The sequence below is a fragment of the Anopheles coluzzii genome, chromosome 2 (genome assembly GCF_943734685.1).
Source record: "Anopheles coluzzii chromosome 2, AcolN3, whole genome shotgun sequence".
Taxonomy (NCBI): domain Eukaryota; kingdom Metazoa; phylum Arthropoda; class Insecta; order Diptera; family Culicidae; genus Anopheles; species Anopheles coluzzii.
The window spans coordinates 22012715-22071276 of record NC_064670.1 but is presented as its reverse complement, the minus strand read 5'-3'; the positions used below and the strand labels follow the sequence as shown (position 1 = coordinate 22071276).

Sequence of the window (58562 nt, the reverse complement as noted above, 5' to 3'; positions counted from 1 at the left end):
GAGAAATATTAATCAATGCCACCAGCAACTAGTTGCGCTTGAACCGACACGATTCCTTCTACTAGCGAAGGGAAGGCCTCGGGTGCAACCCTTACTAAAAATTGCACCCGAGCACACTCCCGTGAGCTCCAGCGAACCGAAACCACCACACGGGGGACAGAAAAGGTTGTTTTAAAAAAGGACCTTCTTCCTCTCCTGCCTCGCAAACGACACCTTCTCCCATCGAATTAGTTAATGAGGTGAGGTGGGATGTTTTCTACACGCACGGACGCACGCATGCACGGAAAACCATACGCCCCAGAACCTGTTGTGCTGTGTGCGAGCTGCTTTGAAAATCGAAACATTGCGCGCGATCATTTACGACGAGGAGAAGTGGCAAGGAGAACCACCCCCCCCCTCCCCCCACTCACCACCAAGGGATGGATTTGTAGTGTTCCGGGTCGTTCGAGCGATTGAGGGAAGAGATCAAAGCGAAAGTGTCGACCATTCGTAACGTAACGTGGACCAATAAAACCGGAACATCCCGTCCCGTGCTTAACCAGCGTCGTGCGACCAGCAATCTGTGGAGCGCGTGGACAAGGCCGGGTGGGTTATAAAAATTGCAAATGCAGTCATGCTGCTGCTGCTGCTGCTACTGCCAGGCGGCAGGTCCGAAAGGGGTGAGTGTTTGAAGTGCGAGGGCCATGCTGTGCTAGACAAGGGCAAACGGAATGTAAAATACCGCGCCCGTACTTGAACCGTGTGGAGTGAGCCAAGGCTGCTTAAAGGAAAGTGCTTGAGAGAGAATAAGCTTAATTTTGTGTGTGTGTGTGTGTGTGTGTGTGTGTGTGTGTGTGTGTTGTGTTGCTAACTTTTATGGGGTTTTAATTACAAATTGGCGATGACTTCCGTATAGATGAATTGCATGCGCTTTTCTTCTTTTAATTTAACCTTATTATAGAATTTCTATTCCTCTTATATTCAAGCTACATATAAATTGGTGTTTATTTGCTTTACATTTCTCTAGAAGCATTACAATACACTGAACACTCCATAGGAAATTTTAACTCTGGACCACTCAATTCGAGCAATGAAAATTCTCTTACAGCGTAAAATCCTCCTTTTAATGGCATGGAATTTTGTTGGGAATGATTATCAATCCAGATACGAGGATAATAGCTGACGGTAAAGAAATTATTGGTCTGCAGCTCTTCCGGGTTGCTGAAACTTGCCAAGGAATCGTACAGCATGCAAAGAACCACTAAACATTTGAATGGTCACATGGTCTTTACACCACCTAGGGGAGAGGTGAACTTACTCTTGAATTCGTTCAAGATTTCGCCTATCACGGGCCAAAGGTCAGCGATGACAACAGCACGGGTCTTTATATAGTATAAGGCAGTAGAAGAAGGAAGCTTCAAGTAGAACCTGTAACTGATGGTCGCAGCTGGGACTACATCGTTTACCTTCTTAAAACCCGTGTGCACATACGCCTCTGAGAAAGCAGCTCAAAGCGATTTTTGGTCCAGTTTGTGTTTAATTGCAAGAGGACACAAGGTGAAATAATACGAAGGAACTGTTGACCAACATGAAACTACGTGTGCACGCTTGTACGCTTTATGCAGGAATGAATCTTTACTAGCGCTCTGAGTGCGCAATTGTGCGGTGTGCAAAGTGTTGCCCGATTAGTAATCATTATGTGTTGCCCGATAGGCACTTGTCGCATCGGACCGAGAAGGCCAAACGTTTGTAGTAGTAGCAGGATAATGGAAGAACCACCACAAAGCAGAACTATAAGAACTATACCGGCACGATCGGACTGTCGTCATGTCATCAGAACTGGACGATCCAGCATCAATACAGGGTTTTCCACGATTTATTGGTCAGTTCCCATGATTTTTTGGTGCGTTCTGACGATTTTTTGGTCGTATCCCATAGATTTTTGGTTCGTTCCCATAATTTATTGGTATTTTCCGATTGGATATCAATACAATTGGACCAAAAAATTCTGGGAAACGACCAAAAAATCGTGGGAACGCACCAAAAAAAATATGGGAACCTACCAAAAATTGATGGGAATCAACCAATAAATCGTGGGAAACCCTGTAAAGTCATTTTTTATGTCCACGAGACTTTTTTTATGTCAAGAAGCGAGACCGCGAACATTTTCGGACACTCAAAGAACCTGTCGCGACGGACGAACCTGGGACTATATAGTACCTATACAGCATCGGTACTCACATACTAGTGGTGGGTCATACGATTCCTTTCACGACTCGACCCGGAGTCGAGTGCGAGCCAGTCGGAATCGATTCCGACCTGTGGGTGCAGCGGGTGCGTCTGGTTGGAATCGGAATCAAATCTGACCCACGGGTGCAAAGACTTTGCGTCGCCCCGACTAATCAGTAGGTGCGAGAAAGTCGGGTCGAGTTCGGGTCAAGTATTGAACCTACATTGACCCGACCCGACCCGAACTTGCTGCACCAACGGGTCGGAGTCGCTTATGCCTTCCTACACCTACCGGAATCGTTGCACCTACTGAACCTACTTGTACCTTTCGGGTCGACCCGAACGACTCCGGGTCGCTTACGGATGCCTCCGACCCGGTAGGTTCGGGTTGACGCGCCCATCTGAGACATGGACACTGACCACATCCAGACGAATCCCTCTTGGGCGCGTTCGAGAGGAAGATGTTCAGAACGATTCTTGGCCCCGTATGTGTGGAAGGACTATGGAGGAGCCGCTATAATGACGAGCTATACGAGATGTACCGGCGACCTCACTGTCGTGCAGCGAATCAAGCTCGCCAGGCTCTGGTGAGCTGTTGTAGGCATGGAAACGGACTGACCCAGCCCGTAAAGACTTTTTAGGCCGTCCACAAGGACAGAGGAGACCTGGTAGGCCCAAAAAAGGGTGGCATGATGGCGTGGAGGCGTCCGCCATTAAGCCCGGAATAACCGACTGGCAGTCGAAGGCGCGGGACCGTGAGCGGTTACGGATACTTCTGAGGCAGGCCAAGACCGCATAGCGCAACTGTATCTTGCTACAGGTACATGCATACAGCTGCGTCAAATAAGTAGAAGAAGAGAATTTAAAAAGGGAGCTCAAAGCAATCGGTTGAAATTAAATTCAATTTTTTAATGAGCTTTCCCACAACCTTCTTACATTAGTTGCAACCATAAAAAACAACAAAGGATATTGCATCAATCCCTGTTGACCCTTTGGCATTACACACACACACACACACACACACACGTTACACAATCCCGGTGGGTTTTACATACTTTCCACTCCCTTGACACCGCCAACGCTATTTCTATCACCGCGGATGTACGGCACGGTAAAACGCATCGCGTGGCAGGATAACGCATTGGTGGAAAGGATTTCGCACACGCTTTTCTGGGTTTTCCGCTCGAGCGATCAAAAATGTGTGAGTGTGTACCGCAGCGTGAAGCCCCGCCGTTTGATCAATCAATTGAATATGAGCATTCCGGTGTGTACTGGGGGAGGAGCAGCCTGCACTAACGCATCGTAATGTCTTCGTGCAGAACCGCCCACCATTGCGAGGGTAGGGGGCGGCTACAGGTTATTACTCAATCCTCAATAAACCCCCCTCACCAGAGGCTTCACTCTTCACTCTGCAACCGATGGGGAGCGGGAGAGGCAGAAGCTATTGAAAGGTGGTCAAAGACAGGCAGGACGAAGAGGATTCAATAAAAGGGACGACACGGCGCTCCACAGGTTGTTGCTGCGTATGGATGCACTTGAAAGGCCGCCTTCGGATGATCACCATGGTAGAACCACCGTTGTCGTCGTCGTCGTCGTCGCAGCCCGTGTGTTTTCTGTGGACGCAATTTTTCCGGTAATAAACGGTAACCACACTACCACCCCTCTGTGGGTGGTGAGCGGCGGTACAAGCAAGTACAAGAACAGCCGAGATATGCTGCCACCGACAGACCTACCGGGCGACCTAATGTCCTTTTCGCTTCTGCAGCGCGCACTGCAGCAACGTGCTTCACGTGGAGGCTTGGCGTGCGCGGTGGGCAGATGATGATGATGATGATGATGATGATGGTGATGCTATTGGAAAACAGAGGAATACCTCTCTCGCTGTAGCAGCGACTGGGAACTGTTTCATCATAATAAAATGCCCCCGCCCGCTTCATCAGCCCGCTTCTACCAGGAACGTGTCGTCTGTCGTTATAATCGTTTGATGATTTTAATCGTAGCATAATGAAAATTTATCAAAGCGTTAACACAGCGGGTTACCTGTTGCTGGCCGTGGGTTTGCCCGCTCGTGTGTGTGTCTGTGTGGGTGGGTGGGTCTTCGGAGTGACTAAGGGCATGGGGTCGGATGGGAATCTTTTCCGCACACAGCGTCGGTATGTTGGGTTCGTCCAAAGCGAACCGTTTTTTTTTCGACCCTTCTTCGTTCTCTTGCCTCAACCGTAACCGGATAAACCAAATTAGTTCACTTCGTTGGGCGGCAGCAAAAGGACACGGGTATTCCTATTTGCGGGGGTTGACCGCACATATGTCACCCTTTCATCTGCCTGTCTCGTGTCGCGTGGCGAGGGTTTATTTTGGTCCCTTCCTACCCAACAGTCAAAAGCCGAAGATTTTATATTGACCTTTCACTTTTTCTATCTGTCTCTCGCTCTAATTTGAGCGATTTTCCCCTGATGAGTGTCCCCGAGCCTCCTCGTGTGGTTGTTGTTGTTGGAAGTTGAAACCGAAACCCCCTCGTGTGCTGCCAAAATCAGCGAAGAACGAAATCGAGTGGCTCAAGCGAAAAAACGAAAAAAAATGACGAACGAGTGTGCTGTGACAATAACACACACACGCACAAGGCGACAACCGAAATCTGGTGCGATACCGGCTTTCAGTGGAGCAAGTACACACATGCACACATTTGGCCACACCAGCGCTCTGTTCTAGTGCAGGTAGTTTTCTGCAGTCCACGGTGATACTACACACAGCCACGCACTTGGCGATACACGCTGTGTGGTGGACGTTCAGAATTCAGTGGTGCAAATACACACATGCATACACTTGGCGACACACGCTCTGCTGTGCGGTGAGATTTGTGTTCTGTGTCCAGTGGTGCAAATATACACACACACGCACTTGGCTACACACGCAGTACGGCGCGGTTGGCTTGGCAGAAGCGCATACACAAATTCACGCAGTAGGCTTCACTTTCAGTTCAGTGAGGTTGGTGCTTGTGTGGTGTTTCAACGCTTGGCGGATAAACCCCGTAAAAAATGGAGTTTTGTTTAATTTGAGGTAAGTAAAAGTGATTAAAATTATCAACCAACATCCCCCCTTCTAATTAATATAATTTTTCTTCCATTTCATGTGTTTTTCACCGCGAACGGAGACAACAAAACCTGTGTTTGTGATGTGCAAATGTTGGTGCAAATGACGGGTACAGTGGAAAGATGACAACCATGATCAACAGCGGTGGAGTGCAGAAAATACGGTGAAAATGTTGCTTTTTATTCACGGAACAGTTGATAAAAGTGTTTTTAATATAATGTGCCATAATTTGTGTAATTTGCGAAGTGTTGACCGTGTGTGAAATAGTTGTTAGTGCGTCTCATTAAACCGATTTATTTGCTTAAATAAATCAAGTTGTTCTACTACATGTGTGTGACACTGTTTCATTTTGGAAAGAAAATCTGGCAAAAAGGGGGAGGGGGCTATTTTAACGAAGGGTCGTACCGAACCCCGTTCGGGTTTTGCTTCGGCTTCGGGTTTGCTTCGGCTTCGGGACCCGACGGATCACTTGAATAATTTCGCCAACTCAAGTTCTTTTTCAAGCGCGTATTCAAGCGATCTCTGAGTGCTGGTGCCCGGTGGGTATCCATTAGTTTTCCAATCTCGCCGAAGGCATAGGCCCAGGATGCCGTACAGTTCGCTGTTCAATAGCACTGACAGTGCTAGCTGCTAGAGAAAGCAAGTACAAAGGCAAAAAGGGACACTTTTTTATGCGGTTTTTCTCTTTTCTCTTATGAATAGACAAACGTTTAGCGAAGCGCAAGCATTCTTGCGCAACGAAACGAACAGCGTAAAGTGCGTGCGTGCGTGCGTGCGTATGTTGTTGGAAGTAATTTAAATTTTGTAGCTGATATTAAATGTAAAAGAGCAGCTCTATTATTTTCAAGCAAAACAAAATAGAATAATTTGAAATAGGAAATTATGTGTTCTATTTGTTTCGAATGTGTTTTCATCGATAAATTTACCCGTAAGACACCAAAACTTACTTGAGTAGATGACTTTCAATGTATATATCTTATTCGTAAGCTAATTGTAACGATTTCGAATGCTTTTTTTCTCAAAACCCTTAACCCATACCGTCCGCTTCTTACTGTGCCGGCAGGTGGCGGCACATTACGTTCCGAGAAACTTTTTCCCATACAGCTGGGCCTTCTTCTCGAACGCCAGCGACTTGATCGGCGTGTTGGGCATGTAGAACGGATTCATCAGATATTTGATGTACGTCTCATACATCTCGTTGAAGAAGTTCTTGATACCTTCATCGTTCCGGTTGTCGTGCACCATCACGAACCGCAGATGGCTGGCCGTCACAAACCCGGACACGAACCATTGGTTAAACTTGTCGATCGATTTCAGGTACGTGTTGTTCGTTTTCCATTTGTGCTCGTCGATCAGATCGAGTGCGGCGTGCGCAATGAATTGGTTCAGATGACGATGGTCTTCTTTCTGCCGTGGATGGAAAAAAGGGATACACTGTAGAAAGGTGTGAAAATCGTACGCCCGTCTGTACGACGGGTGGTTGCATTCGGCTTACCTTCGCTTCCTTATTCACCGTAACGAACTCGGTTTCGAATATGGGATTATCGTTGTGGCCAACGATGGCAAAGTAATAACTGCTGCTCATTTTAGCACTATTTTTTGATCGCGAATGAGTATCTCCGTAGCCACGATGGCTTTTGGTGGGTTTGTTATGATTAGACCGATTGGTTTGTTTACATTTTTTTGCGAACAAAAAAAACGGGCTGCAACTACCGTAGAACGGTATATCTCCTCGCAGCATAAAAGTAAGGACGTCTTTCCCGCACCAGTGTTCATGCAACTGGGAAAAGGTATAGCAGTATCGCTGTGTAAGTAATGAAAACGGTATTATAAACCCACCGCTTGACAGTCAGGGAAGCTTCTACTGCATGAAATGATTTGGAATTTAACGATTTTTTTCGTAGATAAAATTGTACACGTAGAAAAAAAGACCACAACGTATTTGATGAGTATAATTATTTTATACCTTTATTTCACTTAAAAATCTCTCTCACTCTACATCCTTTGCGATGCTTTCTTTTAAACCTAAAAAAGGATTAAATACAAATGCTAATAACGGCAATGGTGATTCATTCCTCTGCTTCATTCGTTTCTCGCTTCACAGATTCATGTTTTCTCCTTCAAACATCTGCATTAGCGTTTGTTTTATCTGTCCTGTAACCGGAACGGAAGCATATTATCCTAGTGGTATAATTTTGATTTCTTCTCCTTTGTTTGTTTTTTTTTATCGGAACCCTGTATCGAACAGTCCTGTTACACAACAACTCTCTAAAACACGAGCATCCGAGGAGTAATAAAATTGCGCTTTTCAAAAATGGTTGGTAATTGTTCGGGGAGGGAGGGCAAACAAAATATCATTTAAGTGTTATCACAAGACAAAAACGAAAGTATGTTAGTGGTATTTCGTTGTGGTATAGGTTACACACACTACATTCACGCTTCGATCGAGCGCCCAATGATAAGGCGGGGCGCAGGGAAACGTTGACAGCGGGCGCGATACAAATCTTACAATTTAGTTCATACAATACTAGTTTCAAAATGGATAGCAGCGAGATATATGTAAACGTATTAATTTTAATGTAAAACAAAACATGGAGATACTTTTAAAGAGATTCCTTACGTTTTCATAATACATGGTAAACAGGGTTCGTTGTTTGCGGTGCGCGTGTAGGGCATTTGGGAAGAGATTAACGCTAAGCACTTGGGATAAAGTTTACTCATCTGGGCAATAGTTTCAATAAGCAGCTGCATTAATTTGCGCAAAAGAAAAGGCCATAATGTGTGTGTCGGGGGGAGACATGCAGCGCGCAATTGAGCAATAACCAAACAGATGCGCCAAAACGTACGCATCACACGGGTGCGCGTAAGACCTATTTTAAAATTAAACTTTGTTCAGGCCTTATTTTGCTGTTGAGTGTTTTGTAAGTGGTATTTAGGTTAAAGCACTTGTTAACTGGGTAAATATGGGCTGGTACGGAATGGACGAACACGCACACACATGCACACGCAAGCACGTTGTTCACTAAACGTACACACACGCACCGGCCAGCATTAAAAAAAGTACAATCGCCTTCTCCAGCGGGGAACGCAGTAGGCGCCATATCCGCACGCCTGCACATCTTTCTGCAGCAAAAACGTGCCATCCATCATCAGTCGAAAAATGCTAGGCCTCCTATTTCATCACCTCTCTCTGTCTCTCACTACAATACTGCTCGTATAGGCTTATGGTTGCAATGCTTCGTTTTCTAATAAATGCTTGCATTGAATACGCTTTTCGGTTGGGGAGAGGACACACTTTCATACACGCTAAACACACCCATACTCGTACCATATCGCACTGTCGCGGTTCTTCGGTTCCGGCTTCTTCTTGCTATTGTTGCCATTCGAGTCCTTTTTGTTGCTGTCCTCCATGCCGCAGAGCGAGTTCGTGCCGGCATTCGGTGCACCGGACGGATTGCCACTGACCTCGTTCAGCTGTTGCGGGCTGCCGGGCAGCAGGTTCGAAGTGGTTTCCGTTTTCAGCGTGGTGGTTGTGGTGGAAATTCGGTTCAGCAGCACGAACGTCGGTTCGGCCGGTGAGTTCGATTGGCTGGTAGTAGCTGCACCCGCACTCTGATCCGTACGCGGCGGAGGCGGCGGAGGGGGCGTGGAAACGGATGGTGGAGGAGATGGGTTCACGGCACCACCGCCGGTCGGTGTGCTAGAACCGGAGTTGACGATCTTGTCGTCCAGGTACACCGTGCGGCGAGTTCCGGCCGTGCCAAGGTTCAGCGCGTCGGTAGCGGTATCAAACCTGGAAAGGAGTACAGTTAAAATCCGCTCGCCATCCGTTCGCGTTCGCCAGCAGCTGCTCAACCTACCCCTGGAAGCTGTTTCTGTGGGCGGGATTCACCTCATCGCGGCGGGAAGCCTGCAGGCTGCTGCGAATGCCGCCTCGCAGCAACGTGGCATTGAGCGCTTCGTTGTTTGGCTTTCGCTGGAGACTCTGGCGCAGCTGGGAGCCACGCTGCAGCAGGTTCGTGTCGGAGGCGACCGAGTTAGGCTCCTCGATACTGTTGTCCGATTCGTTGCCGCCCGACTCGGAACCCATGGAAAGACACTGGCTTTGGGTGAGGCGTTGTTCTTCCACCCACGAACGGCGGTTCTGGAATTTACGGACAAATTAAATCAATGTTTCGTGTTTCGATCAGCGCTGGAAACATTCCGTACTTACCCTATTAGGAACACGATTCATTAGTTCCGATCCTGCCCGACGCATTTTCTTCACCAGATTCAACCCAAAAGGTTTCCTGCAAAAAAGGTGAGAAAGAGTTAATATCCTTTTACGGCTACAAAAGGACATCCCAAGCTGTTTACTTACTTTTTGGGCGAACAGCTATCTAGCTTCCGGTAGTGTTCCATTATCTTCTCCTCCAGCTTCTCTTTCTGGCGGTTCAGGTTGTTCAGCTTGTCGGTGAAACTCTTCTCCTCGTCATGGTAGTGCTGTTTGTCTTCCAGCGAATGCGCCAGCAGCTCCTGATACTGGGCGAGTATCTGCGACACGTGGTCCATCAGCGTGCGCCGATCAATGTCCAGGCTGGCGTTCATGTTAAGCAACATCTGGGCAAGCGGAAAGTAAACAAGAACCCCTCGTGTATCGTCTCGTTTCCCGCTCCTCTACCACATTCACACTTACCTCGCATCTTTGGTTTATTTTGGTGTACTCAATCTCCAGATTGTTGATCTGTTCCTTCTTGTTCGTCAGCTCCCCGGACAGCTCGGTGTTGCGCAGCTTCAGCCGGCTGTTCTCCGTCCGGAACGCGCGATACTGATCGTGGCAGTTTTTGTAGTCCTGCTTCAACCGCTCGCTCGTGGTGAACAGACACCGGAAGTCATCCTTCAGCTTCGAGTGTTCCGCGCGCAGATTGTTCAGATTCGTCAGCCCGTCCTTCATCGAGTGTAGTTCGGCCTGCAGCTCCTCGATCTTGCGCTCCAGGGCCACCGTGCGCTCGCGATGATCCCGGTTCTCCGTCTTCAGGTCGCGGATCGTGTTCTTCAGCAGTTCCTTCTCCCCGTTCAGCGCGTCGTAGTCGCTGCTCAGCTGCTCGTGCAGACACTGCAGCGCGACGTAATCGTGCTGCAGCGATTCGTACTGCTGCCGCTTCGCCTCCACCTGCTTCACCAGCATATCCTTCTCGACGGCCAGCTGCGAATTGGCCAGCTGCAGCGCCACGTGCTGCGTGTTGAGTGACGCAATCTGCGAACCCAGCGTAGCCACCTTCACCTTCTGGCGCGCGTTTTCCTCCTGCAGCGAGTCCTGCGCAGCCAGCAGGGCGGTATGCTCCTGCCGCAGCTGCTCCAGCTTCTGCTCCAGCTCCGGGACGGCGTTCGTTGCCGCGCTGGAATCGGGCGCCGCCGTTTCGTCGCAGTTAGAAAATTCGATGCTCTTCTCGACCGTGTAGATCTCCTGCCGGTGGCAGAGGACACAGATGTCGGCGGACTTGGTACCGCCACCGGCACCGGTCGAGCCCGCATCCCTCGAGCCCGCCACGTTCAGCACGATCTCGCGCACCGTCTTGAAGGATTCGGGATTTTTGCACAGCTTTTCGACAAACACCTCCACGTTCATCTCGTTCCGCTCCAGCTCGGTATCGTTCAGCCCGAGCCGCTCCAGGTTTTGCTTCACCTTCTTCGTCGCCATCGTGCCATCGTACAGATCCTTCTGCAGCGTAGCGATCGTGTCGGTGTGCATCTTCTGCTGCGACAGCAGCTCCTGGTTTTCCTTCTCCAGCTCCTGCAGCTTCACTAACACGCTCGAACCTTCGTCGACCTGTTTCGCCAGCTGCTCGATTTCTTTTTCCTTCGTCTCGAGCTCGCCCCCGACCCGGTCCAGATCGTGCTCACACTTTTCCAGCACCTCCTTGTACTTGACCAGCTCCTTGGCTAGGTTCACGTTTTCCCGCTCGACGGTCGAGCACTTGCCCCGCACATCGTACAGCTCCTTGCGCACGTCCTCGAGCTCCTTCAGCCGCTCGTTCAGCTGCACGCTCTCCTTGCTCTTGGTGTCGATCGAACGCTCCAGATCGATCGTGCGGCGCTGGATGCTCTCGAACAGGTTCTGCACCCGCTGCTTGTCCTTGGTGAGCGATTCGATCTGCTTTTCCAGATCGATCTGCCGTATGCGGTCGAGCTCGCGATCGTGCGTCTGCCGGTCGATCATCTGCTGCTTCGAATCGATCGCGTCCTGCAGTTTCTTGTTCTCTTCCAGCGCGTTCTTGAACACGTTCTCCAGCTCGCTGTTTTGCTGCACCAGTCGGTTGCAATTTTCCTGCGTCTGCTCTAGCCGCAGCGATAGCTTCTTCTTGTCCTTCTCGAGCTCCAGAATCTTGTTCGAGTTTTCGTGGAAGGAGGACTCCTTCAGGCTATCGAGGGCGGCGAGCAGTCGTCGATTCTCCAGCTCTAGCTTCAGTGCGCGGGTCTGGAAAAGGGAAGGAAAAACATAAAATAGATTGCATTGGCATGGCCCCTGGCCGTTCAAATGGACGGAAATCCTGCTCACTTGTGCGTTCGTCGTCAGCTGTTCCGACAAACTGTTGTCGTTCGATGGAAGATCGTCCGTATCCGTGTCGGATTGTGCCTGGTTTGCGACGTTCGCATCCGGGCCCGCCATCAAATTCTTCGTCGCCAGCTGCAGCTGTACGTTCTCTTCCAACAGTTCCTGCAGCTTGCTCTTGTCCACGTCCCGCTCGAGCGTCATATCGTTCATCATCTGCTTGAATTTGATAATTTCCGCCTCGAGCGTCATCACCTGATCGCTGCGCTTGCGGGACCGCGCTAGCTGTTCTTCCAACATTTCCCTACAAAAAAAAGCATGACAATACATTAGAAATGGGGAAAAAACACCTCCCCCCCTGTTGCCACTTACTTCGTCTCCAGCAGCATCCTATTGTCCTCGCGCAGCTCCTCGACCCGCGTCTTGTAAAACTCGGCATCGGACAGCTTCTCGCGCAGCTTTTGTACCTCCACCTCCAGCCGATCGGCCCGCTCGGACCGCTCCCGCAGCACGTCCACCTCGTCCCGGTAGGCGGCCGCCCGGCGCGACTCCGAATACCAGTCCTGGCTTTCCGTGCGCAGCTTCTCGTACTGGTTGCACTTGTGGTCCAGCTCTTCCTTCACCTCCATCAGCAGCTCCGACTTTTCCTCCAGCTCCTGGCGCAGCTTCCGCAGCTTCGACTTGTAGTCGGCCAGCTCCACCGCCAGATGGTTGCTCTCGGACGTGGTGGACGGCGTGTTGGCCGTGCTGGTCGACGCGGACGACAATGCGGCATTGTGCAGGCTGCCCTTCGAGCTGGAACTGTTGACCAGCGCCTGCTGCTCGCTGTCCGTAATGAAGGACGACATCCACTTGCCATGGTACTGGTCGCGCTCCTTCGCCAGCCGCACCAGGTGCTTGCACATCAGCTCGGGCGCCAGCTGGTCGAGCGCTTCCTGCGTCAGCACGAGCGTCTGGCTGTCCGTCACCTGCTTGATTACCTCCACGATCGCGTGCTGCGTGTTCACGTCCAGCTCCTTGATGCGCGCAATGAATATCTCCTTGTTCGGGCACTGGACGGCCGCCCCGAGCAGCAGCGTGATGAGCAGCTTCATCTGCTCGAGGCCGGCCCGCGACTCCGGCGAATGGCCGAGCACGGAACAGTCCGGCAGGGTGAGGATCGTTTGCCCGAGCTCCTCATCGTACAGATTGCGCAAGTTCTTCACGATCGCGTCGAAGTTGCGCGTGCGGGCGGCGGCCAGCGAGGTCAGCACTTCCGCCGTGCCGCGTATCTTGGCCGGATGATGCTGCGGCTCGGGGTCGATCTGCAGGTACACGGTGTGCAGTATGGTGCCATCGAGCAGTGACACGTATCCGGCGATTATTTCATGCCGCGGTAAACACGATTCAATCTGCGTTGGTGAGAGAGAAAGAGAGAGAGAGAGAGAGAGAGAGGGAGCAGAAAAAACGCTTAATGAATGATAACTGAAAACAAACAGCCGAACGCACACGCCGTCACGCACTTTTTTTATTTCTTTCTTTTGGGACGATCTTTTAAGAGCTTCGATTTGGAGCTGTTGCGAAATGCGAATTCGAATTTTTAATTATTTTTCTCCCTCTCTTTCTCTTAGGTGTTGGTGGGGGAGGGGGGAAGGGGAGGCCGTCGACCTAGAAGCGCGACAAACCACAAAATGTATTTGTGCCGTCGTCCGCGTGTTTTATCTGGCGTTTTGGGCCTCTCCAAGCTTCTTTTCCTCTTGGGCGACGACCTTTCCAATTTCGGGCACAAGTGCACCCCGCATTCGTTAGGCAAAAAGGGTCAAATACCATCGACTGCCAAGCGCAGCTGAGGAGTAAAGGGAAGGAGGAGGAGGAGGTGTGCCCATCTCGGGACCGTTCACCACAAAACCGAAACCTCTTCTTCTCCCTGCCTTCCCTTTCCCACCAACCAGCAAGCAAAGCTGTTATGTTGCTGCTGCTGCTGTGAAGTGCTTTTAAACGGCAAGACATTGCCCAGCTGCCGTTTGGCTGGTGCCGGGGCGCGCGTAGAGAGGCTGGAGATTTGGTATTTGGTTGGTGAATCGTTGTTTTTCTTCGATTTCTTGTTCGTTGCCTGCAGTCTTTCCTCTTTATTTATCGCGCTCGACTCCGCCGCTGGCCCGACTCTATTTTTAATGCGAGAAGAGCGTGCCCCGCCACACACAAAACCCACGCAAACACGGCGAAAGAATTGCGAAAACGATTCTCATTCGAACGCGGCTCGTAAAAAAATGGAAGCAATAGATGGGGGGGGGGGACATGGCAGTGTGTATTATGCATTCGCGCAGTAGGCACTGGAAGCATATCGGGAGAGGGGGTGGAGGGGGGTTCACGTTCGCAGAGCAATTAATTGCATTCGGAAAGACGAATATGGATGGAAGCAATATTCCTTATACTCCGAACGTACAGAGTATGCAAAATAGCGATGTTTAATTTGTCTCACGTATTGTGGAGCGCATTCCAGAGCGAGTGCCGAAACGAAAGAAAAATAAAAGGGGAAAAACTGGCCTCTAACTCGCACCAGCACCAGATGGTGGAAGAAGGGTGGGGAGGGGGATGGAATAAAGAGAGGAGGGGGGTTTGCAAAGCACTGTGGCTGGTTGTGTGCGTGTGCGGACGTTGTTGTTTTTTCACTCTTGCCTTTTCCATGCCCCCCTTTCACAGGCCCAATGCCTGGGTGGTGCTGGCTGCTTTACTTACCCACGAAACCAGCGCTCCGTTTACAAATTCTTCAATCTCACTGGACGACATTTTTCTTCACCGTCGAAAACAGACGCACACACACACACGATACACACACTCACAAAAAACACAGAAAAGGAAAACACGAACGGGAAAACATTCAGCACGGGGACGAGTAGGCGGCGACAACAGTGCTGCTGCAAGCACCACAAATCTTTCCGTAGCCCTTCGCGCAACTACATGCAGCCAGTGCCTTCGTCGATCGATCTTGCGAAGGTAAGTTGGAGGACCATTTTTTGGGTGCTGCTGCTGCTGCTGCCGTGGGGGTACCGATGATGCGCCGCGAGTCACACCCCAGCGGCCCCAGCGTACGGTAGCATGGTTTCCCCTTTGTGCCCGATACAAAAAACGACTCTGCACTTGTGTTTTGTTTTGTTTGTTTCGACACCTTTGCGACACTACGGCCCTGTTTTTCTTTTGCGTGAACGCACCACCGAGAAGCGCTTTTGTGTCTGCTGCTGCTGCTGCTGCGTTTGTACGTGCTCCACACACACACACCTTTCGCTTTCTGTGCGCAGAGGAAAACCTGTTCCCCGAGGTGCGACCAACTGTCAAACGGTGAAGTTTTGAGTTTGTGTGAGACGACGAGGAGCAAAGGGGAAGGGTAGGGGCTTTTGTGTTGTGACAGCCAACTGTCACCTGGCTGGTGGTGGAGCGCGACGTTTCGGTGGAAAATAAAATAAAAAAATCCCACCAAATCAAAATAAGCGAACAGGTGAGTAGTAGGAAAGGAAACGATGTTTTTCGGGAGGGAAAATGTTATTTTAATTGTGCGACATTTGTACAGTTGAAAGGTGTCTACTGTTGTGCGGGTATTGTAACGAGCGTTTGCCTTTGTTTTCAGCCGGCCGAGAGCGCCAGCGATAACGTGCGCAGTAAGTTGTTGATGTTGATTGAATAACCACGGAAGGGATGAGCGAAAAACCGAAAGAACCCGCGCCCGGAGACGGCATCCGCTCTATGCGCTCGACCAACGTTTTCCGGGCCATCAACTTTGAACTGTACGCAAAGCCCGTATGTATTGCACGATGGGAAGCAAACTGGTGAAATGTTTCCCCACCGGAACGCAGTTCGGACCATTCTGACGTCCTTCTAATCTTGCCCTGCTCTCCCTCTTTTTTGCAGAATGTCGTCGTAATGGGAATAGGCGTTGTTTGTCTCGGCATCACGTTCGGTTACATCGCCTACATGCGATCCAAGTACGAAGGTTTAGGCTACTACACGGCAGTGCAGGAAGACGGGAAGGAAGTGTTCGTAAAGCGGAAATCGAAATGGGAATAAACCCCCGGGCGTTCGGTTTTCTTGCAAACGTTTGCTTTATTTCATCCCAAAAGACATCACCCGTTTCCGAAACGTGTGCTTTGATGCTCTAACAAAGAGGGAGGGGGCAAGGGGGAGATGGAGAAAAGTATTATCAAAAATATTTCTTCACGTTCGATGTCGATTGTTCAATTTGCAGCAGGCAGACAGACGCGGTCGTCCTTTAGGTACCTGAAGGTTGGCTGGAGGTTGTGGTTTGTTGACAGCATGGTCAATGGAAAGAACTGTACAGAGGCTCAGGCCACCTTCAGTGCTTCCAGCTCCTTGATGAGCTCGGCTTCCGAGTTCATCTTGATGATCTGCGTCTGCACAAGCGTTTCGCCCCGTTCGTGCTTCTCTTTCAGCACCTTGATGTCCTTCAGCTTCTTTTGAATTGTTTTGATCTTTTTGTCCTTTGCCGGATCGCCCGTGGGCGATACCTTCTGCAAGCTGCTACTGTTGCTGTTGCTGTTGCTGCTGGTAGTGGTGGTGGTGGTGTCGCTCTGCTTCGCCTGGGTAGCGTTGCCATTCGCCAGATCACCATTGTCGGTGGGTAGGTTTTTGGCGGCATTCTTCTTTGCCGGTTGCTTCTTCGGCTCGGGCGGCGAAGTGGACTCACCGCCAGCAGCAGGGGTGGCAGTGGACGCTTTGGCCGCAGCTGCCGCCGCTTTCTTGCTCTTCTTGCTGTTCTTAATCTGCACCGAAGAGCGGTAGCCGGGCGGCAGCCCCGGAATCGGTGGTCGAAGGTCGACGGTTTCCCCGCTCGCCGAGACGGTCACACTGTTCCGTGCGCCGGGCGGAATGTACTTCTGCTTGCTGGCCACCGGCGTGGCGGACACGATGCCCGCCACCTTCTCGTCGGAGATGGCCGGCTGCTTGAACGTGCCCGCCGGGTACTTCTGCCAGATCACCTCCAGCAGCTCACCGGCCCAGCTGTACTCGCCGAGCAGGGCGCCGGAATAGTGCCAAACCTTGAACCCGTTCGACATGCGCAGCCGCGGTGCGGTCGTGGCCGTCAGGAACGTATCGCCGGCCGGGTTCCACTCCAGCAGCGTCGTGTCGGGCGCCTTGAAGTTGGCCAGCTTCTTGCGCCGCACCAGGTCCCAGGTTTCGATGTAGCCGGGCAGATTGCCGAACCCGCCGAACACGACCAGATTGCCAAAGTCGTTGAAGAAGACCGAGTTCCGGTTGTCCGGCTCGAAATCGTACACCGCGTCGCACTTCAGATTGAACAGTGTGGCCCGGGCGGGCATGAAGCCGTACACCACGCAGAACTCCGTCGACTTCGGGCTCCACGCCACGTCGTGGATCGGTCCTTCCGCCTTCAGCTGGATGCCGCACGAGTCGCCCTTGGGCGTCATGTAGTGCAGCGCCTGCTTGCCGTAGTAGGACACACCGGTCGTGTCGACGTCCGTGCTGGTCATCAGGATCAGCCCGGTGCCCTTTCGGTTCCACATCATGTCTACCTTGTCCGCCTGGAAGAAGCTCTTGGACGCGACCGGCTGGTTCAGCTCCAGGTTCGGATACTTGAACAGGCGGCACATCGACGGTGCACCCTTCGTGCCCGGCATGTACACGCCGATGTGCGGTGGCGAGGGTCCGGGAGCCACCGAGAGTCCCCCGTTCCGGAGGCCGCCGAAGCGCTTCACCACCTGCCCGAAGCCGGACCCGGTCGGGCCATGATCGTAGAACAGTGCCTCTCCGCCGACCAACAGAGCGGCAATGCTTTCGTCGCAGCTCCAATGCATCTGCCAGTCCTGGTGACGCTTCTGGATAATGGAGTACACCTCCTCGCCCGTCGCCGCACGGTAGATGAACAGGTTCGGCTTCTCCTTCGGCGTTTCGTGCGGATTCTCGGTGTACACCTCCCACGTCATGAGGAAGCTGCCGAGCGGCGAGAACCGCAGATGGCACGCCTTCGGACGGGGTAGGGACGCGATCGGCTTCCAGCCCGCCGCCGTCACCTGGCACAGCTGCACCGTCGACCCATTGGCCCAGGCCAGAAATCGTCCGTCGGGGCTATAAACAATAGCGCGGCAAGATTTACTCTGGTCGGGAGTAAACCTCGGGTCCGGAAGAAATGTGAGCTGCTGTTTCTGTTGTTCGGTCTTCCACACTTCCACTCCTTTCGCGGATCGCACTGTCTCCGGGGCGTAGAGGGGACGTGAAAGAGCGAGAAAGGGAGAGAGAGGGAGGGGAAGAAAGCGAAGGAGAGAAAAAAATTGTAGGTTATAGCAAGGTCAGCCGAAATCTACGAAAATGGGGGGAAACCGTCCAGCGGCACTCAAACAATTCTCGGCAAACATTCACGATCATCAGTCACGATCGCCACGCTATGGGAGGATCGCGTTCGTGACGTCAACGAGGGTGCAAGCCGTGCGCCTTGCATGTTTTCGTGAGGTGTGCTCCCGGCAAAACGTGGTTGTACGGTAATTTAGGCCACGGGGACATAATTCCCCATGCACAGCTTGTTCGAACAGGGCTTAGGAATGGTCGATTGCATGCCAGCCTAGTTCCGGGTTACTACTTACACGCTACTGTAGGAGTATTTCCGCTCGCCATTGTTCACGTAGCCCTTTGGTGACGATTTCGATTTTTCAACTGAAGTTTCTACCTCTTCTTCTTCTTCTTGCGTGTATTGCCCTTTCAACTGAGGGAATGACACACCATTTCTTGCAAACGGCTATGGAAAGCAAATCATCAATGAGAACAGATAGCTGTAGTAGAATCGTCATGATTTGTGATAAGGAAAGATAATTTTTAACATATTCCATGTAATTTCAATAGGGATTTTTTCGCAAAACGAGTTTTGTTTTGCCAAACCGTCCGCTTGAGTGACAGCCTGCAAGGCAAGGCCAAGGAAGTTATAAGAGACCAGGTGACGCAATAGTCCTCTGACAGCTAGCCAATGGAGAACCCGTGTGTCACTTTTCGCATGATTTAATCAGCAATTATTGAAACTACGTTCACTTTTCATTTAGCTTAAATTAAATTATCATTATAATATGAATTTTCTCATCAGAATTAACCGTTTGTTTTGTTAAATATGTCAAAAATTCAAAAAAAATGTTTTATACGTATTTTGAAGATGTATGGGATTTGACATAGCGACTCATGCTTGATTGTCAAATTGGTCTGTATTCCACCACTTGGTCTTTTATAACATCCTTGGGCAAGGCGAGCTTTTCGACGGCCATCCCCCTCGCTCAAAACGTCGAAAACCCTCACAAGTAGGGGAAAGCGGGGCAAAATGGGCATGTTAAGCAGTTTACTGAATATTCCATTGAATATACCACAAAACACAATTATTCATGCATTATTGTATGCCTCCACTATTTATCTATGGATTAAAATTGCCACATAGAATGAAAACAACTTAAAATCATGAAAACAGTGTAAAATAAAAGTTGATGTTTTACGAGAAGCTATTTTGACACGCGGGGTAAAATGGGCATAGCCCTGGGGCAAAATGGGCATATGTAAACAAACTGTGAAACGTCAGAACACTGGGGTAAAATGGGCCACAACAACTGCGCTTAGGTAATGGTCTATGCTTTTGCGCACCGTTTCGTGAATTGTATTTTCGTTCTATCTTTTGTTTTGCTGGTCAGGAAAGCCCTTAAAATTCTTCCAAAAATATGTTATCAAAATTAAAACAGTTTTTACACGTTTAAATCTACAAAATCGATTCTTTTGAAGCTGTGTCTGTTATCATTATTGAGGCGACAAATATAACACCATAGCCTCACCAAACGCCATTTGTCAAAAGTATCTGCCCATTTTGCCCCAAGCGTAACTGCCCATTTTGCCCCACGTGAAGCATTTTTGTATTTTATGTTATATTAGTAAAAATACGCATTCGATCGCCTTGCTTTCTTCAGACAAATTGTATAGAAATATCACATCTTTAATAATATATAATGTAAAACTTCAACGCATCCCTGTGACACTGGGTTAAGCTTATTTTCGAAGTGACAAAAATTACATCAATATGCTACTAAACCTTATTTTGCACTTTTCTTGGTTATTTTTTGTGTTAGCGTTATGAAACTTACATGGTGTTCATAAAACACTCTAATGAATACATTTTGAGCATTGGAAAGTAGCTTTGTAGTCAAATAATGCTTAAATAGAGGGTGCCCATTTTGCCCCACATGCCCATTTTGCCCCGCTTTCCCCTACTTAAAAAACGTCGCTAGCGAGGGAAAATCGCACCGATTTGGAGGCGATTGCGACGGTTTTTGGCCTGCGGGACCCTTCAAACGCGACGTTCCACATTCCGCTCCGTTCCGCGTTTGTTGATGTTCGTTTCAGGATTGGCGGTCGTTCACGATTACACACTCGCGCAAAGTGATTTTTCTTGTTTCGATAATTTGCTTCGATGAACAGTCAACAAGAAGTTCTGGCTAGGCCGAAGTTTGCACCATCACAACCCAGCGACGCGTCGGTGAGGACGGGGCGATGAGATTGTGTGTTCTTAAAATAACCCGAAACACGCTGCGTGAAAACAAGTCCGGTAAAGAAGAAACCATCAACAGTGTGCAGAACAACGTGCTAACGGCACGTTCTTCAGGGCGAATCTTTCCTCCAACTTGAGCGCAGATTTAAGGTACGGTAATGGATAGCATCAATCCGAGCGCGCCTTTGGCCTCAATTCGGGTCCGGTGAGCTGCTTCCACCTCCCTCATGATCATCATCATCATCACGTGTTGCGCCTTCGCTAACGTCGATATCATATTTTCAGCAAACACGCAGTATGGTCGACTCGCCGCATCACGTCCACTTTGACCAAGCGGTGATAAACGACGGGCTGCACGATAACAGCATTATCTATCAAGTCGCCCCCGACGGAACGTCCCTGACCGTCCACCTGGGATTTCTGCAGATAAATCACCGCTACCGCATCGAGCTGAATGTGCCGGCGCAAGCAATAAAGGATGCAGGCTTTACTGCCGACGGCATCAGCGCCTTCGTTGCGCAGGATGTCGCAGTGCCGAACGTGCACTGCCGGCTGCTGGATTTCCCCTCCCGCACGGTTGAGGTAAAGGGCGTGGAGCACTTTGCCGTGACGATCGAGTTTTTCGCCCACAAGGAGAAGCTGCTGAAGGAATGTTTGCATTTGTGCGGCAAGGAAGAGGCCGGCCGGCGGCTGGAATTGATTCTGGTGGCGCGTGTGCTCGGAAAGGGCAAGGGGACGCCGATGCTGCGGAACGGAATTCATTGCATCGGCGTGGAAAAGAACGACGACGAATCGGAAATGTCCGATTGGCAGGGTTTTGCTAAAGAAAAGTAAACAGCAGACCCATTTGCTATGTCTGCATTGTGTATTTTTACCGCCTATTGATAGCGTAATAAATTTCCCAAAACTCTTGTGAAAAAAATCGACCACCTTCAATCTAGGGCGTTTTTTTTTTATTGGGTCGAATAAGAAGCGCCTGTTGATTGGTACGGAAAATCGTGCTGTGCGAAAAAGTGGTCTGCAAGCAGCGAGAAGAAAAGAACAAAAAATGGGGGCTTGACCTTGTTTATTTACGGTCCGCCCGATTTGTTTACAAGACGACACTCACGGTAGCGCCCGAATAACCGAGTGTGGCTGTGTTAGGCGGCGCTCTGGCATCAATCGAACACGACATCCGACTCGAAAAAACCCATATAATCTTCAAAATCAATTATAACATGAAATATACAGGTTTCAAACGTATATTACTATTGCGTGTGCATAATGCATGTGTTTGCAGTGTATATGATTTGGCATGGACGTTTGTTTAAATTTGGCTTATCATGGCAAGCCTATAAGACATCTAACAGGTGACAGAGTGCCTTTCGAACAAAGCCGTGTTTGCTTGGTATCGATTGGTGTCAGAGCGCCGCCTTATCCAGACTTGTGAGTTCCGTTCTCGATTATCCGGCATACGGTGGGAAAGGTAAACAAAACTCGCGGACCGAATCGGGCGAATGGACGAACCTGGATTTGTGCATAGCATCGCGGTACTGTCATTATCCGGCAGCCATATTTTGTTTTCTTCAATCGCCCTTTGCGAGCGAATTGGCTTTTATTTTTGGATTATTTTACGTGAAATCCACGACAATTGTCGAAATGTGGTGATCCGATAGGTAGTATTGTGTTCGATAAGTGTGATTCACGCAAAGTGCACCCGGTACGATGCGGAAAACGTGTGCAAATGCGATTGTGTTTTCCCATGGGAACTAGAGTGGTGTACATCAAACGCCCGTGTGAAAACAACTCACCTTCCGTAGCGCCGTACCCTTTTTTGCTCCCACCTGCAATCGCCTGCAGGTCTTTCTGCAGTCCTTACTGCAGTCGCACATCAGCAGCTGCTGCACAGTCAGCCCCGACGAACGACGAACGGCGGCATCACAATGAATATGCGGCCATTGAAGCGGCCGCGCCTGGGCCCACCGGATGTGTACCCGCAGGAGGCGAAGCAGCGGGAAGATGAGCTAACGTCCACGCACGTCAAACATGGTTTCGCAACCGAACACAAACTTTCCGAAGAGTTTGGCACCGCGCGCAACTGCAACGTTTCCGCGAGCAAAGTCGGTGCCTACTTCAATGCGATCCTTGCCAAGAAGGAGGAGCTCATGACGCTGCCGGACTCGGGCCGCAAGAAGCAGCAGATCAATCCGAAGGACAACTTCTGGCCGGTGACGGCCCGCAACAAGACCACCCTGGATACGTGGTTTAAGGATCTGGCCGGCACGAAACCGCTGAGCAGTCTGGCGAAGAAGGCACCGTCCTTCAACAAGAAGGAGGAAATCTTTGCCATGCTGTGCGAAAACCAGGTCACGATGCAGCGGGCCGCTTGGTTCATCAAGCTCAGTTCCGCCTACACCGTGGCGGTTTCGGAGGCAAAGATCAAGAAGCGTCAGATGCCCGACCCGGCGACGGAATGGACGGGAACGATGATCAAGTTCATGAAGGATCTTATTCCCAAGCTGCACGAGCACTATCACCAGGGCCCGCTGCAAGAGAAACCGTCGTCGGGTGGTGCGTTAAGCTCGGGCGGGCTGGGCAGCGGGGCCAGCGGGCTCGGGCTAAGCTCCGGAGCGGGTGGAACCAACGCGGTAACGATTCCACCGCCCCTGTCCAGCCCGGCAGGCAGCATGCACAGTCCGGCCGGTGGAAATCCGGTCGTCGGCGGCTCGATGCATGCCCAGCAGCAGCAGCAGCAACAACAGCAACTGCAGCAACCGATTTCGCCCCAAGAGGAGCAGCGCATCGCCCAGAAGCAGTGGAACTACAGTACGCAGCTTTGCAAGTACATGTACGAGGAGGGTTTGCTGGACAAGCAGGAATTTCTCAACTGGATTATCGATTTGCTGGAAAAGATGAAGTCTTCCCCGAACGCGGACGATGGGTTGCTGAGAATTTATCTTCCCCTGGCAATGCAATACCTGTACGACTTGGTACAATCGGAGCGGTTCTGCCGTCGGTTGGCGTATGCGGTGTCAAAAAAGCTCGCCCAGCTCATAAACCAGATGGCCGAAAGCCACAACATCAATCTGAGCTCTCCCGAACCGCAGGATGCTAGCGGGAAGCAACCGTCGATCGAAGCGCCCGACAGCAAGTCCGAGAAGCAGAACGACAAGCCGTCGAAAGAGGGCACCGCCGGTACAGTGGCACAGCCCGCGGACACCAAACCGCCGAAGGTGAACCCGTACGAAATGATTTTCACCGAGTATCTGCAATGCTCCCACCATCGGGACGTGATACTGCAGCTGTCGTCCATTCTGCAGGTCATCACACTCGAGTGTCCCACCGCACTGGTGTGGTGTGGCGTCGGGGAAACTCGCTCCTCGTCGGTGCTTTCGGGAAGTCCGCTGGACCATCTGCCGGTCGCACCATCCGCGCTACCCATACCGACGCGATACGAAAAATCCAACGAAGACATACGCCGCCAGCTGTTCGAGGCGGAAGAAAGCATCAAAGTGCGCTCCCGGCACGCGGAATCGCGGTGGTGTATCGACAAGTGGCAGACGGCTGCGGGAAACGCGAGCCTGAAGATACTGGCCACACTGGACGCGCTCGATGGGCATTGTTTCGATCGGATGGATTCGAACAATTCGCTCGATTCGCTGTACTCGAAGATATTTCCCCCGTTCCAGGTGCAACCGCTCAAACCGGCCGAAAGCGCCTCGGCAACCGGTGGCAGTGGTGGCAGTGGGACGGGCAACACGGCATCCGGGCTCGCTGTAGTCGACGGGAAGGATGCGGCAACGAAGCAATTTGAATATGTAAGACTAATATCCATTGCGTTTGATGTTTTATGTTAACATACTGTTCAAATCTCTTTTAGAATGTCGAACAAGACTCCTCGATCGTGAAGATTCTGTGCGAATGGGCCGTATCGTGGCAGCGTTGGGGAGAGCACAGGGCAATGGTGGTGGCCTGGCTGCTAGACAAGCGGCAGAACGAGGTGCTGACGGCGCTGGAAAACGATAGCTACACCAACAACCTGAACAATTCCGACGACAAGGACTCGGTTCTGTCCGGCAGCGGCCTGAACGGTGGACAGCCCGTCTTTCAGCACATCCTGATGAATTTCCTTGACCACGACGCCCCGGTGCTGGACGAAGCGGGCAGCCCGCAGAACAAATCTCAGTTCACCAACCTGGTGCACCTGTTCAGCGAGCTGATTCGGCACGACGTGTTTTCGCACGACGCGTACATGTGCTGTCTGATTTCGCGCGGAGACCTGCTGACCGGTGCCGGTGGCATGCTGTCGCTCGATAGTCAAGGGATCTGCAACGCAGGCCTGGGCACGGGGCCAATCTCGAACAAACCGGCCACTAGCTCTTCCCCGAACGGTGGCGGCGGGGTGGAGGATGATGTGCTGCAGACGGATTTTAAGGCCAAGCTGGAGGATCTGGACGACTCGAATGTGGACGACGATCTCGACAAGCTGTTGCAGCACATCAAAGAGGACCAGCAAAACTCCATGGATGCACCCGACAGTCCGAAGGATCCGGAACATGCAGCACCGTCGGTGTAAGACCCATTTCATTCCCTCCTTGCGATTGATTCGCGTGCGATAAGACAAAGGGGTGTAAACTGTGTTATTTTCCATTTCCTTCCACAGGACGGGGTTGGGAAAGGCAGAATCATCTAGCCGCCATTTCCTGTACACCGAGCACTTCCCACTCTGCCAGGACGATCCCATTTCGCAGCACGACTGCAACCAGCGGTACATCCTGCTGTACGGGGTGGGCAAGGAGCGGGACGAAAAGAAGCACGCGGTGAAGAAGATGTCGAAGGAAATCTGCAAGCTGTTCTCGAAGAAGTTCAGCATCGACGTGGCCGAGGGCGGCAAGGTGAAGAAGCATTCGCGCAGCGAGTTTAACTTCGAGTCCACCTCGAACAAGTGCCAGGCGATGTCGTACTTCGACCAGCACGTCGTCACGTGGCAGTGTGCGGTGCAGGTGCAGGAGATGCTGAACGCGTTTGCCATCGGCAACAGCAACTATCTGCCGGTGCAGGAGCACGTGGCGTTTCTGTTCGATCTGATGGAGTCAGCGTTCAACATCTACGGGCTGATCGATACCTGCATTCAGATTCTGCGCGAACTGCCCGAGGTCGAGCTGCAGCTGATTGGCAAAAGCTCGATGGCGCTCGTGCGCAGCTACACGACCTCGCTCAGCCTGTACGTGGTAGGCGTGCTGCGCCGGTACCATTGCTGTCTGCTGCTGTCCCAGGAGCAAACGACCGCGATCTTCGAAGGGTTGTGCCGGATTGTGAAGCACGTGAGCAATCCGAGCGATTGCAGCTCGGCAGAACGGTGCATCCTGGCGTACCTGTACGATCTGTACTCGGCCTGCTCGTCGCTGAAGGCGCGCCCGCAGCAGGAGCCGTTCCACAACGCTTACCCGAAGATCAAGCAAGCGTTGTACACGCCGCTTCAGCCCACACCATCCGCGCACACGTACAACCCGCAGTTCATGCTCGACATCATCACGAACCCGCGCCGCGGCGGCAAGATTGAAAGTGGCTGGGCAAGGCAGCTGAACGAGTCCGCCTCCAATCGGTACAGCTTCGTGTGCAATGCCGTGGTGGCAGTGACGCGCGACATCGACAACGACTGCCTGAACGACATTGCGGCCATGTGTGCGGAGCTGACGGCGTGCTGCAACTCGCTCAGCACCGAGTGGTTGGGCGTGTTGATTGCGCTGTGCGGTTCCAACCGCGACGCCGGCTACTACGTGGACGTGCTGACGCAGGTGGACGTGCAGAACACCAACATCCACAATGCACTGTCCGTGTTTACGAGCATTCTGGTGGCGAGACACTGCTTCTCGCTGGAGAACTTTGTGGCCCACGTAGCGCTACCGTCGCTGGTGCAGGCGTGCAAAGGGCGCGGGGAAACGACGCCCGAAATTGAGGCCGGCGCCAGGCTGTCCTGCCATCTGCTGCTGCGCCTGTTCAAAACGATCGAATGTCCGCAGCCGGGCCTGTACTCGGTCAGCACGTCGCCCAATCCGATCACGGTCGGCAATGCGCACAACATTAAGCTGAGCTGCGATCGGCACCTGCTCGCAGCGGCACACAAAAACATCGGCGTCGCGCCGGTGCTGGCCGTGCTGAAGGGAATTCTGGTCGTGGGCGATGCAACGGCCCACAAGGTGTCGTCCATCTTTGGCAGCGGCAAGCGCAGCGGACTCAACACACCGGTCCACCCGGGCAGTACGCCGAAAAGTATGGCCGGATCGGGCGATTTGAGTCACATTCTCGGTACCAGCGACCTGTCCATACTGGGGAACCCGGACGAATCGATGCTGGATGTTTCGTAAGTAGCAGAGCACTGACTATTGGCGGGGCTGGATGATATTGAAGTGTAATAGCAAACAACGATCGATAGAGTTGTTGTTCGTTTGATCTGCTCTATCGTGCGATGTGCATATTATTGACCCTCATCATATTGTGTTCGATTTAGTTGATGAGTTTTCATACGATATTTTCTCTTATTTTTCTTGGTTCCTGATTTAGGATGATCGAACTGGGGGAACTCTCTCCAACCGCCTCCGCTCGATTATACTCTAGCAGGTGTGCGAATGGTTTGCCGTTTGAGTTCATTTGTTTTACGTTACGTTATCATTGGATATATTTTCTTTTGTTTTTTGTTCTGTTTTATTATTATTATTTGTGTTTGTCCCATGTTACACGTGTTTTATCGCTTCCGGTATCATTTAATCAGTTTTTCACGCACGTTTTTTTCTTGTGTGTAGAGATTGAGAGTCTACAAGACCGCAAAAACACCCTCGCCATGGCATGGGGATTGCACTTCACCCATCGGTGGTTGGTTCTCATTCTTGGTACTAAAATGCTATCGTTAGCAATGCTATATGCGGAATGATCCAATCGTCCATAACCGTCATAATCATAATCACATCCCGTCACCATAATTTCACCAGTTTTGGGAGATTTTCGAATGATTGCTTCATGTATAAAACCCATATTAACTGAAGGTACAACGAATTGCAGCGATAGAAGGCAATTGCCCCTAGGCAAATGAATCCGGTAAAAGAAACAATGCCAATTTTTGCTATATTTGCGATCAATTTGTGCTTGTATGAATGCCTCATTCTGTCTCATACCATATCCTTGTGGGTGTTGTTTTCGCACTATGGGAATTGCCTTGTTTTTATCATTTTCGTTTGGTTGGATTTCGATGTATGTGTGTATGCTGGTCTTCTTCCATTTTCCCTTCCATTCACACCTCCATTCATTTTAGAGCTCAAGTGTTAACCCGTTACGATCATAGTAGGTTGGGTTCAACAGCGTATTAATGCGATTTACATTGTATTCCCCAGGCAACAAAATTCCCATCTCAATCAGGACAATGCGACAAGCCTGTCGGATTTCGCCCAGCATGTACTGCGCCAAATCTGCTCGCAGGTAAGCTCCGAACACGACCATCATCTTTCCGTGCACAGTTGAATGATACACCCTTCGTTTCCTGCAGGAATGGGTCCTAGAACGCTGCCTGCAGCATGCGGAAGAACTCTGCCAGCACGGTATGCTGATCGACAATCTGTTGACAGCAAAGCAGGCGCAACGGTTGCTGCACATGATCTGCTATCCGGAGCACGAGTCGAATCTGATCGCCGAGCTCGACCAGAAGGCGATCATTGTGCGTATCTTGGAGAATCTGGAGCAGTGGTCTCTGCGGATTTCGTGGCTAGACTTGCAGCTTATGTTTAAGCAGACCAACTGCAGCTCGCCGGATCTGTCCAACTGGCTCGATATGGTGGCAAGGGCAGCGATCGATGTGTTCCGCGTGAACGAGTTCATACTGAACAGCCCGGACGTGAAGCAGGAGAAGGTTAAACCATCGACCTGGCTGGTCGCGCCCTTGGTTTCGAAGCTGCCGAGCGCGGTACAGGGAAGAATTCTGAAAGTGTCGGGCCAGGTGCTGGAGAGCACGAGCATGTTCAGCAAGCACAAGGATGGCAACGGGGGCAACAATAGTAGCAGCAACAACAGCCACAACCATGGCGCGAACAGCAACAGTTCCGTCAGCTCGAACGGCAGCACCTTTGGCAGCAAACAGTCGGCGCAGCTGAACCATCAGCCGTTCCTGGGACTGGTGCTGACCTGTTTGAAGGGTCAGGATGAGCAGAAGGAGGGTTTGCTGCAATCGCTATACTCGCAGCTGTCCCAATTCCTGCAGAATCGCGATCAAAGTGTAAGTGTGCAGCAATTTCCTTTCAATTTGGCTTAATTTATAATCGATCAATGGTGTTACTGCTTGTTCTCTCAGCTCGAAACCATCGGAGGCATCGAAGATCCTTGCGGGTTCGAGAAAATGCTAGATGCGTTACAGCTACGCTACTCGCTTGTTGGAGGACTGTTCGATGCAATCATGAAAAATGCCACCTCCACCACGGACTGGGCCATTCTGTTCGCTCAGCTCATCAGCCAGGGTGTGATTGATTTGAGCAACAATTCGTAAGTAGATTATTGTGTGAGTGAGTGGAAGGTTTTTTGTTTAATCGCTGCTTTGGTGCGTATGCCTTTCACAGAGAGTTATTCACCACGACACTCGATATGCTAGCCACACTGATACACTCAACGCTTGTGAGCGACAGCCAGACGGAGCGCGATGAGAACAAGAAGCTGTATACAAATCTCATGAAAAAACTGCGCAAAGAGCTTGGCGATAAGAATGGGCCCTCGATCAAGTACGTGCGACAGTTGCTCCCGCTAGCGAAGCAAACGTGTGAGGTCCTAACCTGCGACTCGGCTGGCTCATCAACCGATGCCAAGGGCAACAAGATTGCAATCGATAGTATCGAAAAGAAGAATGTAAGTATCTTCGTTAAGGTAGTGCGTCGCAGGATATGAAAACCGTTGTCCGTTTCTCTTTTCCGCAGGGCCTTCGACTGGGTGATAAGCAACGTGTAAGCGTTTGGGATCTTCTGGAAGGACATAAAAATCCTGCCCCGCTATCCTGGGCCTGGTTCGGAGCGGTGAAAATCGAACGGAAACCCCTCGCGTACGAAGAGACGCATCGTTTGCTGAAGTACCACACGCACAGTCTGTTCAAGCCGAGCAGCTACTACTACGAGCCGCTGCCTTTACCGCCCGAAGAGGTGGATCCTTTGCCGGACAAGCTAAAGGACGACATGAAAGCCGACACGCCCTCGTCGGACCAGTCGCCGGCCCCGAGCACGGGCTCAAAGAAGAGTAAAACGACGACCCGCAAACGTAAAACGAAAGCCACGGCTGCAGCACAGGTGCAACAAAGCCAACCACAGCAGCCGATTATGCCGGCGATCGTACCTCAGCCAGCGGCAGGACCTCAGCAGATGCAACAAATGCAACAGCAACAGCAGCAGCAACAACAGCAACAACAACAGCAGCAGCAACATCAACAGCATCAACAACAACAGCAACAACAGCAGATGCAGCAGCAGCAAACGCTGCAACAGCAGCAACACTTGCAACAGCAGCAGCAACAGCTGCACCTGCAGCAACAGCAGGCACAACAGCAGCAACAGCTGCAGCAGCAGCAACAGCTGCAACAACTACAGCAGCAGCAGCAGCAACAGCTACAACAACAGCAGCAGCAGCAGAATCAAATGATGATGCAGCAGCAACAGCAACCCAACATTCCGCAGCAACAACAGTCGGCGCTGCAGCAACAACAGCTCGGATCGCAGCAGGGACAGCAGCAGCAGCAGCAGGTTACCATGACACCGCAGCAAACGCTCCAGCAGATGCAAAACAACAGCATGGGAGGCATGCAGATGGGCGGGCCGATGAGCTCGATGAACCAGCAGCACATGCAGCAGCAGTACGGGCAGGCAAACCCGGCCCAGCTCGTCGGACAGGGCAACATGGGCGGAATGCAGACGGGAATGGGTGGGCTCGGCGCGGGCATGGGCGGCGGTATGATGAATCAACAGCAGCAGCAACAACAACAACAACAGCAGCAGCAGCAGCCTCCGCAACAGCAACAACCACAGCAGGCGCAACAAGCGCAGCAAGCACAGCAAGCTCAGCAGCAGCAACCCCAAGGCAATCCGAATATGGGCTTCGTTGGCAATGTAAATCCCATGGCTCAGCTCGCCCAACAACAGGGCGGCAACCAACAGTGGGGAGGATATGGATCATTGCAGCAACAACAACAGCAGCAGCAACAGCAGCAGCAACAGCAACAGCAACAGCAACAGCAGCAACAACAGCAACAGCAACAGCAGCAACAGCAGCAGCAGCAACAGCAGCAGCAACAACAGCAACAAACACAGTCACAAGTACAACAGCAGCAGCAAACGCCACAGCAAGGCCAGCAAGCGTCTCAACAGCAAGGACCGCAGCAAGGACCCCAGCAAGGCGCTCAGCAAGGACCACAAACACAGCAGCAGCTGCAGCAGCAGCAACAGCAGCAGCAAATGTTCTATTCCGGAATGGGTCAAGCGACGAGTGAGTATGAGTGTTCTGTCCTCTTTACGTTAACATTTTTGACCTTTTTCATGCCTCGTTCATTGCAGTGAATCGGTTCGATCGCCCACAGTTGAACACAAACTCGAAACAAGCTCTCTCGAACATGCTGCGCTCCAAATTGCCTATCAACGCTGGTCATCCGGCCAGCTTTATGCAGCAGCAGCAGCAGCAACAACAGGCGCAGCAGCAACAGGCGCAGCGTAATCCTCAGCAACCCTTTTTGCGCGGCCCGCTGCGGGCAGGAATGCCGGGCAACCCGATTGTCGGTGCACAGGCCGGCATGGGCCCGATGAATCCTGCCATGGCTGGTGGCACCGCAGGCATTGGGACCGCGGGTGGCGGTGCGGTAATGGGTGCGCAGGGCATGGGTGCCGGTGGAATGATGGGAGCGCAGCAGACTGCCCAGGGCCAGCAGGGCGCCGGTGGCATCATGAATCAAAGCACGCCGGCCATGATGGGCACGACCGGGGGCTCGATAATGAGCCAGTCCGGGGGCAGCATGATACAGACGGGCATGATGAATCCGCAGCAAAATCCGGCCTTGGTCGGCCAGGGTATGGGTGGCAGTGGTGGACTCGGAGGGGCCAGCGGAATGGCCGGCAACAGTGGAATGGGCGCAAGTGCGGGCGGAATGGGCGGTACCAGCGGTGGTGGTATGGTAACTTCCGGCGGGATGGTCACTGGCGGCATGGGCAGCGCTGGCATCGGAAACACGGCACCGATGGGCGCCGGTGGACAGGGCGGCGGTATGGGCGGCAACGCCGGAATGCCGAATGCAGCTGGGATGGGAAACCCTGCCATGGGCAATCCGGGCATGGGCATGCAGAACATGCAGCAGTCGGGCAACATGCAGGGCGGTGGCATGTTCCAGGGGCAGAATGTGCCGTACCAGAACGTCAACCAGAACTATCCCAACTACGGCAACCAGGGCATGGGGCAGCAGAGCGGCCAGGGTGGCGGCATGATGGGCAACTTCAATCCGATGGCCCAGCAGCAGCGCAACACGCAGGCCGAGTTCCTGGCGCAGCAACGGGCAGCAATGGCGGCCGGCCGTGGTCAGTACGGGCAGCATGCACCGAACGTAACGATGGGCAACATGGGCGTCAATCAGGGTGCCGTTCCGCCGTACCCGCGGCAGGGCGGCAAACCGGGCGTTGGGGGCAATATGCCCCAGAATCAGCAGCAACAGTTCCAGCAGCAACGGATGCGCCTGATAATGCAGCAACACTCAGGTGAGTGAGCGGATAGAACCTTGGTTGGTGATTTGGAATGTTGCATGCTTATAAGCTATGTGCTTTCTGGAGCACACCCACGACTCGGATTGGAGTCGACTCCGTATTTTTGCTGACTTTACTCATCACTAATGCTCATATCTGAACGCACTCTCTCTCTCTGTACTTGCAGGCATGGGACAAGGAGGCAACGCGCAGGGCATGATGCAGAATCAAGGGCAGGGCATGAGCACCCAGCAGACGCCCAATCTGGTGGCTCAGCTACAGCGCCAGATGCCGAACCAGAACAACATGATGGGCCAGCAGTATCCTCATCAGCCTCCGCAGTATTAAGGAGTGGAAAGCGAAGCGAGCTACAAAACCAGCAACCCAAGCGATCTGATGTTGAAAGACAGTACATCCTCATGCAAGTACATTTACACATATTTATTACCACTGTGACTTCGGACAGGCTCATATATATATATTTCTTAGATATGGAATAGACACATCGCAATAAAATGAGTATAAGCTATAATGCGTTCTGTGTACTGACGATTGTCCACGCTTGGTGTGAAAGAAATGCGAGAATGGGGTAACGTCTCGTTTGAATTTTTGTTTTTGCCGAGAACGTTCTTTGACAGCGTTCTGTGACAGCTGCAACGCCAGAACGGATGTCAACAAACGCTTTGTCCGATTTATTTGTAAACAGATCCAAGTCGGCGCAGCTTTGCAAACGGAGAAATCGCTTTCGGTCGCTTGCCTTTTCGCTGGAAATGGAGTGCAAAACGCCCAACATTGTTGCTGGCGAAGCTTCCGAAACGGATGACGACGAGGCTGCTGAGGTAACACCGCCCCCAAATTCCATTCCCTTCGCGGAGAGTGAAAGCGCGGTGCGGAGCTGAGTAAAAACTCTACAAACCCACCGATGGGTCCGTTTCTGTTCGGCAGGTAATATCGATCGAAAAAGGAATTCCCCATCTGTCCGTATCCGGGGCGGCGCCTCCATCGTACACGTTTGCCCGGGAAGCGGTTGAATCATCGGCATCCAGCACACCGCCGCAGGTCGTTGCTTCGGACGAGGAGATGCAACGGCTGCACGTGCGCCGGGCGATGAGTAAGTGGAAAATTTGCAACTCAACGGTCTGCCTACCCCCCACACTCGGCTTTAATGTGCATTTTTTTTTGTTTCGCTTCCAGATGAACGTTGCATTTCGATGCTGAACGAATTCATCCACAACACGGTAATATCCGTTTCGAAGCAGCTCAATGAAACGGACAACTTTCTCATGAAATCGCAGGTGAGTGAGCGTTATTGTTTTCGGTTTCCGGTGTCATCTACTGCGACACACTGTATGCTGCAGGACCATTAACTAAACAAGGTACGTTTTAGATGGTGCTCCAGAATACAACCACATCCGTTAAAAAGATGAACGACAATACGCACCAAATGCAGACCAAGCTGCACGACATTCTCACGTTTAACTTTGTACCGAATATTAACATTTAAAGTAAGTAGAACGGTCAACCGAACACAGTATGTACGTATCATTCTTTTTTTTTGCAAGACAGAAAGAACAGAAAAAACGAAAACGTTTACAAAGTAAGTTAAGTGTAGAAAGAAAGTATTTCGATTGCGTACGGGATTTATGGGTAGAGGATTAGTCAAAGAAAACTTGCCCACCCTCCACACAGCAAGAAAGTAGCGATGCCACCTCTGATGCGCTAATTTAACACAACCTGATGCTGAAGGGGAAAAAACGGCACACGCCGGGTGGAACTGGCAGCTGAAAAGCGTTGCCAGGGAAACATACAAATTGCTACTGCGTGCGTGCAATCAGCGCCGAGAGTATTTCGCCTGCCAGCGCCTGGCATGGTGCGGGGAGAAAAAGAAATCCGTCGACGGACAGAGAAATTGACCATGCATCACGCCTCGCTCATTGAAGCAGGTCAGAGCACTGCTAGCAACGCAGGTGGAAACAAATGATGTTTTCTTTCTGCAAAGGAATTTACTGCTTATGTTTATGTTTTCTTCATCTTCACACCTGCGTACGCGCGTGTTTGCTCGTGTGTCTGTGTGTTTGTATATGTACTATGCGCAAAAGATAAGCTTTTACGCCAACTACCCCCGCGGGCGGCCCCATTACAGAAAACGAAGACACGAGGAAACAAAAACTGCAAAAGCGCACGAAACCGAATCGCAAAGCAATACCACACCCGCCACGCATGACACTAGGTGGGTGGGTGGATGGGTTGGGAAGGAATTGTACCATTGCTTATCTCCAACCGCTGCCACGGATGCGCACCACCACCACCACGGGGCGGGGGCTACAATTAAGGGTGAAAATAGACAACGGTCGCGACAAGATTTCCACGCCGGTGCACGCCAGTGGTACCGGGCGGATTATTCGCAAAACGTACCACGTACACGCCAACCACGCGGGGAAAGGGGAGGGGGGGGGGGAGGAGGGTTCCGTTCGCTCCAAAACGGTCCGGCCGAGTTTCGAGTGCCGCCGAAGAAGAGTCAACGGACGAGCGGTAGTTTCGCGCTATCGCTGCTCACCCATTCCGGTGTGTGTGTGTGTGTGTGTGTGTGTGTGTGTGTGTGTGTGTGTGTGTGTGTGTGTGTGTGTGTGTGTGTGTGTGTGTGTGTGTGTGTGTGTGTGCATGCGCTGGCCACACGCACCCGCAAATCAGTGCGGATTATATTCGGAACGTTTGGTTGGTTTTCGGGATTGCTCGCTATGTGTGCGAGCGCGCAATGTGTCGAAAGTGGGTGGTGCGGGTTGGCGATCTGCCTGCCTGCCTGCCTGACTGGCTGGCTGGCTGGCTGGCTGACTGGTTGGTGAAGTGAAACACAATTTATGACTTTCTAATGAAATTTCCTGTGGGGCACCGCATCGCCCTTTCTGCGCTATTGGAATTGGAGTTGCTGTTGTATCCGTTTTTCGTTGGTGCCTTTCATCGATCGCCATTGCCATCACTTGAGGATTGGAATGGAATTTCTAGTGATAACAGAAAGCGAGCGAGCGCACAAAAGTATGGCACAGTTGGAGGGAGGGGAGACCGTCGCATACAAATGAGATGATTGTGGGGTAGAACACTAATTGGGGTGTTTGTTGTTTTCTAATTAAAATTCAAAAACTCAACGTCTCTGTTAAGCTGTCCCCCCTGTCAAGGTGCGACAAGAGAAAGCATCATTTAAGCGACTCTTACTCTAGAATTCGATGTCCCAAAACCGATAGATAAAGGCTGCGGATAGGGGCGATCCTTAGCTTACGTCATAAAACTCGTTTGCATCACCGAGCGACGCGGGCGCGCTTTGCATAGAACAAAATGACGGCACCCCGCACCGCGCCTGATGCACGATGATGGCTCGGTTGCATCCGCGTTGAATAATAGTTTTCGGTAGCCGCTGCATCGCGTCGAATGCGCCATCGAGCGCGCGCAAGCGACGAACCTGCCTGCCCTTCGCCAGATCTTTCACCGGTTTTTACGAGAGGAAAGTGAAACTTTTCACACATTACTTTCCACGTCTGTGCCTGGGGTGCTGGGCAACCGGGCGTACCGAGAGACGCGTCCTCGCATCCGAGGGCGCAACTTGGCACGAACTGGGACGCCAAAGTGACTTCGAAACCGGAACTTACATTCGGGGGGGTGGTAGTTTGGGTTGCTGCCGTGGTTTTATTTTTGTTTGGCGGTGATCGCGCACCGGTTGCATGTCGATCGCCCCATGGAAAGGTGTGGAACGATGGCCATTTTAGAAAAAAATAAAATAAAAGCATACCAGCATCGTACACCAAACTATCGAGGACATGCGCCATTCACATTATGATCATATTAAGGCATCACATAGCCGAACAGTCCGGGGAAGCTGTGAGTTAGTTTGGTGTACCTTCTTCAGGTTGGACTTCCAACGCTCCGCTATGCTGGACTTTCTGGACCGGTTTTTGCGTGTGTATATGTGTGTGAAGGCCCACCAGCACTGGAGGTCACGGTGAAACTTGAGCGAGATGGAAGGGCACTTACGCGAGCGAGCAAGGTATAACGATCCGTTTTTGTCTGTTTTTTTTTTTGGGGGATAAAGATCTTAACAATCTCCATCGACAAAGGCGGGGTGGAATTTCGTCGGCTATTATGTGTCCAAATCGATTGGAAATGGAGGATGGGAAGAGGAAGCAACCACGGATCTTCGACCGCGATGAGGTCGTGCCTTTTGTTGTTGCTGTAATGTAAATATGCAACACTTTCTCTGCCCGCTGGAAACAACGGCGAACGACGTCAAGCGACGAACCCTCGCTGTGGTGCGATCGGTAGGCCAGCGGTTGGCCGCACCCTCTAAGAGAAACAATTGGATGGTCAGGGAAAACGTGTGTGTGTGTGTGCGTGTCTGTGTCTGTGTGGCCGAGCACGTGTCAAGCATGCTGATGATCGGTAATGGGAGAGGCCACGTTTTCAGCGTAGCCGCACGTTCCACACGGAACGGATGGCGTTAAATTCGTTGCTGGCGACCTCGGCCAACCATCGGACTGTGGCGATGGACGATGACCGGGAAATGGCAGCGGGGGTGGTGGGGGGGGAGCAAAGGAAACACTTTTATTTTCATGTACTTTTCCTTGTTTCCCCCCTCCGCTCGCGCTGGTGACCCAGCTGGCGCGTACAGCAAGTTGTGCTGAACCTTCTTATTTTTTCTTTCTTTCTATTTTGTCCATGTCCGTGTTTAGCTGGGGTGTGTGGAACTGGACTTTCTGTACCGCTGCGGTGTCAGTGACCAGCAGCATAGATTGGTGCCGCCAACATTTGCGAGGGGAATTGGTGAAATTGTTGTTGAAAATCACAGAGCAATAATATATGAAGCAGCGAGGATATGGTTTCGTCCTCCTTGGGCGGGATGCTGTTTCGGGATTATTTCGCTCTCTTTTTCTCCCTTTCTCTCCCTTTCTCTCTCTCTTTCTCTCCCTTTCTCTCTCTCTCTCTCTCTCTCCGTTGATTTCTTGGTGAAAAGGGGAAATGGCGCATTCGGGATGGAAAAGTTTAATTATTCATCCGAAGCAAAGTGTGTTAATGCTATCTGTAGCACCTACGGTGGATCCGGTTCGGGCCGCTGGCCGCTCGGATGGTGTGGTCAACTGGATCCATTCCCGGCAACGGTATCGTCCACCAGTGGTCTCACCCAGTTGCGCTCCCCCTTCCCCCTCCCCCCCTCCCCCCCCCCCCCCTTTGCTACAGATAGACCGGGGGATGGAGCGGAGGACCTTGATAAAACAGAGACGCGGGCCGAGAAGTTAAGGCACAATTATGTGCAGGAGCCTGACGTAGTTGAATAATCGTTCGACCGATTATCGACCGTACCCGGGAGCAGCAGCATGACCCGCCAGCGACGTTTATTTCCCTTTCCATGGCACGGAGAGTGTGCCGGGGAGTGAGCGAGGGGTGCTATCCGGCACAGAATACCGTACCGTTGCAGCCTTGGGGATTAACCTAGTGGCCACTGGGGTCGCGCGGCTCGCGGATGAGTAATACCCCGGGCAGGATGTGTCTGTGTGTGTTTGTGTGTGTGACCTGGTGGAGACGTCCCGTGCCCGTGCCCGTCCGGCTCGGTGGCGGATGTGGAGTTGGAAAGTAACGGCATCGGAATCTCGGAATCGAATTATGGTAATGAGTTGTTTGCGGACACAACGAAAGCTGCGCATTTGTGGAGGGGGGAAAAAGCAAGAGAAAGAGAAAGAGAGAGAGAGAAAGAGGGTCGAAGCGCGTGCTCGGGCGATCTGTCATCTCGGGCGCTTTGGCAGACACTGTCGAAGGGATGGCAAGAGGATGGATCGAATGGGTCGGCCGCGGTTTGCTGTTTGCTTTAAATATTTACTTGTCGAGGACGGCCAAAAGGGTGCGTTATTACTTGGGTGGGTGACACCAAACGCAAGCCACAACCAGGCTGAAAGAATGGCAAAAAGGAGGAATTCACATTCCATTGGGCGAAAACGACACAATCAGACACGAAAGCGACGCACTCAAACCTGCTAATTGGAGTTTGAGATCCTCCAAATCCGGGTGAGGATCCGTGAAAGACGAGGGTTTTAACGAGGCTACTTACAACTCAGCGAAGCGTCTGCAAAAAACATTTCAGCGTCAAATTTTCCACCCCGCGGGGAAGCTTTTCCGTTTAGTTAATGCAGTTCGTTTTTTTTCTGCACTGATTATTTTTCGCTCCAACGACAGTTGGAAGAAGCCGACTGCCGCTGCACCGCCAAGAGGAATAGACCGTGCCCCGATCGCTTTGTTCCCCAGCAGTGCAGTCGGAGGAAGATCGTATCTAACGTATCGTATCCCCACCGTACCGAGGTGAAAATTCGAAATTGGCTGCGATAATTTGCCAACAGTTAGCGTTATGAGGAGGCAGTTGAACAGTTAGTAGAAAGGTAGGAGGAAGAGGTGTACCGAATCGCGGCCGAACTGAAATAATGTACACAACCATTGCGCTTTGGGGAGTTTATTGTCTTCCTTGGCGTTCACTGTTACGATGGGAAATTGTACCGATGATTACCTTTTTGTTTAGGATATGTAGCTCCCCGGGCGCAAGCTCGTCTTCTGCAGCACTTTGGACAGCGCGACCAGTGCAAGCGAGAAACAGATGAACAGAAACCCTGGCAGGGCATCGGTACCTTCTTCGTCGGCAGCATCTGTACCGTAGGGGGGATCCATATTCATCTGATAATACCAGTATGGTTCATAATGGACCATTTTTATTGTGCGAGGACACGATTAATACAGGACACTTCTTATGCAGTAAGGCGTCTATTTCGGCGAAAGGAAGCAATTGAACTGATGTTTACAGCTTGCCGATCAATTCTATATAAAGGCGATCGTTATGCTACCCCATTTTCGACAGTAATGTAAGTAATTTCTTGTACCTCGGGTTAAACTATGCTTGCAAGCCACAGGGGTAAAGATCCGTTAGGTATAAACGACGATGGGATAGAATTGATGACAGGTAGTTTAACATTACTACTGCCACTTTCTAACAAGTAGCGTGTAGTTGTAAAGGGTTTTTTTTCTGGGGCTCTCTTAGCTGTGGGATACTTTCATGACTCTTTCTTATTAGGAAAAGAACTTTATATGAAGATAATTGGAATCCATGGCACGCTTTTTGAACAGAAATTCCTATTGGATTTTCCAACAAGGGTGCTATAGAGTCCAATTCCTTTCACATAAAGATCATTTCGTGTAAGAAAGAGGCATGAAAGTATCTCACAAGTATGAGAACCCCTGAAAACCTCCTGTAAGGACATCTCTGTAATGGAATCGACATCGACAAAAGCTACACTCGATCACAGCGTATTTCTGCGCAATCGCCACTTTTGGCGTAATCGCACTAATCTATGGCACGTGAGAGTACTCGAGGCTGTCCACACCGGTCCCACCTACTGTACTGGATGTGCTACCAGCGGCAACCTACTGGCAATGACATCTCACTCTAATACTGGTGACCGTAGGGCAATAGAAAGAACAGCTAAACAGTGCTGTGATAGCTTCCTGCAGCAACAACAACAACAACGACACCTTGTGACCCACGGATGGCTAGAGCTTTTAAAGAAATTACAACCGTTGTGAGGGGGATGGAGATACAGAGCGCAGCATGGACGAGGGACAGGTAGCGCGCTTATTAAGAAATCTCAACTGGAGCTTAAACCTTCACTGGGGGGTGGGGTGCACAAGAAAAGCAAAACCCTCTCGCTCTGTCGCTCTCGATGCACGAAACGGAAAAGCGGAAAACGGTGGCAACCAGTGCAGCCCTGCTCCGGGGTGTATGGTGGCTGTGGTGGCCGTGGTGTGGCCTCTTCCTTCACAGGGAAACGCATCCAAACGACGAACCCCCACTGGCGCACTGTGCGCTCTGGGTTCGATGATCGGTCCGAGATGATGGGTCTCCCACCACGGCCTTTGGACACGCGCGGGGCAATGGAATTGGGAGAATCGGTGGGGGGGGGGGATTGGCTCGGGGAAGAAGTGTGCCAGTTCCTCCCGCAGGGGCCCGGTGCGCGTATGTGTGACTGTGCGCCCGTGCGCCATGCCACTGATAATAACGAGTGCGGCGGCGACTCCACCAAACCCGGGACCCGGGATAGTAGATGAAGATCGTTAGATGAGGGCGCAGATGGAGACGACGAAAGGCAACAACACCCAGCAGCAGACAGAAAATCCGAAAGGAAGAATGGGAAGAGCAAAGCAAGCGCGGAGCTGGCCGACGCCGAAGGAAAACGTGAAACCCGCCACGGAAAGAACCGGCCAAGGAAGGAATCAAGACGGAAAGAGCAAATCGACGAATCAACGGCACATTGGATCTACACATCGATGCATACACACACACACACACACGTACACACATTTGTAACACTTTTTTTCTCTCTCTCTTCTTCTGCTTTCCCTTCGCATCATCTCTCGGCCGCAGCCTTTCCCCCGTTGGATCCCGCTCTCGCCACCACCGGTTCGAAAACGGTTGCTTCGCTTCCTTCGCGTTCCTTCTTCCCCGTTTCTGTCTCCCGTTCGTCATCGGGACGGGTAACATCGTTTCGGCATCGCTGAACAGAGCCCCAAGACGCTCGCTCGAATCGAAGCTACACAAACCACCACCCCCTTCTTGCCTCCTATTCACCCTTTCGTGGTGTTCAGCTTCTCCCTTCTTGCCGATGTTGCTGCTGCTGCTGCTGCTTGCTGTGTTTGAAGCGCGATCGCGTGAAAGCGCCTGCCAACCCCCACGCGAGACACACACACACACACACACGGCCACACACTTGGGCAGTGGGAAGGAATGGGACGGTATAATGGGTTGGCTTGGAAAGAAAGTACGGACGGAACACCGCTGGGGCTATGGGGGTCTCACGCGGTCTCTCGCTCGCTCGCGAAGATCGGCGTCGTCGCGGCAAACGACGAACCGCGGGTGGGGGGCCCAAGCGGAGCCGGGGCGGTGGGGGGAGAATGGGTCCGTCCGGGTAGGAAAAAAGTTTTCATTAAGAGTTTGAGAAGTAGAAACAGTTCAGTCAGTATCGTGGTGTACACGGTGGAAGAAAGTAGTGTATCTGCGCGCCCTCGGTTTTTGCCGCTCAATATCTGGTGCGTGTGCGTGTGTGTGTGTAGCAAGAGAGAGAGTTGTAGTGCTGCGAGCGTGGTTAAGCAAGCGCCCGTACGGGATTTACGGCTTAGTTGGTATCGCTCTGTCCCCGGCGGCTGTAGCCTGTTTGTTTTCGTTCTGCTGCGGCTCGGTTCCGTAGACACATCTTAAGTTAGTACACGATACGTTTCCCAGTCAACAAGACCCCAAAGTGAGTAACTACTCCTGTAGGCTGCAGACGCCGTTGAGGGAACAGAAACTGTTGTTGCTGCTGCTGCTGTTGTTGTTGTTGCTGGTGCTGTTGCTGTCACTGTTGCTACGGTTACGACGGTGTGGTGTTTGATTTCCGCAAAGCTTATGTGTGAACATCTCTCTTGCTCGGAGATGTTCTGTACGGAAAGGTGTGCTAATTGGACATTGGACGGGCAGCGCCCTAGTAGGCGAGAAGTAGAGCACAAACGACTGCCGCTGCGCCAAGACACGAACCTCTCTACAACACAGGGTAGGAGGAGGGTGAGAGCGCAACACAAGCGATGATGAATCTCTTCCCAGGGAAGAACCGTTCTTCAGATACCGTTTTCGATCTGTGTTTGTTGGAACAAGTGTCATTCGACGGGCAGCCTGACAGACCATGCCCCTCCCCCCCCCCCTTCACACCTGTCTCGGGAACAAGTTGGTTAAACTAGGGCGTCGTCAGCGACGGTGCAGGAAGAGCAAGAGCCCCAGGACTACTTTGATGACTCCTTGGAGAGAAGAAAAAAAACCAGATTACGGTCGGACCGAACACGCCAAACGCCAAAGCACGCACACCCATTCATCCCGTCCGGGATACATTGAAAGTGCAATTCAAAATTGGGCCCTAGATCGATGAGTAGCGCTACCCAGTAGTGGATTGGACGAAAATAGCAATCGGAAAGCTCTGAGAAGAAAAAAACCCAAAACCCACATCAAAGGGGGCCAAATCACCCCCACCCCCGACCAGGCCAAGGGTGGCTGTTGTGGTGAAGTGTGTGTGTGTATGTGTGTGTGTGTGTGCGTGTGTGTGTGTATGTGTGGGTCCCACTTCTTTTATGACCTGTTTTCCGGATTTCACCCCAACCCCTCGATGGGAGGCGGCCCCCGTGACCAGATCCGTGTGGTTGGGGCATTGTAATTTTCGGGAGATTTCGGCCTGCGGCCGGCGGTGATGATGCTGCTGCTGGTGGTGCTTGTTTTGCTGCCCGGTGATGGGGTGTGCCTTTGATCTCTCTTCCCGTGTTCGTTACTTCTTGAAAGTTATGCTCTTTTTTATCCATCACCTCCCCTTTGGCCGGGATTGGTGTTTCGGGATTTTTGGTTGCACACCACATCCGCCTGCCTCCCTGCCCCTCCAAAATGGTGGACCAGCGGGTGAGAGGAGATGCTGTTGTATCTTTCTTTATTGATTACTTCCTTTCGTTTGGTTTTGGGCCGCATGCAAGGCGTATGGCCCCCGGGGGGTGGGAGAAATGTGTTGGACCCAGATTCGAATAGGATTGATGGAGGTGTTCGCCCTCCACCCAGCGTGTTCCTTTGCGATATGGTGTGTAAATGTGTGTGACTGTGTGGTTTGTGCTTGTGCGTGTTCGGAATGAGCAGCCGGATGAGAGGGGTAGAAGGGTTTGATCGAATGCAAATTCATGCTTGCGCCTCCTGCAGCAGGGGCCCGCTTCCCGGTGCTGCTGACGTCTGTGCCTGCGCTGCTCAGTCAAACAGACAGGGCCAGAGCGAAAGAGAGAGAGAGAGAGAAGGAAAGGCCGGAAGAGGTGGATACGGTTGGCGGGGCCCGGCTGGCGGCGTATGTCGAACAGATAACGGTTCCAAATTGAGGAAAGAATCAATATTAATTATTATGCTGCTTTTGACCTAGAAATTCCTATCCGGTCCGGCAATCCGTCGGCCCAGCACTACTGACTGCTAGGCGGAAACCGTCGATCGTCGAACGGTTTGATGTCGGCTACTGGCAAGTAGCCCAGTGGCCCGTCTTCCGACGACATTTTTTTGGGATGGCTTGTTAAAATTTCGCCAGATAAGAACAGTTGCCAGCAAAAGCGGGACACCTGTTTTTTGGTAAATTTCTGCGTGTTAAAGATGCCGCACAGGGAAAGGGATTGTAGGGATTTGCAGGGATTGCAATTAAAATACTTTGAACGTTTAGTAATGCTAAGTGCTTTGATATTTACAGCCAAAGATGTATTAACTCAATCAACCAAACCTTCCCGTTTTGAATTTTAATTCCACTAACAGAGGTCTCCGACAAGTTTCCGAATATATCTAACGATTTTTGCCCCCAACAGAACAGCGCAATCAAAAAACGGTGCTCATCAATGATGGCAGGATGTTGTGAAGGGGGCAGCTTATTTGCTGCGAGCACCACGGCATTCCATGCTCCCCCTTTGCCCGGTAGCTCTTGGGACCTCCTTACCCCGCACGATTGAACGAGCGCAGTCACACACACACACACACACACACGTCCACACTGACGTCGGGGTAGTCGGGGGAAACTTTCTCTTTTCTTTTATCACTTTCATTTCGAAACGGCGGTGGACGCGCCGCGCGAGCCTTTTGAATGAGCTCATCTCACCCCGAAAGAGAAACCGCCCCCCTGGGTGCGTGTGTTATTTTGTTTAATAAGAAAAGGCGCACACACACACGCACGAGAAATCCACTGAACGTCTGTCCATTTGTCTTTAGAGGTCGAGATTGGTAAAAAGTGAAAAGCCCGGGTCTAAAGATCCTGTCCTGCCCGATGAATAAGAGCGGAAGGTTCGTCGTCTGTCGCGCCCGTTGAAGTCTTTTGTGCGTATCGCGCGGCGGGAACGGACGATTTGATCGCTTCTTTACCACGGCATGGCTATTCCGGTGGACATTCAAGTGGGTTCGCGTGACACAAACCACACGGACACAAGGCTTTTCAAGGTTGCTTTGGAAAAGGCGGTTTGGCGTAAAGCATTCGCCCCGTTCGGCGGTGGCGGTGGTGGTGGTGGAAGAGCGTACGCGCACCGGCGGGAAATTGGAGCGCGAATGTTTTCCCGACTGGGGAGAGCGCTCTCCCAATTGACCGCGTCTAATCGCGGGCAATTGGTACACGATTAGCATACTTTCCTCGGAATCGGGCCTCGGGGCTGTCCATATTTAAATATGGAGATGAGGCTTCACCCCGCTTACTAGATTGATGGTGCCTCGCGCTTACGGGGGGGAGAAGGAAAGCTTCCATATTCCACCGAGGCGCACAAACCGGAGACTGCGAACACAAAGTAGGCCACTGTGATGATGGGGAAGGGCATGTGGCGAGCGAGCGCTTTGCTTTTTCCATTGATTTCTCTATCTGTTGGAATTATCTCGAATTTCGTATTCCTCTCTTTAATGTGCTTCCCCCCAGCCCCACCCTCCCCTCACCGCTTCGGTTTCGGTCCGGTGTATTGGGGTTTGCACGATCGATTCGATCGTTCCAAAATCAATGTCGGCTTCAGGAACACGGATTTTGTGGGGCGATTGAAATTTTATGTTCCTTCATAGATTGAGATCGTATCACACTCGTTTCACGCATTTGATGCGTTGCGTATGCTGCGTAAATAAGGGGGGGGTGGAGAGGATAAGAAAAAGATAAAAAAAACTAGTCAAAAGAAGCGGAAGCAGCGGGCGAAAGTTGCTCAAAATTAATGTTTGGTAAAGATTGTTTTCCCTGACCCGTGCGGACTCCGCACCGCGAAACCGGTCCGATTAGGGTTGTGGCTTCTATTTCGATAATCTTGTTTTATGTGTTTTTTTTATTTTTCTCGCTCTCTTTCTTTTCGCTTCTACATCTTCCACTTCTCGCTTCTTCTTTTTAATGCCTTTGACCACACGCACAACGCACAAGGTCTCGGCAAAGGTGGTTGGAGAAAGTTGATTGAACCATAATCAAGGTAACCTGTTTGAACTTTCCATTTCTTCAAATGCGACCACCAATGTACGTGTGTGCGTGTGTGAGAGAGAGAGAGAGCTAAATTCTATGCAATCGAGTTGAATAAACTTATAACTTAGTAGGGACCCTGGAGGGACACCCTGCCTGTCAGATACGCGGAGTCATCAGTTCGAATTTTAGGAACTAACCGAACTGCCAAACCCAGTTTTTTTTAAAACAGCACTAATGGATTTTAATGTTTTTTAATGTAGCTCGTTTTGGGAAAGGTACTGTAAAATCGAACAGAACAGTTTATGACACACACTGACAAACATCCGGTGGAAGGCAGTGAGGAGTTGCTTGAGAGGGAGAAACAGGTTTGAGATTTCGTATTCTCACCCACATTTTTCGATTGGGTGGACCAGGATGAGAAAGGAATTTCAAAAACCAATCTCCAGCGAGAGAGAGAAAGAGCAAGAGGGCTAATTAAGGGTGTAATAAAGGGCACCTCTTAAGACCTCTCGATACAAAATAGAGGAACAAAACTTTCAGTCATCGCTTTTTTGCTTTTTTTTTTTTGATTGGTCAAGTTAAGTATGTATGATGGTTGGTCCAAGGTAGCCTCAAAAAGACAGAGAGAAGAGAGAGAGAGCGAAATAGAAAGTTCACTTTCAGCCACCTGTTGCGTTGGCTCCTGTTCCTCCTGATTGGAAGAGTGAAATCGTCTCCACACTTCGGTTCCACAGCAAAACATCGACCCGTCGTCGATTAATGATTCGGTCGATGACCCGTTCTCCATTCCCACGCGGCCAACCACCGAAAGCGCTCAACCACCTCTTCAAGGAGAGGATAGGAGAGGCAATATTTCACCCCCTTTTTAAGGGATGTGGGAATCGTGGGGCGTAGTAGTGGCGGGGGAGGTTTATGATGAATGCATAATTAGCATACAACTCTCTACGCGGCCGGTGTGGCTCACCCAGTAACACCGTTTTGCGCGGTGTTCACGCAGAAAGAAAGTTTGTGCAGAAATCGGGTTGCGCAGTGGGCGAAGGTGAAGAAGGCGAGGCGATAGCGATAGTGGCAGTGTAGTACAGCAATAGCAACAACGAGGAGCAACATTCATCAGCTGTAGTAGGCATTGAGTTGATGCGCACAGCAACTCAAATTTAGCGCGATTATTGTTGTACGCGGGGGGGTAGCAGTAGCAGTATGTTAGATTTTGTTGTTTTTTATTTACTAATTTTGAGGGTTTTTCTTCCCCACTCTTGCAGAACATATAAAAATGAAAGTCACATTCCTGTTGGAGCTATTACTAATTCTGATCATCATCGCATTTGCTGCCTCCAAACCGGTCAGCGATGGTAAGTGATGACCCGACCCTCTTCGAAGGGGGGGGGGGAGAGAGATCTTTGCATCTGATGCTCGCCTTCAGTGGCTAACACCAGTTTATTGCTCCCTTTGCCAGAGGGACGAAATGCACACAAAGGCACGCTCATCTCGCGACAGGCGGCCGAAGATCTGGCTGGAGCAGTAGCACCGGTTGATGGCGCACCAGTGGTTCCCGTTGCCCCGGCTGCCGGCGGTGATGACGACGACGACGATGACGACGATTCCGATGAGTTCGATCTCGGCGACGACGACGATTCGGCCGAAGACGACGATGACGATGCGGACGACGATGATGACGACGAGGAAGACATCATCGGTAAGTGTAGTTCGGCGGTGTTGAGCGATTAGGTGCACGGCCGCTTACCCCGTTTTTTTTGTGTGCCGCTCGCCCGAACAGGATCGGTCGAGGATGAGATCGACGACGATGACGACGATGATGATGATGACGATGATGATGAGGTAGCGGCACCGGTGGCCCCGGCGGCGGTTGTCGACCAGCAGAAGCAGACGGCCAACCAGGTGGCACCGGCGGCTGCGGCGGCCGCTGCTGAGGACGACGATGACGACGATGATGACGATGATGAGGAGGACGATGCGCTGTCTTTTTTTGGTGATGACCTCCTAGGCGCCTTCGACGATGACGACGACGATGACGACGATGATGACGATGATGATGACGACGATGAGGATACGGTTGCCGCCGTCCAGCCCGCCGTCCAGGCCGCCGCCGCCGTCGCCCAGCCCGTCGCCCAGGCCGCCGCCGAACCGGTGGCCCAGGTCGCTGCCGCCGCCCCGGCCGCCGCCAAGAAGACGAAGAAGAAGGTGGCCGCCCAGAACACGCAGGCCCTGCTGGATCTGGCCGATGCGGCCGCGGCCCAGAACGAGGTGGACAGCAGCGCGGTGAAGAAGCCGGCCGAGGAGCTGGACGTGAACAGCGAGGTGAACAAGATTGCGGAATCGCTCACCAGCCAGGGAGGCGCAGGGGACAGCGCGACCGAGCCGGCGGTCGAGGAGGACGGAGAGGAGGAGGAGTACGACGAGGACTCGCCAGAAAAGGTACAAACTCAAAACACGAATAACAATAAAGTTGACGTTGTTGCGAACGCTCCAGCTCAGCCCGTAACCGTGACGAAACCGGAGAAGAAACCGGCGACCGGAGACGATGACGACTACCTGTCCGCCCTGGTCGGCGACGATGACGATGACGACGACGACGACGATGACGATGACAGCGAGGAGACGCCAGCCGGCGCAGCGGCAGCAGCCGCCACCGGCCAGAAGGAGGACCAGCAGCAGCAGCAGGCGGCCGCGGAAGCGGACGATGACGCGGAAGACGACGATGACGACGATGACGATGACGACAGCGACGAGCTGATCGACGAGAGCGCGGTGGAGGACATTGCCGAGTCGGACGTGTGAGTTGATCCGCTGGCCGGGCGTGTCCCATCAGCGCCCCACTAGCGCCCACCAGCCCAGCCCCACCCCGCTCAACCCGACTCCAGCAACACAGCCGTGCCGATATGCCGAAGGAAGTAGAAGGCGATAAGAACACCCAAGCATGAAGCACTCCTTCCCCTCGCGCGAGAAACTCATGGTGGATAATAGGTGAGAATGGGGGAAACAGTTATTGTGGCACAAAGGGGGGATGATGGGGTGGTGGGGTGGTTAGTGGGGGTTAGTATGGCAGCGCAATGGCCACGCCTGGCGTGTATGGGCCGGTGAAGCAAACCAAACTGTAAAGAATGACGACGATTGTCCTGATGCGATATTCCCTGGATGCGATCACAACTATCCTCCCAGCTACCTCCCCCCATCCGTCAAAACCCGCCCCCAAACTGCCCCACTCCAACACAGCCCCAGCCAGTCATACGTAAAGAGACTTTGCTTTTCCCACCAAAACCCACCAAACTACGCGTCCCCCCATCCCCCTCATCGTATGCTGGAAGAAGAAGTATAGGGGGAGCGGAGATTCGTTCGCGTGCAACTTCATCTGCACACGCTACTGGTGCAACGACTCATGCTGCTTCAGTGCGCGCTAGAGAGAAAAATGACCCTAAGCCCCTAACACTTCGATGCGAATCCCTCATGCATGTCCGTTTGTGCCTCGTTCAAGGAGGTTCAAGAGCAAGAGAGAGAGAAAGAGAGCGTAAGAAAATCAGATAGATAGATAGAGCATTAGAGCATAGAGAAGACGCACGCGTACCCGTACCCTACACGGCAACGGACCACAACACCGACGCTGCCGATACTAATCGGGCACAATCGACGCCGACAGACCCCGATTTGGAAGCCGTGTTTGATGGAACAACCCCCCTCCAATGGGGAAACTGGGGAAAAGGCCGGGCAACTACCACCACCACAGACGACGCGGACGTAAACGAGAAGCAAGGAAAACCCCGAACACACACTGACTAGGAGTTTTAAGATAATTTATTTATTTATTTAAATTATTTATTTATTTAATTTATTCGTACGGATGTGTACAACAATCAAAGGACAACACAACACCACAGAGACTTTAACTACTGCTAAAACCATCTCTACCACCCAACTGCTAACACAAACACGCTGTGGGCTGCAAAAGAAAAAAAAAAACACTGCTGGAACTCTTTTTTTGCGTGTGAACCAAAAGAAAGTGATAGCCGCAGACATTGCTCAACAGTAGAACACGTACACATACACGACCACATGTTACACAAGTACGAAAGGACTCAAATAAAGAAGAAACGAACAAAACGGACGCGAGAGATTGTAAAAACAAAGCACCCAACACACTCCTCCCGTCCTTCTTGCGGTGGGCGTGTGCGAGTATCGAGTTTTTTTGGTATCGACGTCCGAATCATGTGGCCCCAGGGGTCCAGGGATTTCACGTGCTCGTGTTGTCCTGCTCCTCCTCCTCGGAGTCCGAGTTGGGCGCAAAGAGTTGGCTACAGCCGGGCTGAAAGGCGGGATTGAACGTTGGCTCGAAGCAACGGCGGAAGATGTGGCGCAGCTTGGCCTGCTTTCGCTTTCGCTCCTCAATCACGTCCGGTGACTCGGGGACACTATCGTCGGCCGGTTTTGCCTGCCTGCGCCCATCGCCCGGTGTCGTCGTTGGTTCGTGCCGGGGTGGTGAACTTTCCGCCTGGGGTCGTTTGCGGGAAAACATGGAATCGGTGCTCCGTACGGCGGACAGATTGCTGGTGGCCTGTTCGATCCTTGGCTGCGACGCTGGTCGGTTGTTTCCCGGGATGGAAAATGAATCATCCGTCAGGGTCGGTATCGAGTCGAGCCGGTCGAGCGGCTGTGCGTTTGTAGTTTGCTGTGGAAAGTTTAAGCCCTCGAGGAAGGGAAGATTTTCCGTGTTCTTTTCCAGCCCGAACAGCGCCTCGGAGGAAGGTGCACCAGCGGGGGAGGCACTTGGTGCGACCGCACTTAACCGTGATGGTCGCAGCAGGCGTACCGAGCTCTCTTCCGCGGGTCGATGCGTACGTTCGCTGCGTATTACCGCATTGCCGTCCGTTTCGTTGCGTAGCACACTGTTGTCACGGTGTGGCGTTGGATTCGGTTGGGAAACGACGTTCTGCGACGATCGATCCCGCTGGGCGTGAGCATGCGATGCGGCCGTGTTGCCATCGTTACCATCGCTGGTAATGTCTTCGGTTAGGTACGTGTTGATTGCTTCACTGTCCATAGCAACGGAGCGGTTGGACGCGTTGCGATCGATCCCTTTTCGCCGATGGGCCCGACGGCTGGTCAGCTGGGCGGAGGGTTTCATCGTGCCCATGATGAACTTGGCATGCACCACCTCGCCCTTGCTCATCTCCAGCATGAGCGGTGAACCGGGCGCTGAAAAGCTCATGCGCACGTTCAGCTTGTTCAGTGAGGCGAACATCGTGATCGCTTTGAACTCTTTGTAGCAAAAGATAAGGTTCGCCTTGCCGGCCAGCTGGTACGCCTGGAAGGCGGACGAATCGATCGAGAGCGTCGAGCGGAGCGTGGAACGATCGGTCTGCTCGTTGTCGACGTAGTTGGAGACAATCGTTTTGTCCTCGTTCAGGTCGAACGAAATTTCATCGACCGAGTGGTACAGATGCACCAGGATGTTGCTGAACACTTTGTGATTGCCGACGATTTCGCTCGGGAACGTTTGGGACAGATTGAGCGAGTTGATGTGTTCGCTTTCGAGGAGAAAGATTTTGTGCGTCTTCAGCACGTCCGACTTGCAGCGGAACTGGAATATGATCTTCGATTGGTTCACCTCCAGCCAAATTTTGCACGTTTGTATCTAAAAACAGAAACGTCGATTAAGCGAAATCACGTGTGTGTAACGCATGGCCCACAACTGTGGTCCTTACCGTGGCGAGGCTCTTGAAAATCTTCAGTATGGGTTTGACCGATATCTTGCAGCAGTTTTCATCCGGCGTGTCCGAGCTGCCCTGCTGGAAGCTGATGAAAAAGTCGCGCCGAAACTGTACGACCGCGTACGCCGTGTTGGTGGAGTTGATCGTTTTCAGATCCAGCCCGTCCGGGGTGGCCTCGAAGTAGAGCTCGTTGCCGATTTTGGAGAAGCAGTTGACAGCACGTGCCAGCACTGGGGAAAAAATGGGCGCTTATCAGAATCACAAAACAACAAAAGTCCAAGAAAATTGCATACTTTTCACGTTAGCACCGGGTAGAACGAAATTCATCGTTAGTTATTTCACCAGCAACAGAAAGAAAGCACGAGAAAGAACCGCCAAGGTTTTGCGAAACCAAAACAAACAAACTGCCGGGAAGTTTGACAACCGAATGCCGGCGTTCTGTCAACGTGTTTATACTGCTACTGCGGTTGAGTTGGGCTTGAAATTCACTTCAAATCACTTGACAGGAATTGGGAGAACATTTCAACAACAATTGGAAGTGATAAGAAGCCGCCAGCAGCTGGGGTGATAGATAAAACTCAATTGTAAGTGAATAATTGTCCAATTATCTGGCTGCTTTGGAGCAAACAATACATTTGATCTATCATCCAGACATCGTGATATCAACCGCTCTGCTCCGTGCCTTACTTCTGCAATGGATTTCACCGGCAAAGTGGTGCTGATTACGGGAGCCTCGTCCGGCATTGGCGAGGGTACGGCCATCTATTTTGCCAAGTTTGGAGCGTCCCTCGCACTTACGGGACGCAACGAGGCCAACCTGAAGAAGGTGGGCGATGCGTGTGAAGCGCAGTCCAAGAGCAAGCCGCTCCTGATCGTCGCCGACGTGACCAAGGAGGAGGACAACAAGCGCGTGCTGGACGAGATCGTGGCCAAGTACGGCAAGCTGGACGTGCTGGTCAACAATGCGGGCATTCTGGGCAACGGGTCGATCGAAAACACGAGCCTGCAGCAGTACGATGAGCTGATGAACACGAACGTGCGCGGTGTGTACCACCTGACCATGCTGGCCGTGCCGCTGCTGATCGAAACCAAGGGCAACATCGTGAATCTGTCGAGCGTGGCTGGCAATCGTTCGTTTCCGGGCATTTTGGCGTACAGCATGTCGAAGGCGGCGATCGATCAGTTCACGCGCTGTACCGCCCTGGAGCTGGCACCGAAGCAGGTGCGCGTGAATGCCGTCAATCCGGGTAAGTGGTAATTGCCGGTGGTCCGGGTTGGGCTAATTGGGCTAATGTGTCTCCTTTTCTCTTTCCTCTTTCCAGGTGTCATCATTACGGACATTCACAAGCGCGGTGGAATGGATGAGGAATCGTACGCCGCTTTTCTGAAGAAGTGCGAACAAACCCACGCACTGGGACGCCCGGGCGTGGCCGAGGAAGTCGCTTCCACGATCGCCTTTTTGGCGTCGGACGGTGCCAGCTTCATTACCGGCGTGACGCTCAACGTGGACGGTGGAAGACACGCCATGTGCCCACGGTAAAGTGCGGCGTGCTGCGTTTCTCCATGCAAAAAACGGATCAAACAAAAACGCATTTCATACATTTATATATTTTCGAACAATTTTATTCGAAGTAAAACACTTTAACGAACCACTTTAATAATGAGAATGCCTTCTTTGCTTAAACCCTAACTCTCGCCCTAAACGCCTTAACGAGGGCACATTGCGTGGCGACCACCGTCGATCGGCAGGCTGGCACCGGTAATAAACGATGCCGCGTCGCTCGCCAGAAACACGATCGCATCGGCCACCTCCGACGCCTGGCCCGGCCGGCCCATGGCGTGGGTGTTTTTCGAGTGCTCCAAAAACTTGGCGTACGTCTGCTCGTCCATGCCGCCGCGCTTGTGCAGATTGGTCACGGTCACGCCCGGATTGACACAGTTCACCCGCACACCCTTGGCCGCCAGCTCGAGCGCGACGCAGCGCGTGAACTGATCGACGGCCATTTTCGAGATATTGTACGCCAGCACGCCCGGGAACGAGCGGATCCCGTTCACGCTGGACACGTTCACCACGTTGCCCTGCGACTGCAGCAGATGCGGCACGGCCAGCATCGTCAGATGGTACACCGCCCGGATGTTGGTGTTCATCACCCGATCGTACTGCTCCAGGCTGGTCGTTTCGATCGTGCCCGTTTCGATGATGCCCGCATTGTTAACGAGCACATCCAGCTTGCCGTACTTCTCGATCGTCGCCTTCAGCACGCGCTCCGTATCGGCCTCCTTGGAGATGTCGCCGGCCACCACGAACGGTGACCCGCCGCACTGGCTGGCCACCTCGTTCAGGTTGTCCACCTTGCGCCCGGTCAGTGCGAGCGAAGCTCCGAGCTGGGAGAACTTGAGCGCGGTCGCAGCACCAATGCCGCTGCTGGCGCCCGTGATGAGAACCACCTTACCGGCCAGATTCATGGCTACGGGAGGCGGGAGCGTTCTATTATGATCGTTATGTAATGCCAACTCGAACACAACAATGTAGTTGTTGTTGTGGTTGTCGGTGCTGTTCCGGACCGTTCAGCTGCACTTGGTAACGGTAATAAACTCATCCAAGCAGGCAGCGCAACGCAACGCACACACAACAGCCTGGTGGGGACCAAGCGCGATAAGATTTGATGAAGGTGCCTGTACACGAGCGCAATGCGCGAAAGGGAAATCACGTTTTTTTGGGCGTGTTAAGCATATAACGCTTTCTGTTGATTGCTTAAAAATACTTTTTAAAAAAATTGCGTAATTCATCAACCATTTTGTTGGTTTTAATGCTTTTGCAAACACTCAGCAAATTGAATTATCACTATCAACCGAGCAGCAGTAGTAGTGGTGACACATTTGCACGAAAGGCGAAATAAGCGAAATGAAATTATGCTCATTATTCACTCCCCACTTCCTGCAAAGGACAGGAAGGCGCGCTCTGTGGACAAATCGTTCCTTTCGCTGAACGTTTCCGTGCTGCTTTTTTTCTTCTTTACCGCCTTTTCATTGCATTTTGATGACCACATTTGCAGAATTTAATGACCGTTGTGGTTGGCAAATGAAAAATGTCCACCGCATACAATGGCGGGACGGGCGCATGATGCATTGCCCCTTCCCGGCCAAAAATGAGCCACAAATTCGACGCTGTGTGAAAGTGTAATTATGCAAAACTTTTGAAAATTTGAAGTGTGTGTTCCTGGGAGATGTAAGAAAAGGCTCACAAAATGAACACTTATCACTGGTGCAAATCCACATCCGGTTACAAACTGATACTTTGTTGGCAATGATATTTTGTTTCCACTTTCCACTCATCAAAATCTTTGCACTCTCATCACGCGTAAAGCCCCGGCTACGAAAGGAACAACACACTAAGAATCAACAAACAACAGCATTACCAACCGACAAGCTCCTTTTGCGTGTGTTCGATTCGTTGCGCATCCAGTGGCGTTGTAGCACGTGTGCGTTGCCAATCAAGTTGATCGTGCACTCTGTTCGGTATGCCAACTTTTCACTTAAACTCCCCATTTCAGTCCAGGACATTCCTGTCCTGTGTGCGCTCGGAACAAAAAAAAAAACAACCCCAGAAAGCAAGAAGCTGTGCCCCAAAATCCCGCCGGATTTAGGAGCCAGCAGCAATCCCCTTGGCTTGGTTTGGTCTTCCCGTTCGGTCAGTTCTGCCAGTCATACCATGGGGGAGGCAATGGCATGATTTGCACCAATTCACAAAGTTTTCCCTTCTTTTCGTGTAGCTTTTACCTCATCCCCATTTTACCGGTTCAGCGTTCCGTGCCGAGTTTTAACAAGTCTGTTTGTCGAAGTTTTTATTATATTTCCTTCCCCCAAATTGAGAAACACAAACGCGTGGTGGGCAGGGCGCGGCCAGGGTTTGGAAGGGTGGCAGATAAGTGTGTTGAGCTTTCGGATTAGGAGTGGTTAAAAAGGGCTTCGGTTGGAAACTGTGGGTTAATGTTTAAAGTAAATAAAACAAATTGTTTGACCTTGTTTTAGCTTTCTCTCTCTTTGAGGACGCTTTGATCACCTGACGAGTGGGTGGCAGATGTTCGCCTGCCGAACTGTTAGTCTATTCCGAAAAAAATCCGTAACCTGTGATTGAGATAACAATTGTAGCCAATTATCGAATTACGGAGGATGTTCTGTGCCGCCATCCAATTCGAAATGTAGAAAGTTAAGCATAAAGTCCATGTTAACAGCCAAAAGTTTTAAAAGCACGGTCCGTGTGGATTGGATTGCTTGATAATTAACCAATTCTGCATCACAAAAAGGTTGAAAGTTAAAAAAGCATCCCATTAATTAAAACAAAAAAAGGGTAAACCTTGTCGATACTAAAGGATAGATACTAAAGGATGTGTACTTGGGACGACAAAAGGGCATCATCGCCCCGTACCAGGATGGTGCCGTATTTTCATCTTCTCCTTATTTTCACTCACAGCAGGAAGCGAAGCGGGAAATTAGCGACAAAGAGTGCGAGCGAAAGCGACGTGCGCGAAAAACCCAACTTTGCTGATACAAAAAAATATATTGATTATGACCCGCATTCCGTAGCCGGTACGGTAAAGTTTTACCATAAATACAGGACCCAATTACCCGTCATCGCAGTGCTTAAGCGAGGAAATGTATTTTTCCGACAGGAACCTTTGGCCCTTGGCACGGGAGATGGAAGGGCATCCGGCCAGTTGATACGGTCGGTTGTTTGTCGGTTGCTTTTTCCCCCTTTCGCTAAAGGTGTTGTGTTGGACATTTGTTGCACTGTTACTGAGCTGGAAAGAGATTAATTTGTTGCTTATATCCGTTTTTGGTTGAACGGGCCAATATATTTCCCAAACTTTCAACGCTTCCGATGAGGAGCAATGTTCGATTTTGTCTGGGGATGTTTTTCGTCAGCCTATACGTTGCTAGAATTAAATGTACGACTTTGTTTTTGATATTATGCCAGGAAAAGGCGCCGCAATATCCAATTCACCCGTTTTTCTGATTCCACTAACCTCTACCCGATTGAAGTAAACACACAATAATCCAACAACACCTTATTCTGATGAGATTTTGTAGCTCCCATTGCATACAGTTAGGCGCTTTGTTCATCCGACTACACTTCAGTGGCACCAACCGAAAACGCCTAAATGTATGCAATGCGCTCTTTGCAAGCTATCCTATCCTAGCAATCCGTGCCATTAAAGTTTCGATGGTTGTTGATGCAAGCGTCTAAAAATAGAATACGGTCCCCACTCAACAGCCTACACAGTCACAGACAAATTTAGTTTATCGCACGGATTCGACACGTTCCGGAAATCATATTGCCTCGCTTATCAGTCAAGGGGTAGGAAATTGGAAAAAGCACACCGACCTGCTATGCCGCATCGGATTGGCAGTAAAGATTAGGCCCCTGACACACACACACACACACACACACACACACACACACACAAACACGAACGCATATGCTACCGTGTTTAAGGTCAGTGTTGGCGCGTACAGCTAATATGCTAACAGAATTAGCATTAGCAGGCGCTATATTCCGAAAGCTCGATCCTTTCGATACCGTCCCGAAACCGCAACGCAACGCTACAGCCAACAAAAAACCGGCAACCCCATTTGCCGGGCGGTAGAGGTTAGTGGAGGACCCCGGTCGATAACCTTATTTCGGCTCGCCTAATCCGGAAGGACTAGAGCAGCAGCAGCAGCGATGATATAATTCACGCATCATCAATTTTGTCCATGTTCCGGACAGATTAGTCTGGCCTCTAGGGTTGCGCGGGTATGGAGCTCGACAAAGTGCAGCAAAGGCATATACAATGGCGTAGGTCTGACCGGTGTGACCGGTGTTGTGAGGAACCATAGGGCAGAGGGTTCCCTGGGCGAGAAACAAAACATCAGGATTTATCCAAAAGCGTGGGAAACCGAACAAAATGGCTCCACCGTTCGGATACGCCGTCTGGGTGTTATCGTTCTAAAATGTATTTATCCTTCCCCCTTCCCCCAGGTTGCCGTGGGAGCAATAGTAGAGATCAGGCGCTTCTGGGCAATATTTGCAAATCATCAACAATACGCTGCCCTTTACGGGAAGCAGAGAGCGGCAGGGGCCAGAACTAGGGTGGGTTAACTTTTCGACGCGATTTTCCTTAAAGATAAATCATTTTCTCAATCATGGTTCGCTTGCACTGTTGTCCGTTGACTTTGGAAATTCATAGAAAATTAATACAAATTGGTACACAACCGCGCTGGCGTTGAGGATCTTGATACTAGCCCGGCCCCTCTCCCCCGCCTTGCTTTCTTGGTACGTTTCCATCGCAGTAGGTAGTGTTGTGGGCTGGCAGGTTGGATAAAATTTTACCAAACGGTGGACGAGTTTCTGCCCGTTCCTGTGTTCCCCCTTTTCATTTAATTTATCTATTTTAAAATGTTGCCCCTCCGACACAGTGGTGTGGAGTCCGACCGTCCCCCGTTCGGGCAGTGGAACTGCTCTGCCCGAAGCTGCAAGCAAAAGGATCAAATGCTGCTGCTGCCCCGTCACGCAGCATCGAGTAGGCCCTGGAGGGCAAATTTTAAACATAGTGACAGCCGACCATAAATTAGCCGTTGCGTCAGGAATGAAAATTTAATCACCTTTACAATGGGGAGGTGGATACCATTTGCCAAACCCATCGGGCCAGAGGGGACTGTGTATGAAAAGAAAAATGTAAAAGCAAACAGCAAAAAGCACAACAACAACAAAAAATCCCAAAAAACCGTTACCATTTGCTCCGCTTTTGCTCTTTACGCTTTTACCTGTGTTTCGGCCTCACGACCGGATGGGATGATTCATGCAAACCCCATTTAAGGTCGGTAGTATCATGCAAATTTAAGCAGGCGGTGAAGTAAAACCAATATTTTCCGGGACGCTAAGGTTTTTTTTCGTTAAAAGAAGGCGATTTAGCAAAACGAACCCAACGGAGAAAAGGGCATCTGTGCAGGGCAATAAATAATTACAAAACTTTGCTGCTCGCACTGAAGCCACTGGATATGGCTACAAATTGTCGGGCACTGTTGCATCTGTTTCAGAGAGGGGCGCGAATAAAAAAACAAATACAAAATCAATTCATCTGCTTTGGCGGGTTTTTTTTTGTTCTCGCTTCGATTACAAACCTTAGCCACCGATTTAATGTGGCTTAACGGATTGACGGATGAACGTTTTAAATTGCTTACGGTTGTGACTAAACGATGGTTACTTGTTCGATCTAAGCTTTTTTTGTTCTTTTTTGTTGTTGTATGCCCAATTGCGAAGATAGCACGTTCGTTCGCTCGTTCGTTGCACCGGCACACGATAGCAGCAGCAGGGAAGAGAAATGATGCGGGATTTTAGAGCACTTTTTTCCTCTGCTGCTGCTGCTGCTGCTGCTGTTGCGTGTAACCACATCACTTGTGCAGAAGGAGCAAAACAAAACATTCATCGCCATGCCCACCTCGCCACCCCCACCAAACAAACCTTTTGTGGTTCGTGGAGGCGCTGCCGGTGGCTGCCGAGTGAAATCAAGATCGATGAAGATGAAGTGGTTCGGAAGGACAAACCCATTAATCCTGCACCAGAAATGAATCCGTTTGCGTGGTAACACGATTTTTTTCTCTCTCTCTTCTATCGTATCTCTCGTGCCAATGGTGTCAGTAGTGGAATAAGACCTTCTATTATTCTTATTTTGCACAAGATTTCAACAGCATTTTCTTTTTTTTTTTTTGGTA

The 58562-nt window shown here is 51.3% G+C and overlaps 11 protein-coding genes across 13 annotated transcripts; 6 read left to right on the top strand and 5 right to left on the bottom strand.

Annotated features, from left to right (window-relative positions):
• Positions 1-6241: 6241 nt before the first annotated feature.
• Positions 6242-6983, bottom strand: LOC120952588 (probable trafficking protein particle complex subunit 2). Its single transcript, XM_040371988.2, has 2 exons — positions 6794-6983; positions 6242-6705 (listed from the first exon to the last, which is right to left on the bottom strand). The coding sequence occupies exons 1-2, from the start codon at positions 6881-6883 to the stop codon at positions 6373-6375; spliced, it is 423 nt and encodes a 140-aa protein (XP_040227922.1). The 5' UTR covers positions 6884-6983; the 3' UTR covers positions 6242-6372.
• A 256-nt stretch (positions 6984-7239) lies between these two features.
• On the bottom strand, positions 7240-15094 carry LOC120947296 (girdin). Its single transcript, XM_040362497.2, has 8 exons — positions 14549-15094; positions 12203-13221; positions 11837-12134; positions 9974-11755; positions 9659-9897; positions 9512-9587; positions 9159-9442; positions 7240-9091 (listed from the first exon to the last, which is right to left on the bottom strand). Exons 1-8 carry the CDS (start codon positions 14597-14599, stop codon positions 8605-8607), a joined length of 4236 nt encoding a protein of 1411 aa, XP_040218431.2. The 5' UTR covers positions 14600-15094; the 3' UTR covers positions 7240-8604.
• Positions 15095-15209: 115 nt separating this feature from the next.
• LOC120947298 (small integral membrane protein 8) lies at positions 15210-15899 on the top strand. The gene is made up of 3 exons (XM_040362500.2): positions 15210-15305; positions 15435-15604; positions 15716-15899. Exons 2-3 carry the CDS (start codon positions 15503-15505, stop codon positions 15869-15871), a joined length of 258 nt encoding a protein of 85 aa, XP_040218434.1. The 5' UTR covers positions 15210-15305; positions 15435-15502; the 3' UTR covers positions 15872-15899.
• On the bottom strand, positions 15883-18535 carry LOC120947297 (eukaryotic translation initiation factor 2A). The gene is made up of 2 exons (XM_040362498.2): positions 18421-18535; positions 15883-18029 (listed from the first exon to the last, which is right to left on the bottom strand). The coding sequence occupies exons 1-2, from the start codon at positions 18449-18451 to the stop codon at positions 16147-16149; spliced, it is 1914 nt and encodes a 637-aa protein (XP_040218432.2). The 5' UTR covers positions 18452-18535; the 3' UTR covers positions 15883-16146.
• Positions 18536-19279: 744 nt separating this feature from the next.
• Positions 19280-21284, top strand: LOC120951982 (UPF0687 protein C20orf27 homolog). The gene is made up of 2 exons (XM_040371022.2): positions 19280-20498; positions 20634-21284. The coding sequence occupies exon 2, from the start codon at positions 20646-20648 to the stop codon at positions 21180-21182; it is 537 nt and encodes a 178-aa protein (XP_040226956.2). The 5' UTR covers positions 19280-20498; positions 20634-20645; the 3' UTR covers positions 21183-21284.
• Positions 21285-21823: 539 nt separating this feature from the next.
• LOC120948147 (mediator of RNA polymerase II transcription subunit 12) lies at positions 21824-32600 on the top strand. 2 transcript variants are annotated; one of them, XM_040364172.2, is made up of 11 exons: positions 21824-24145; positions 24208-24899; positions 24991-26691; positions 26892-26948; positions 27716-27800; positions 27868-28590; positions 28666-28853; positions 28928-29210; positions 29279-30830; positions 30899-32083; positions 32256-32600. In XM_040364172.2, exons 1-11 carry the CDS (start codon positions 22271-22273, stop codon positions 32414-32416), a joined length of 8502 nt encoding a protein of 2833 aa, XP_040220106.2. In that variant the 5' UTR covers positions 21824-22270; the 3' UTR covers positions 32417-32600. The 2 variants fall into 2 exon arrangements, with proteins under 2 accessions (XP_040220106.2, XP_049462436.1); XM_049606479.1 differs by lacking the exon at positions 26892-26948.
• A 148-nt stretch (positions 32601-32748) lies between these two features.
• On the top strand, positions 32749-33602 carry LOC120949260 (uncharacterized). Its single transcript, XM_040366447.2, has 4 exons — positions 32749-32907; positions 33014-33179; positions 33263-33363; positions 33456-33602. Exons 1-4 carry the CDS (start codon positions 32839-32841, stop codon positions 33570-33572), a joined length of 453 nt encoding a protein of 150 aa, XP_040222381.1. The 5' UTR covers positions 32749-32838; the 3' UTR covers positions 33573-33602.
• A 7471-nt stretch (positions 33603-41073) lies between these two features.
• Positions 41074-49226, top strand: LOC120948248 (coiled-coil domain-containing protein 1-like). 2 transcript variants are annotated; one of them, XM_040364379.2, is made up of 4 exons: positions 41074-41173; positions 46347-46436; positions 46541-46780; positions 46862-49226. In XM_040364379.2, exons 2-4 carry the CDS (start codon positions 46358-46360, stop codon positions 47881-47883), a joined length of 1341 nt encoding a protein of 446 aa, XP_040220313.2. In that variant the 5' UTR covers positions 41074-41173; positions 46347-46357; the 3' UTR covers positions 47884-49226. The 2 variants fall into 2 exon arrangements, with proteins under 2 accessions (XP_040220313.2, XP_040220312.2); XM_040364378.2 differs by having other exon boundaries at positions 41082-41382.
• LOC120948247 (cell cycle checkpoint control protein RAD9A) lies at positions 48877-51220 on the bottom strand. The gene is made up of 3 exons (XM_040364377.2): positions 51101-51220; positions 50802-51037; positions 48877-50731 (listed from the first exon to the last, which is right to left on the bottom strand). Exons 1-3 carry the CDS (start codon positions 51132-51134, stop codon positions 49331-49333), a joined length of 1671 nt encoding a protein of 556 aa, XP_040220311.2. The 5' UTR covers positions 51135-51220; the 3' UTR covers positions 48877-49330.
• An 86-nt stretch (positions 51221-51306) lies between these two features.
• On the top strand, positions 51307-52468 carry LOC120948252 (3-oxoacyl-[acyl-carrier-protein] reductase FabG-like). Its single transcript, XM_040364385.2, has 3 exons — positions 51307-51391; positions 51459-52054; positions 52130-52468. The coding sequence occupies exons 2-3, from the start codon at positions 51502-51504 to the stop codon at positions 52345-52347; spliced, it is 771 nt and encodes a 256-aa protein (XP_040220319.1). The 5' UTR covers positions 51307-51391; positions 51459-51501; the 3' UTR covers positions 52348-52468.
• Positions 52396-53437, bottom strand: LOC120948254 (3-oxoacyl-[acyl-carrier-protein] reductase FabG-like). The gene has a single exon (XM_040364388.2). It carries the CDS (start codon positions 53271-53273, stop codon positions 52515-52517), a length of 759 nt encoding a protein of 252 aa, XP_040220322.2. The 5' UTR covers positions 53274-53437; the 3' UTR covers positions 52396-52514.
• Between the last annotated feature and the right edge of the window lie 5125 nt (positions 53438-58562).

Coding starts and splice junctions, on each gene's coding strand:
- LOC120948254 (XM_040364388.2), bottom strand. CDS start 53,273: ATGAATCTGGCCGGTAAGGTGGTTCTCATCACGGGCGCCAGCAGCGGC.
- LOC120947297 (XM_040362498.2), bottom strand. CDS start 18,451: ATGGCGAGCGGAAATACTCCTACAGTAGCGT. Junction 18,030..18,420: donor AAATACTCCTACAGTAGCGT/GTAAGTAGTAAC, acceptor CCCCGGAGACAG/TGCGATCCGCGAAAGGAGTG.
- LOC120948252 (XM_040364385.2), top strand. CDS start 51,502: ATGGATTTCACCGGCAAAGTGGTGCTGATTACGGGAGCCTCGTCCGGC. Junction 52,055..52,129: donor CGTGAATGCCGTCAATCCGG/GTAAGTGGTAAT, acceptor TCCTCTTTCCAG/GTGTCATCATTACGGACATT.
- LOC120948147 (XM_040364172.2), top strand. CDS start 22,271: ATGAATATGCGGCCATTGAAGCGGCCGCGCCTGGGCCCACCGGATGTG. Junction 28,854..28,927: donor ATTGATTTGAGCAACAATTC/GTAAGTAGATTA, acceptor TGCCTTTCACAG/AGAGTTATTCACCACGACAC. Junction 29,211..29,278: donor ATAGTATCGAAAAGAAGAAT/GTAAGTATCTTC, acceptor TCTTTTCCGCAG/GGCCTTCGACTGGGTGATAA.
- LOC120949260 (XM_040366447.2), top strand. CDS start 32,839: ATGGAGTGCAAAACGCCCAACATTGTTGCTGGCGAAGCTTCCGAAACG. Junction 32,908..33,013: donor ATGACGACGAGGCTGCTGAG/GTAACACCGCCC, acceptor TCTGTTCGGCAG/GTAATATCGATCGAAAAAGG. Junction 33,364..33,455: donor ACTTTCTCATGAAATCGCAG/GTGAGTGAGCGT, acceptor GGTACGTTTTAG/ATGGTGCTCCAGAATACAAC.
- LOC120948248 (XM_040364379.2), top strand. CDS start 46,358: ATGAAAGTCACATTCCTGTTGGAGCTATTACTAATTCTGATCATCATC. Junction 46,437..46,540: donor CTCCAAACCGGTCAGCGATG/GTAAGTGATGAC, acceptor TCCCTTTGCCAG/AGGGACGAAATGCACACAAA. Junction 46,781..46,861: donor CGACGAGGAAGACATCATCG/GTAAGTGTAGTT, acceptor TCGCCCGAACAG/GATCGGTCGAGGATGAGATC.
- LOC120952588 (XM_040371988.2), bottom strand. CDS start 6,883: ATGAGCAGCAGTTATTACTTTGCCATCGTTGGCCACAACGATAATCCC. Junction 6,706..6,793: donor CGGTGAATAAGGAAGCGAAG/GTAAGCCGAATG, acceptor CATCCACGGCAG/AAAGAAGACCATCGTCATCT.
- LOC120947296 (XM_040362497.2), bottom strand. CDS start 14,599: ATGTCGTCCAGTGAGATTGAAGAATTTGTAAACGGAGCGCTGGTTTCG. Junction 13,222..14,548: donor ACGGAGCGCTGGTTTCGTGG/GTAAGTAAAGCA, acceptor TCACCAACGCAG/ATTGAATCGTGTTTACCGCG. Junction 9,443..9,511: donor TGAATCGTGTTCCTAATAGG/GTAAGTACGGAA, acceptor CGTAAATTCCAG/AACCGCCGTTCGTGGGTGGA.
- LOC120948247 (XM_040364377.2), bottom strand. CDS start 51,134: ATGAATTTCGTTCTACCCGGTGCTAACGTGAAAA. Junction 51,038..51,100: donor ACCCGGTGCTAACGTGAAAA/GTATGCAATTTT, acceptor TTTTTTCCCCAG/TGCTGGCACGTGCTGTCAAC. Junction 50,732..50,801: donor TTTTCAAGAGCCTCGCCACG/GTAAGGACCACA, acceptor TTCTGTTTTTAG/ATACAAACGTGCAAAATTTG.
- LOC120947298 (XM_040362500.2), top strand. CDS start 15,503: ATGAGCGAAAAACCGAAAGAACCCGCGCCCGGAGACGGCATCCGCTCT. Junction 15,605..15,715: donor TTGAACTGTACGCAAAGCCC/GTATGTATTGCA, acceptor TCTTTTTTGCAG/AATGTCGTCGTAATGGGAAT.
- LOC120951982 (XM_040371022.2), top strand. CDS start 20,646: ATGGTCGACTCGCCGCATCACGTCCACTTTGACCAAGCGGTGATAAAC.